This window comes from Panthera leo, chromosome B4 (genome assembly GCF_018350215.1).
Source record: "Panthera leo isolate Ple1 chromosome B4, P.leo_Ple1_pat1.1, whole genome shotgun sequence".
In the NCBI taxonomy this organism is placed as follows: Eukaryota; Metazoa; Chordata; class Mammalia; order Carnivora; family Felidae; genus Panthera; species Panthera leo.
Window position 1 is genome coordinate 76,349,868 of NC_056685.1, and position 70,618 is coordinate 76,420,485.

The 70,618-nt window shown below is 50.5% G+C and overlaps 1 protein-coding gene and 1 long non-coding RNA gene across 3 annotated transcripts; one reads left to right on the forward strand and one right to left on the reverse strand.

The window, feature by feature from the left end:
* Nucleotides 1–6,765: 6,765 nt before the first annotated feature.
* Nucleotides 6,766–37,068, reverse strand: FAIM2 (Fas apoptotic inhibitory molecule 2). 2 transcript variants are annotated; one of them, XM_042946464.1, is made up of 12 exons: nt 36,961–37,068; nt 33,193–33,388; nt 30,412–30,512; nt 29,911–29,975; nt 29,431–29,484; nt 23,623–23,673; nt 23,245–23,284; nt 22,705–22,742; nt 22,136–22,223; nt 21,763–21,858; nt 20,016–20,069; nt 6,766–7,018 (listed from the first exon to the last, which is right to left on the reverse strand). In XM_042946464.1, exons 1-12 carry the CDS (start codon nt 36,973–36,975, stop codon nt 6,869–6,871), a joined length of 948 nt encoding a protein of 315 aa, XP_042802398.1. In that variant the 5' UTR covers nt 36,976–37,068; the 3' UTR covers nt 6,766–6,868. The 2 variants fall into 2 exon arrangements, with proteins under 2 accessions (XP_042802398.1, XP_042802399.1); XM_042946465.1 differs by lacking the exons at nt 33,193–33,388; nt 36,961–37,068 and adding an exon at nt 32,191–32,294.
* LOC122224531 lies at nt 32,416–42,042 on the forward strand. The gene is made up of 4 exons (XR_006204835.1): nt 32,416–32,562; nt 35,472–35,597; nt 40,413–41,656; nt 41,954–42,042. It is a non-coding gene; the product is annotated as an uncharacterized LOC122224531 (long non-coding RNA).
* The last annotated feature ends 28,576 nt before the right edge of the window (nt 42,043–70,618 follow it).

Below are 70,618 nucleotides of genomic sequence, written 5' to 3' on the forward strand. Positions count from 1 at the left end.
TCATAAGTCTCTCTGAGACAAGGCCCCCCCTGTCTTGGGCCCCCAGTGAGGCTGCCGAGGGAGTCTCTTCAAGATCTTTAGAAGCAGAGCGGCTGTGCAACGAATGCCTTGAAGACTCTAGGAGTACTTCTGTTTGAAAGATTCCATGGAGGCACCGTTTTAGATCTTTCTGAGGGCTTTTTTAAAAAATTAACTGTATTTACTTCAAGAGAGGGAGTGTATATGTGAGCAGGGGGTGGGGGCAGAGAGATAGGGAGAGAGGATCTCAAGCAGGCTCCATGCCCAGTGCAGAGCCCAAGGCGGGGCTCGATCCCTTGGCCGTGATACGGTGACCTGAGCTGAAATCAAGACTCAAATGCTTGACCCACGGAGCCACCGAGGCGCCCCTCTGAGGGTTTAAGAGGACCTTACAATCATACTTCCGGCCTTGTCTTCTCCAGGAGACTGTGTTTTCCTGACAGTGTCCTGGGCTTGATCTTTGCCATGGGGCCCTTTATTATTTTGAGAATTCTTAGCTAGCTCGAAAGACTGTCATGGCCTTTTTATACCTCCTCCAAATTCTGCTCAAAAACAGAACAATTTCTTCTTTAGCTTTCCTCTCACTATGTGTTTCTTATGATACGAAGCCAAAATAAGACAGTTGACACTTTCAACATTCCACTTGGAAATCTTTTTAGCTAGCGACATCAGTTCGTCAGGTATTTTTCTATTTTTCAAGTTAGTGCAGCTAAAAGTCTTGCGGAAGTTTCTACCATGACACAAGGGTCTTTGTTCCTCCAGCTTCCAAGTACATTTTTCTCAACTTTCCCTTGAACTTTCACCTGCAGTCTCTTTCTCCTTGAAGCCCGTCTAGCCTTCCCTAACAGACTCATTGAGGTCTGGCCGGTGTCTCCTATTACCTGGAATGCCCAAGAAATGGCAGATGTTTTAAGTTTTCTTATGGCAGCGTCTCCCTTCCAGCAACCAAACTGTGTTGCTGCAGAGCAAACTACTTTGAACTTAGTGGCATTAACTATTATGCTCGTGGTTTATGTGGATTAGGAATTGGGATGAGGCATACAGGGGATGGTTTGTCTATGCTCTGTGATGTCTTGGGCCTCAGCTTGGAAAACTCAAATGGCTAGGGCCTGAAATAGCCAAAGTTAGGGGGTCTACTTCCAAAATGGCTTCTTCGCTCACATGGCTGCCACTTGATGGGCATGGCTGGAAGACTGGACCAGCTGGGTCTCTTGGCTAGAGCATCTAGCCTCCTTAGCATGGAGAAAAAGGAGCTAATAAAGAGGCATAGAGCTCTGGAGGGACAGGATAAGGCTCACTTCTTTTGGCAAAGTTTTCCCAGAAAAGAAACCAGAGATCTTGGAGAAGGTTTGGGGTTAGTAGGCTGGGCAGAAAGGATCTTTGTGTGTATGAGTGTCTGTGTGTAGGTGTGTGTGTGTGTGTGTGTGTGTGTGTGTGTGTATGTAATCAGCAAGAGGGCAAACATAAGTTTGCTGGGAGTAGCCAGGCTTGAGTGAGAGCAGATGACATATGTGAAGTGGACCAGGTCAGCTCAGCTCTGTCATTTCTCCAGCCTAACTTAGGAGCCTGGGAATGTGAATGAAGAGCCTTGGGGCGAGGACCATCCTCAGGGGGTGTGGGTGACGGATGTGCTTGAAGGCCACCGCTTGAGACAGTAGCTGCCAGAAGGGAGCGGATGGTATAGTGGATTGTATAGTGATATCCAAGCAGAGATGTCCAAGTTCTAACACCCTGGTACCTGGGAAAGTGACCTTTTTCGGAAATAGGGTCTTTGTAGCCGTAATTCAAGACCTTGAGAAGAGATCATCATCCTGAACGTAGGGTGGGCCCTAAATCCAGGACAGGTAGCTTTATAAGAGAAAGGAGAGGGAGATTCAAGACACAGAGACATAGGAGCAAAGGTCATGTGAAGACAAAGGTGGAGATGGGAGGGCAGCCACAAGCCAAGGAAATGATTGCTAAGAGTCGCCCGAAGCTAGAAGAGAGGCATGCAATGTGTTCTCCCCCAGGGCCTCCAAAAGGAACCAACCCTACTGATCCCTTGATTTCAGGCTTCTAGCCTCCACAACTGTGTGAGGATAACTCACTTCTGTTGTTTTCAGCGACCAGTTTGTGGTCATCTGTTACTGCAGCCCTAGGAAACGAAGGAAGAAGAATGAGTGGGCCGAAGACAGACCCAGTGGGGCTGAAGGGCTGGCTGGAAGCTGGAAGAGCTGAGGGAGCCCCGTGTTGCCGACCCCGCCTATGTAGCCGGCCCTCCCTCCCTTTCCACCAGTCTGCAAGGCTCAGCCTTTCATACACTCTAGACCCTGACTCAGAACCTCACTCCCCTCACTGTTCCACATCTCAGCACCTGCTTCCCTGCCAGGGATGCTGTAAAGAGCGTTTACTTGGGACCATCAGCTGAGTAGTCAGGAGCTGTCGTCTACGTCTTCTGTTCTGCAACACTGTTTTCTCCCTCTCCTATCTTTGTTGTCTATGGAAGTGCTTAGTACACAGCGGGTGCTTAATACGTGTTGTTCATTCTCTCTTCAGGGTCCCCTCAATGTTGCCCTGCTCATTTCCCTGCTAGAGCTGAATTTATACCAAAACCTTGTCACAGAGGAGGAGACTGTCTCCCACTGCTTCAGTGTGGTGTGTCCCCCTCCCACACGGCACCCTCGGCCCCAAGTTCCCTGAAGGAACTCGGCAATGTAATCTCCACTCCATGTGCCTTCTGGTCCCACTCGCAGTCACTAACTCGTGTATAAACTTGGACAAATCACTGCACCTTCTGCTCCTTAGTTTCCTCCTCAGTAAAACCAACGGGTTGGCGCAGATTCATTCATCCCTCCGTTCATCCAAAAGGCATTATTGAGACTATTTGCCGTAAGTCCTGTGGATTCAAGGATGAACAAGACACAGTTCATGCCTTCAAGGAGCTCAAGTGTCATAGAAGGAGATAGAAAGAGCGACTAAAATGTAACCAGGGTGGTACAGGGCAGGGGGGCTCCTAGGAGGGGTGAGTGAGGGTTCCTGGGGGAAGGAGTGAGAAAGGCTCCACAGGAGGGGTGACTCTTAAAGCTACTGCTCCTGGGGATCCTTCCAGCTACAACATAGGCCCTCCTTCTAGAGGAACAGATTTTGGGTCAAAATAAGGAAGGATCTTCTAACAGAACGATGCACAAAGGCTTCCCTGGAAGTTTCCCTATCTGGAGGCACCTCTGGTAGGGCTGTGACAGGTCCAGGGATCCCAAGAGCCTCTGCAAAGGGTATATACGGACAGGAAGATCAGTGTTTCTTTTTCCACATCAAGATAAATGTGGAGATTTAATTCACACTTAGCTATGCTGGGAGAAACAGCTCTGGTGTGAACTTTTCACATTGAATCTGAGTTAAACCTCACACACAGACTCCCCGGCCATCTGAGGCGACAAGCAAAAGGCAGGCCAAGGAAATGGTTCAGGTGTCATAATTTTATTCTTATCTCCTGTCAGTCACGGACCAGGAAGGTGAGGCCAGGGAAGGGAACAGGTGCGGACCCTGGGAAACTTGGAGGAGCTGAGGCCAAAAGGACTGTGTCTGGTGGTATGTCTGCCCTCAGTCACTTGGGAGAAAGCTCTGGCTGCCGGGTGGTGCAGGGTGGTTTCCAGCAGACAGGTGAACAGTGTCCCAGAGACGTGATGATGCTTGGACTAAAGGGATCAGTTGGAGGCCAATGAGGAGAGAGGTCTGAGAAGAGCCGAGAGTGAAAACCAAATCCTGCCTGAAACCTCAGGCCACACAGCCCTTCTGCTTCTTCCCTGCAGAACCAGACCCTGCTTTTCCTCAGGCGGCCACCGAGGGGCAGCAAAGGGCTTGTGTGAAATCCAGCCCCCCCCCCTGCGAGCTGATAGCTCCTGGACTTGTCCCTTGGAGGCTGAGGGAGCGAGAGGCAGAGCCTTTTAACATACGGGTATCTGTTGGATCTTGACTCCCCTGAGATTCCTGGGCTTCCATGGGCAACACAGGAGCCACACATGCACCTGGGAATTGGGGCAGGAGTCCGGGGAATTCCCTGTGCCTCCCAGGCGCCCAGCTACAATCCCAGGAGAGGATCTCTTGATCTGTCTTCCTCCGACCTCATCACAGATGGTCAGATTCCTGGCTGCCTCCAGCTCTGTAAAATCCAACTACCCCTTCCTGGGCCCAGCCCCACCCCTGCCAAAAATGTATGGGGCCAGCGGTCTCTCCTCTCTGCAGCTTGTGACACCTGGTCAGCTCAGGTTTCTCCTAATCCCACATTCCTGTAACACCTTCCCCCACCCCCTTCCTCCTTCCAAGGACCATCCAGGTGTTCTTGGGGCTCCTTCTGGCCTTGATGCAGCGGGGACGAGGGCACCGAGCCCTGACTCTGCTGCCAGCTCATTGTGTCCCGGATCGCTCCCAGGACCCAGAGCGGGAGACTGGACAGCACACGCTGCTTTGAGAATGCCAAGTTGCCCAGTCATGTTGTTTGTTGCTGAGGGCTTACCTCCTCCCCCAAGCTTTTGGAGCCCAGCCTTGGATAAGCTTCTCAATCCTATTTCTGCAAAAACTGTCCCAGGAAGAGGAGGACTTGGACAGGAGGATTCTGGGAAACATGACCAAGGCCCAGGCTGAGAATAGCAGCCAAGGAGTGGGGGAGTGATGCCTCTGGAGCTAGGACCAGAGCTCAGGAGAGGAAGTGAAGAAAGGTAGCAACTGCATAAGGAAGTCAGTGCAAGTAAGTGTTCTGGCACCTCTCTGGCCATGGTCTTCCATCTTGCTGATACGAAACTAATCACAGCTTAATACCATGAGCCCATCGGCAGTGAGGCCGCGAATCAGAAACCAGATTCCGGTTTCCCATCTTGTGCCCAGAAGGTGGCAACTACAAAGTACAAAATTTGGTGGTGGTAGTGGGGGGAGGGGGAGGCCAGGGGTGGCACTGAGGCCAACAAATCTCCAGAGCTGTCAGGGCCTGACTGCCCAGTCTCATTCCAGCCCCAACCTTGTCTATCAGCTGTATGACGTTGGACTCGTTACCAGTCCTCGCAATCGCCTCAGCTTTTCCCTCTGCAGTCGGTATATGCAGGCTATTCCCTTTATAGGATTGTTTTCACGGACTGACTTAGACCAGCACAGAGTAGGCATCCCAGCCATGCTCCCAGTTGCCTTTGTCTCATCCACCACCACCACCATCTGTTCTTGGTTCCCTCTGTCCTCAAATACCCAAGGTGGAACAAAATTTCAAATGCTTCTGCTGTGTGTTTTGGAAGCTGGCAACAGGAAGGGTGGAGAGGGAAGAGTCAAAACAGACAGGTAACATACCTAGTCACTCCCTCCAAGAGCAAACAGAGCCCCCAGCACAGGGGAGAGAGGCGAGCCCTGGAGGGAGAGGCCAAGGGAAGGTGCAGGTATCTGAGCCTCCCTGACTCCACCCAGTAACTTTCCACTGGCCCAGAGTCCGCTGCTGGGTGCCGGCTACACACTTCCCCCAGGTGTGGCCCCCTGGTCCCCTCCCCAGCAGGGCCTGCAGGGGGCCGGGTGGCTGACGCACACCCTGCCGGAGATCTCAGCCGCCTGGAGGCTGATAAGGAGACCCGACTTCATCACATGGGACCAGCTGGAGGGACTGGCCCTGGCTGTTAGCATCAGCTGAACAGCTTCCAGATTGGAGAGATAAGGAGATAAGGAATGGAGCGGGCTTAGGACTCCGGGCTGAATGGCCAGAGAAGCCAGGGGGAGGGACATGGGGGCACTGCCAGCTGAGGCCTCAGGAGGCCTGGCAGCAGATGGGGGAGAGTTTAGGAAATAAGAAGCGCACAAAGGCCGTGGGGCAGGGCAGGATTCCCTCCCATGGGGGCTTGTTCAGCAGCTAGAATAACCCTCCCTCTCCAGGAACATCCGATCCTCTAGGGCCCAAGCACTCCACTCAGCCTCAGGCGTGGGGTCGGGGGCAGCCCAGGGGATCAAGAGAAGAGGATGTGGGAATATGGGTCTCAGTCCTGCCAACCTCAAACACCCCCAGGGAGATGAAGGTCTGGGTGAATGGGTGCTACTACAGAGCCCACGCCTCTCGGCAGGCTGCCGACTCCCACCTCCCTTACAGCCCCAGGACAGGTAGGTCCCCACTTAGGAGCAGAGCCCCCTGTCCCCACCTCCTGCCCCAACAGTGCTCCATCATGGCCCAGGAAGCTAAACCAAGGCAAGTGCAGATGGCTCTGGTATACTGTCCCTCTCCCATTGCCCTTGGCCCCAGGGCTCAAGTGCCGAGAACAAGCTGCTAGTCCCAAAGCTCAGAGAGGACTGGCAGTCTGGGACAACCATTTGGTCCCCCCACATCCCCCCACCCTGCAGAGCAGCCTCACCTCATTGCCCAGCTGTCCTCCCACCCCCTTCCTTACAAGGGTCAGTGCCTGATCTGGAAGGAAAGAAGGGAGGAGTGGATTGGACACAGGACAGTGTGCCCCAAGGTCACACAGCTGTGGCAGTCTTAGGAGGAACTCTGGTGGGGTGCAGGCCTCAGCCAGGCTTCCTGGGGTCCCTTTCCCACATCTGGAATCCTGTCGGGCTCCTCCCACTCGTTCTGTGGGTCCTCAAACCCAGGGGAGCCTCCAGCCTTGACTGTCCACTTTGGGAGATGTAACTGGGGGGAAGGGGCAGCACAGGGGATGGTGTGACCTCAGTTCCACAGGGCCCCTGGTGGTTGGGTACAAGCTGCAGAGGGTGAGGGTGTGAGTGTCGGGCTGAGGGGAGGCCACAGGATGGGCTGGCAGCTAGTTTTATATCTGGGCTTGCAGGAGCACAGGGAAGGTCAGAGGACCAGCAAGGGGACATTCTTTGAAGGAAGGAAGGAAGGAAGGGCTCCTCATTCCCGGTTGGTGCCAAAAAGCTGCAGGAAGAAGGTGAAGATGTAGATGATGTCTAGGTAAATGTTGAGGGCTCCAAAAATATACTCCTCAGGGCTCAGTGAGTGGCGTCGGTTACCCATCAGCAACTGGGTGTCAAATGCCAGGAACTGAGGGAAGGGGGAAAAGAGAGAAGTCAGAAAGTCCATCACTCTGACACTGACCAAGGGGGCCCAGTGTCCCCACCCAGGCCCTCTCCGATTTTGTTACCATCATATACGGTTTGGCCACTCAGTGACCCTCCTGGAACAGCCCGAATCTGGAACTTTCCCAACACCTTCCATCTCTAATTAACACCTGTTTCCCAAGCACCTACTATGTGCCAAGCACGGGGAAATAGTAAAGAACAAGACAGACAAGATCCCCGACCTCATAGAGCTTAGAGTCTAGAGGGGAACTAGTTCTTAGTATGAGTGTAACCAAAGAGAAATGCGAAGTGCCACAGGGGGGTGGCCGGTAATAAGGAACCCGACCCATGTGAGTTTGACAGTGAGCTTGGGAAGGCTTCCTGGAGGAGGGGACCTTCAAGCTGAGGCCTACTCTTCTCACCATTGCTTCAGAGCCCTGCCCTTAGAAGATGAGTGAATGCTTCATGTAACAGTGAGGAGAAAACAGGTACTTCTGTGTTTTGCAGAAATTAGCCCACTTAGTCCTAATAACATTCCTCGAGTAGGGATTATTCCCAGAGGAAATCGAGGCCCAAAGATATTAAGTTCTCGCCTGAGGTTACACAGCTGGGAAGTAGCAAAGTGAGGATTTGAACCTGAGCAGGCCGGCACCAGGGCCCCCACACTTAGCCATTCTGTTCCACTGTTCATGGGCAGCACCAGGGGTTAATGTGTTTTCTGCCAGGAAACACTTTCTCCCCAGGGCACCTTCTTGGCCTCATGGACCAGGAACAGTTATTCCCTTAGAGGCAGCTCCTCTCTGCCACCCTGCTGCCCCCTTACCAGACCTTCCTACTGTCGACACTGAATCCTACTCCTCCCACTTAGCTATTCTCTGGGGTCCAAGAATAGGAAGCAGAACAGCCGCAAGAAATGGCATATGACACTTCCCAGGCATGGTGTAGTTTTCTGGGAGAATGAAGCCAAAAAGTTCCACTAGCGACCCAAAGGTTATGAGCCACTGGTCGACCCGGGATTGGGATTCTTAAAATGCATTCACATTCTTGTTAACCGGGCTGTGCCCGGCTCTTCCGTAACTTGTGTGTGGAATACCTGTGTTCCTTGGGTCCTCTGGAACGTTCATTAGGCAATAAATACGTGTAGGGCAAGAGTTGGTGCAAGCGATTTGCTGGCAGAGACACCATGTCTGCCTTCCGGGCTCACCGCTTAGGGGGGGAACACTTCCAGACGCTTGCAGCAAAACTCAGAGGCCACCTGGGGTGGCTCAGTCAGTTGAGCGTCAGACTCTTGATTTCAGCACAGGTCATAATCTCATGGCTTGTGGGATTGAGCCCTGCATCTGTCTCTGTGCTGTCAGTACAGAGATGCTCTCTCTCTCTCTGCACCCCCCCTTACTCTCTAACTAAATTCATAAACATTAAAAAAAAAAAAAAGAAACCTTGGTAAATTCCATTATTAGGGCTGCTTGAGCAGGAGGAAGGTAGCCCAGGAGAGGTGACATTTTGCCTGGGCCTCAAAGGATGAGTAGGAGTTTGCTACACAGAGAAGGCATGGGGAGGCGCGGGCCATGGTATAAAAAGTGAGGAATTCGGTGTGGCAGAAGCAGTGGGGCAAAGGGACAGAGAGAAAGGGACTAGAGCTCAAGGGCCAGAGGCTCCAATACGGAACAGCTCCAGCATGGGGGGACATCAAGGCATGACCCCCTCAAAGGTGGGAAGGGGGGGTGATTATGAGCACGGGCTTGGAAGTCTGACCAACCTGGACTGCAGCCTCAACTCTGCTCCTCACTAGCTCTGGGACCCTGGGCAAGGCAGCCTCCCTGAGCCCAGGTCTGTAAAAGGGAGATGCGTGTGCTTGCCTCCTGAGGCCGTGAGAATAAGATAATACACACCAAGCGGCTGGCACGGTGCCTGACACGTGGTACGAACTTAATGGACGTGAGCTATTAATGTGGCTTTATAGTTGTTACATGCAGAAGGAGGGGTGCCCCCTTGAGAACACGTGTATGCTGCTGCTGAGAGCCAGGTGTCTCTAACAGCTCATCCAGGAGGCGGAAATGTTACTAGGGGACGCTACGCAGCCATGACAGAAGGAACGCGGAGAGCCACAGCCAGGGCTGAGGGGGGTTGTGCCAGGCACGTCAGGCTCCCTGAGCTCAGCAGCGTTGAGGGAACGGTGCATGAGAACGCAGGACTGGAGTCGGACCGCTCGGGTTTGAGTGCCGGTTCCACCCCTCAGTAACCATCACCCACTTGACCTCAGTGTCCTCCTCTACCAAGTGGGACAGTAATAATGACCATACTATGGCATGGTTTTGAGGGTAAGTAGATGTATGCGGCCTCAACGCTTATTGTTCTTTCGTATCCTGTCACCTCGTTCTACTCGGCTCCTTCTGAATAGGATTCGGATTCTCACGTAAATTTGCCCTCTAAAGAGAGAACGCGCAAGGAGAGGGACCGACTTGAATGCTACAGGCTGCTTAGCAGTCATGCTGCCAGCATAAGTTAATAAATTGCTGATCTGGCTTATCAATCAGTGGCTTGCTTGGTTGATTTCTCAGAGCCTGGTCACCCCTGGGTGAGCTAATGAAATTGACTCTCTCAACCTAGAAGGCTCGGACCCAACCAGGTCTGGGGGTGGCTCCTCCATGGAGCACCCACCCAGGAGGCCTCCTACAGCAGCCAGCAGGCTTTGCTCTTGGAAGGAAGAGGAATGAAGTGATTTCCGCCCCTGCCCTTGGCCTATAGCCACGGATGCTTATCTACGTGGTGCTCTCTGGGATAGCCTGCCCCAGATTCCAATACCATTGCACCTGTCGCTGCAACTTCATGCCTGCGAGTCAGCTGCAGGCTTTCCCTCATTTAGTCCCACCAATATTTATTGAGGACCTACTATGTTCCAAGGAGCTTGCCTTCAGAGAATTGACAGTTTAATGAAAGCAAATTATCAGAGATTACATTATGAGCTTGCATTCATTACAGGGGCAAGTAGCCCGATAATCTTGGGTGTCGGTAAGCATCGTTAACTAACGTTTTGGTTGGGAGTGGATATCTTGGTTATAGTTAACATCTGGCAGCTAAGATCTCAGCTGGTTTGACCGCTGACATCTGAAAGGACACGGGTACTTCCTAGAGTTGGTGGCCAGCTGAACACAAGAGGAGGAGCATGTGGGAGGAGGAGCATGGGTTAGGGGCAAGAGGCAGGAGGGGGTCTAGGGGGCTATTAATTTACATCTGAGTTGCCCTTTCACACACTAATCCTTTATCTCATTTCTGTCGCCCAATATGCCCTGGGAGGTGGGAATTACTATCACTATTTTACATACAAGGAAAGGAGTCTCAGAGCCAGTGAGTGGCTTGCTGATGGTCATTTTTCTTCCGTGCCGGGGGACATCAAGCCATGACCCCCCAAAGGTGGAGAGACGGGGGTGATTATGGGCACGGGCTTGGAAGTCCGCCTGACCTGGATTGCAGCCTCAACTCCGCTCGTCACTAGCTCTGGGACGCTGGGCAAGGTAGTGACCATCTGTCTCCTATTCTGATAGAGAAGCAGCAGAGTGGGCTTGCCGGGGGAGGGGGCATGCACAGAGGGCAGAGGAGCCAAAGGCAAACTTTCCTGACTCACCCTGTTGGCTGGGCCCCCTGGCCACACACTTGGCCTGACCCTGCTGTGTCCAGGACCTGGGCTTATGTCTCTTGTCCTCCCAGAGGTGAGGCTGGGGGAGCCACGCCATGGAGAGGCCAGCTCAGAGCCAGCAACAAACAGGCACCAGATGCAAAACGCTGGCCTTACAATGTGTTGAGTCAGCATAAAAAAAATAGCTCGTGGACCATGTCCATCCTACAGAAATGCCAGCATGAGTGTGCAAAACAGCACGCCCAAGGCCATTTACAGCAGCGCCGGTTCTAACAGTGAAATACTGGAAACCCTAAACTCTCAACTAGGGAATGGTTAAATAAACTACGGGCAGCAGCACCAAGGCAGAAACATCTCTGATATACGCTATTATTAGAAAAGAACAAGCTGCACAAAAATCTGCCTCATACGATCCCCTTTCTGTAATAACAACAACCCAAAAACTCACAAAACTATATATCATACAAGCCTATATAGCAAATACCTATAAAATGCATGTAGAAAGGTCCAGAAGGAGACAACTGATCGCAGCACTTACCACTGGGCAAGGCAGCGAAGGACATGCAAATAGCATTTACTTTATCTACATACTGTAAGATTTTAAAAACTGAAATATGTGAACAAATGTCTTCATATTTTATTTAATTAAAAAGTTTTATTTTTATTTCATTTTCTATTTTTAGGGAAAGAGAAAGCATGAGCAGGGGAAGCGGGGCAGAAGGAGAGAGAGAGTTTCAAGCAGGCTCCCTGCTCAGCATGGGAGCCCGACACAGGGCTCGATCCCACAATCCTGGGATCATGACCTGAGCCGAAATCAGGAGTCGGACGCTCAAACTACTGAGCCACCCAGGCGCCCCTAATAAGAAATTTTTAAAAGAAAGATTACAGTAACATACAAAAAAGTTGCTGAACCTTCTGAGGAATCTGGGGCACAAAGAGTGTGAGGGACTTGCCCACCTCACACAGCCAAGAGGACAGCTCAGATCTTCTGACCTCAAATCCCGTTCTCCTTCCAGCATGTGACACTGCTCTGGGATCCGGTGTGTGTGTGTGTGTGTGTGTGTGTGTGTGTGTGTGTGTGTGTGTGTAGAAGGCTGGAAGAGGTGGAAAGAGAAGCACAGAACTCAAGGCTAGCTGAGGCTTCCTGGGGGGCTACAGGGAGCACTGGGCCCATCTGGCCCTGCCACCACTTTCTGGGCCAGAGGGTGAGCCTGGGCTTCAAGGATTCTGCAGGAAGAGGCTGCCAGCCTCAAGCCCTGTGCCTTTAAAGGCTGGGATGCAGGACAGGGTGAGGGCGTAGGGGAGCGGAGGAGAGGCACTGAGTGGAAACCTGGGTCCATTTGTGGCCTGGTACCAACAGAAGTTATTTCTCTTGTCTTCACTGACCTGAGTGTCAAAAGTTTAAATCTTACATCTTCGGGAGCACCTCTAGGCAGCCACTGAAGGAACAGGGTCTGGCAGGTGTGTGAGCCAGAAGGCCTACCCCAGGATAAAAGGGGAGCAGTGTATGGAAGTATGTGGAAGAGCCCATGTGTGGTCCTCTGAGGTAGGGCATGAATGTAATACGGTGCTTAAGAACATGGACTGGGGAGGGGCACCTGGGTGCCTCAGTTGGTTAAACATCCAACTTCGGCTCAGGTCATGATCTCATGGTTCGTGGGTTCGAGCCCCGCGTCGGGCTCTGTGCTGACAGCTCAGAGCCTGGAGCCTGCTTCAGATTCTGTGTCTCCCTCTCTCTCTGCCCCCCCCCCCCCCATTCTCCCTCCCTCTCTCTCTCTCTCTCTCAAAAATAAATAAACATTAAAAAAAAAAGAACATAGATTGGGGAGTCACACAGACCTGGGTTCAAATCTTGCAACTGACTATCACTAACAGGTAATATCATCGGTTACTAATGATGCACCAGTCACTTTGTTAAGTGCTTTGCATATGTTAATTCACTTTCAACAACCTACATGTTGGGTACTATCATTACCTGCATTTTAGAGATGAGGAAACGGAAGCACAGGGAGGTTATACGATTTTATCAGTTCACACAGCTAGAATACGGCAGAGCATGGATTTGAACCCAAGTACTCTGCTCCAAAATTTGGTGCTCTGAGTTACAAGGTTAACATTTACGATAAGGGTAAAAGTTACCATGGTAGTTGAGAAACTATCAAGTTCCAAGTGCCAGGCTGTTTTCTTTTTTCCTTTCATGTATTATTTAATTACGACCACGACTTTGTGGAATAGTTCATATTAGGCCCATTTTAAAGACGAAGCAGGTGAGGCACAGAGGAGTCAAGTAACCTGCCCAAGGTCACAGTGGTAAGAGGATGAGCTAGATCTTGAAAGTCATTTGGGTGGGGTGCATGTGGCCACCTGGAGGGCTCCCCTGGCCCTTCTCATAGCACCTCTTCCTGGTTCTGCTCTGCATCTGAAAGCAGTGACTCCTGCCCTCCCTGCCCCAGCATGCCAGTTAGACACTCCTCTGCCCAGCTCCTTACAGGGACTCTGAACCGCCCCTCCCTCAGTCCCCCACCCCTGGTGGTGGGGGGGTGGAGCTGGGAGGAGGACTCCTTTCACTGTCTCCAGGTTAAGGTATTGGTTTGAAGGGCTTGGTTTGGGCAGGGCATGGGTTCCTGAGGAGGACTGCCTCAGGAAGTGAAACCGAGGTAGGTCCTGGGAGGGGGACACCTAGTGCACTTTCCCCCTGAAGGAGCAATTACCCGTCAATCCACGCTCCCGGCTGCTGCCCTCAGAGGAGAGAGCTCAACTTCGGAGGGTTCAGATGAGGCCGCAGGTGAGGTGTCAGGGCTGTTTTAGTGGTGGGTAGCAGAACAGAGAAGGTTCTCACTAGATCTTTCAGGCTCACGTAAAAAACTGAGGCGAAAGAGCCTCTGAGCTCTGAATGAAATAAAGGTAAGTCTAAAATAAAATGATACCCCTGCCTTGGGTTTGGGTAGCCATTTTTGCTTTTCAAAGTGTTTCTCTAATTGTGAAGAAGGTAGGGCATATATCACAGCCCTGAGTAAAAAAGCAGGGGCGGGGGCAAACAGGAGTCTCTTTCCAGAATCCTCCAGATGCTGTGCGGCTGGCCTAGGCCAGTCAGGGGAACATCAGGGACACAGATTCTCTGCTGGGGTTGGATGGAAGCAACTGCTGAAAGCCTGATCTCAAAGGTTGAGAAAGCCTCCCTGGGTTCTTCTGCTGTGGAGGGAGTCAAGCAGCAGGAAATCTCTGGCCTCTATTTTCCCACCTGTGAAATGGGACAAGGAGATAGAGTCGAAAGAATAGCTGGACTGAGAGTCAGGAAAATGGGGCTTTCATCCAGCTTGGCAGCTAACACTGTGTGTGTGTGTGTGTGTGTGTGTGTGTGTGTGTGTGTGGTTTACGAGGGTGCGTGTGGGGTGGGGAGCATGCTGTCTCAGGGCCTCAGCACAAATAGGTCCTTGTCAGCACTAAGGACTCACCTCAACCCTCCTTTCTTGCAGGGACTGAGGACAGAGGGCTGTATGTATCTTCCCCATGGGCAGGGCCAACACCTACAAAGCATCTTCCTACCTCAGCTTCACTCATCCAAACACCATCAGGCCCTGAAGCATCCAGTACTGACCAACATACCTGTTCTTCCTGACACCCTGTCCCCAACTCTGGCACTCTGCCTGCAGTGGTCTTTTAACTGGTCTCTCAGGCTCTGGCCTACCCACACAGCTTCTGGCTAATCTTCCTTAAAACACAGAGACCGTGAGGGGCCCCTGGGTGGCTCATTCGGTTAAGCGTCTGACTTCGGCTCAGGTCATGATCTCACAGTTCGTGAGTTCGAGCCCTGCATTGGACTCTGTGCTGACAGCTCGGAGCCTGCAGCCTGCTTCAGATTCTGTGTCTCCCTCTCTCTCTGCCCCTCACCCGCTCATGCTCAGTCTCTCAAAAACAAATAAACATTAAAACACACAGACTGTGATGTTTTCTCAGGTCTCCAATCCATCCAGGCCAGGCAGGGGACAGTTCTGTTCGTATTGGGCTTGTCGCCTAATTTCCAAAGTCCCATGCTTAGTTTCTTTCCTAAGTCTCCTGGCTTGGCTTCCCGGTTTAGGTGGCTGGGAGATCCTAGCTTCCCCAAAGAAGGACTAGCTCTGAGGTAGAGCCACACAAGTACTGAGGCTCAGCCACAGCGGGAAACCTGCTGGCCAAGCCCTTGGCCCAACCCGCTCTCTCTCCCTGCCCCAACCCTCCTGCTCTGTCCCAGCGCCTCCACTTTGCCCCATCATCTCACCCAGCCAAGCCCTCATACTCCCCCGCCTGACTTTCCATGAGCCACTATAAAAAAAGCACCGAAGGAGAGGGCACTAGTGGGGTCAGGAGGATAAGCCCTGAGGTACCTGCGGGCTGACTCACCCACTTCTACTGGCATTTGGGTCTGGTGCCCAGTGAGGGGTATGAGATAGGGGTGAGGCAGAAAACCCAAAGCCTCTTGAGAATGCACCAAGGCTGGATGGGTGAGGCCTAGGAGGGGCCTCTTCCTCAAGGCTGGACCTCGGCCCTAAGAAGCCTGGGCTCCCCACCCCTGATCTCGGCCTAGTCCAGCTCAGTGGCCCTGCCCTCACAGATGGTAGAGACTGTCAGAGAGGGGCTAAGGTATCTAGGAGAGAAAAACCATTTGAATTCTAACAGCCTTTCCAAGGCCCAGGCTGGGAGCATTGGGTGGGTCCTCGCTGGAGGTCTGGGGTCTCCTCTGAGGCTTCTCCCCTTTCTCACCCACCCTCCTTGTGGCAGCTGGGCTGGGATGCTCTGAGTGCGTCGCTGGGAGGGCCCCTCGTGGTGCTGAGAATTCTCCACAGGCTAGGGTGGGAGATGCCGGGATGGGCAGATGAAGAGACTGGGCGTGCTGGGTGCTGGGGATGGGTTGGAGCTAGGGGACCTCAGCTTCCACAGGACAGAACTGATGCAGGAAGCAGGGTCAGATTGAGGTCAATGGCCTTCTGAGTTGGGGTTCATGGAAAGGCCCGGAGACTGTTCTTGTGGGGCTGGGCCTCTGATGGCCTCTGTCCACCTAAAACTCAGAGGAGGGAGGGCAGTGAATCCAGGGCCCTCCTCGGCTCTCCCCTACCCCAGGGGCCCCAGGGAACCTGTGCATGTCTTCCCTCCTTTGGCCCAGGTGAACAAGGTCAGGAGGTGGAGCTGGGGGATTCAGACCACGTGCTCCTGGCCATTGTTTACATAATCTGGAGGAGGAGCCCTAATGAGACATTAACAGCTAATTAGGCACTGTGGTTCCTCCTCCCCTGTGACTCACCGAGCAACTGAGGCTTTCTTTCCCTGCTCTGACCAGCATCTCGGCCAGTCCTGGCCCCTCGGACATGCCTCTCAGGCACCTATTCGTTCCATAAACATCAAAGGGGTGCCAGGCACTGGGGATGCAGTGAAGTAACAAGCTAGACAAAAACCCCTGCCCTCAAGGAACTTACATTCTGCTGGAGGGAGACAATCAACAAACAAATCAGAAAAAAAGGATGAACAGTGCTGTGGCGAGAAATAAAGCAGGGAGGAGTAGGCAGTGTGTGCGTGCGTGTGTGCTCAGTCACACAGGATTGTAAATCAAGCGAACACTTGAAGGAGGGGACACAGGGAGCTGTGAGTGGATCCGAGGGGACAGATGGAGGCATCTGCAGGTGGAGAGGCCCCGGGCTGGGAGTGAGCCTGCCGTGCTCAGGGGCAGCAAGGAGTTGCACATGGCTGCACCAGAGCGGGCGGTGGGGGGCATGGGAGGAGGTGAGGTCAGGGGGAACTGCAGGCCCAGGAAGTCATCCCTGGAGGCCCAGCAGAGGAACCATGTGACCTCATTCACACTTAACAGGATCAACCCGAGCTGCTGCACTGAGCACACACTGTGGGGGCCACGCCAGTGGGAGGCCACGGTGGCAATTCAAGAGGGGGACCAGGGAGTAGCCATGAAGGTGGAGACAAGTGGTCAAATTCTGCCTAGAAGGTGGGGCCGATAGAATTTGCTATAGGGCCAGAAGTGGGGTGTGAGGAGAGCGGAGGAGTGGAGGATGTCAGCAGGGCGTTTGACTTGAATGACTGGAAGGACAGAGTTGCCATTTACAGAGATGGAGAAAAGGCTGTGGGAGAAGCAGGGGTTCAGCGAGAGCAGGCGCTCAGTTTCAGACATATCAGGTTTGGGGTGCCTATTAGGTTTCCAAATGCGGATACTGAGTGGACAATAGGAAATTCGAATCTGGAATTCTGGGCTGGAGATCAACTGTAGGGCCATCAGCATAAACGATGGTATTCAAAGTCTTGAGAGGATCCTGACTTGAAAGATCCTGTAGAGAGTGAGCGTAGAAAGAGAGGAGTTGATGGCCCTATGGCCCTCGGTGTGAGCAGGGGGACAGGAGAAAGACAGGACAGCTGGTGGCCAAGATGCCCAGGGAAGAAGGTGCTTCTGGGTGGAGGAATGAGCAACTGTATCAAACAGGCTGAGGGCCTGGCAAGATGAGGGCTGAGAAATGACCACTGCTGATCCCGCTGAGAGCATTAACAGGGTTGAGAGAATTTGAGAAGGATTGGGAGGAGAGAAAGGAGGAGACAAATTGGAAATACAGGTATCCCTTGCTTTCTGAAAGTTTGAGTTACATTGTTTCATTTTTACCAAAGACCTGGTAGTACCTGATTTCGCTAGCCAAAAGAAATCCAAAGAGGATTTTCACTTTTACAAAAAAAATGGCGGGGGGGGGGGTAGCATTCAGTATTTGCTTTGCAGTTAGCTGTTATATAGAGGCGGCACACCCAATGATAGAGGCAGCATGCACCCCAGACAACAAGCGGCACCCCCGAGCTCCTTCCCTGGGAACTACACCCAGCATCTGGGCATCAAGCCGCCACAGTTTTGAGCGGTGTCTGTGAGCATCTGTGTTTTATCTCTATTTATTTTGTGCATCATGTCAGCAAGATATGTCCTAAGGTAGCAGAAAAACCTAAGACAGGCTATTTTGGAGGGGGGCTGGGATACTCAAAAATTTTTTCATAGACATTAGTTGCTTCTTCGCTTATACCATTTCAGCTTACAAAGGTTTCATAAGAAGGCATTACTTTTGGGGGAAGCTTATCATCAGTGTAGATTCCCTTATAAGGATTTTTGCTCTAAATGGGGGTGCTGCAAAGGGATGTGGGTCAAGAGTGGTGTGTGTGTGTGTGTGTGTGTGTGTGTGTGTGTTTTCAGATAGAAGAAATTATAGCCTGTTTCCATGCTAATGGGAATAGTCCAGTAGAAAGGCCAATACTGATGGGGGCGGGGCGGGGGTGGAACAGGGGGTTTGCTGGAAAGAACTTCCAGCCTCTTCCCAAATCCAAGCTAATAGGAGTTGTCTTCTTTGAGGGGGACCACAGGGGTGCTGGAAGTGGCACCAGGCTGGGCACAGGACACCTGGGTCCTATCTCACATCTGCCAACTCTTAACACCCAGGGCTTCGGATGGGGAAAGCAGGTCTTATAACATCAGTGCTGCCTCCTTCCCTGGGTTGTGGTGGAGATCCAACGAGGTAATAGGTGTGAAAGTGTTTTCTAAAATGTAAAGGGTGGAACAGATGGCTGGGATTATTTTTACTATTCTAACAACACAAGGGATTATTAAACAAATTTAAGGGATTACTATTCATCCAGCCTTCCTTGTATGTACAGCCTTCCTGCTTAGCTGACATACTGGCTGTGATCTGATCCACAGGAAGCCAAGTAAACTCCCCTACTCTCCACTGATGCTCGCCGTGCTCCCCCTCTGCCCTGCACATTGACCCCTCTTCTTCCATTTGTCCCTGGCAAACACTGTCCTCTGAAGCCTCCCGGGTTCACTTCCCCCCATGTGACCCTGCATTTCTCTTTCCTCTTGGTCTTATTCCCCACCCCTTCCTTTTCATTGAAAGAACTTTTTAATGTTTATTTATTTTGAGAGAGAGAGAGAGAGCAGGGGGAGGGGCAGAGGGAGAGAGAGAGAATACCAAGCAGACTCTGCACTGTCAGCACGGAGCCCGACGCGGGGCTCAAACCCACAAACCGCGAGATCATGGCCTAAACCAAAACCAAGAGTCCATGGTGCAACTGACTGAACCACCCAGGTGCCCCTCATTGGAACTTATTTTAAGTAGGTCCTGCCTGGAGGAAAGAGAGTATTGGTGCGGGAGCCAAGAGAAGTTAGTGCTGCATGGTGACCTTTCTGGTTTGCCCGAGATTTAGGGGTTCCCTCAAGCAGTGGGACTTTCAGTGTTCAAACTGGCAAAGTTCTGGGTAAACTGGGAGAAACTGGTCAGCCTAGCCTTGACCAAGGCCACACTTAGTTGATATGCCATCATCTTGCCAGGAAACAGGACAAACCATTTAACTTCTTTGTGGTCCAGTTTTCTCATCTACGAGAGGAAGGGCTTGGAGTTTCACTAGATCCCTTTTTAGTGCCTTCAGCACTAAAACATTCCAACGAGGGACAGGAGGGTCTGGTCACTCCTTCTGCTGGTGTTGGTGTTTACCTTGTGTGCCCCCTGAGAGGAGGTCACTGAGATGAGCTTGCCCACCTTGGCGGGTCCCGGAGCACAATCACATTCAGGTGCCCACCTGAGCAAAGGGCCTGTATTGGGCTCTTCCAGGCAGATGTCTGTCCCTGGCTACCTCCTGTCTCCTGGGCATCTCCCTGCGGCCGTCCTGAGCTCCTCCCCACGTAGCCTCATACCCAGAACGGGGCTCTGCAGCCAGACCATCCAGGTTGTGACTCTGGTCCCCTGCTTCCTAGGATGCTGTGTGAACTTGGGCAAGTCGTTTAGGCTCTGAGCTTCGGGTTCCTCATCTTAACCTGATCACAGCAGAAGCTATTTCACAGAGTCATGGTGAGGGTTAAATGCACATGGAGAGCTTGTTGGTGGGGGGAGGCGTTCAATAAATACCGTCATCATCATCACCATCAACACTCTCAGTTTGGTGACAACAACCAAGACCACTGGGGATCTCCCTTGCTCCAAGAAGCCTTCCCAGATTTTCCCTAGGAGAGCAATGACTAGCTTAGTCCCCGTGGCCAGGGCACCCTCATTCTCTCACCCCTGCAAGCAGCACTGGACCTCCCCAGGAGCTAGGGGTGCCTCTTCCCAGCTCTGTCTAAAGCTCCAATCCTGTTACCACCTTCTTCCTCCCCTGCCCAGATAAGCTGGTGTATCTCAGAAACCAGAGAGCATTCCCTGAAAGCAGCGCTGAGCCTTGACCTGCCCACAGGAGCTTTACAAGGTGTCAGGGAGGAGGTCCATGAGGAAGACGGGGATAGTGGAGGGGCTTGGGGAGGTGATCAGAGGCTGAGAAGGCGGGGCCCCCAGGGAGCCACACTCACCAACGTAAACACGCCTGCTCCCAGAGTGGCATACACAGCATGGAGCCAGGGCACCTGTGGAACAGACACAAAATGGGTATAGGGTGACAGGCGGCAAAGGAGGGCTCAGTCCAGAGACCGGGGGATGTAGCACAGACCTCCCTGGTGGGTTCCCTCTCTCACAGCAACCCCCAACCCTCCCCAGCAGTCCGGAAGACGCCCCAGGACAGAGAGGGGTCCTTGATTCTCTGTGTGCTCAGGGTGCGTCTGGGGAGTCCCAGGAGAACAGTGATCAGGGAGGGACTGGCAGGGGAGTTCCCAGCCATACACAGCCCCGGACTCAGGCTGGTTGAGGGAGACTCAACCTGTTGAACCCCTGTCGTCCTCCCTGCCTGAGTCTGGCCTCAGGCCTCTACCTCCCCCCCCCCCCCCCCCCCCCCCCCCCCCCCCCCCGCAGACACACTCATCCCTGTCCTACGTGGGGTCTGTCTGTTCCTCTGTAGGGGAATTCCCTAGCTTTGCCTGGAGGCGTAAAGGGCTCAGAGGTCTGTGTGTGTGTGGTGGGGGGATGGGGGGATCCTATGGAATCCCTGCCAGCCGTTCATGATGCGATTGCTTGCAGTGCCCCTTCCCAACCTTGGCCACCCCTAGGTCTCCGGGGCACCCAGCTGGGTGTGGAAACCCTGCAGGTTTCAGCCATGCCTCCCTCCACAGGGCCTTCCCCCAGAAGATTCTTGGAAACAAAGGCATCCCAGTAGCCTGACCTGGATCAATAAACGGTTCTTTGAAGTTTGGAAGCCACTTCCTGTAACTGCCTCTCCCCCATCCTAGATACACAGAGGGCCCCCAGACCAGCTCCGGCCCCTCCCTTCGTCAACAGGATCCTGGGAATTGCCAAGGAAATGCCAGAACCAATCCTGATGTCCTGGACTTGGAGCCAATACCCTGCGGACTGGGGCTGGGCAGGATGGGGTGGGGGGAAGGGGGAGTGGGGAATGCTGCTTCTAGCCTGGCAGAAAAGGGGCAGTGGGGGGACCATGCACCAAAGGTGGTTAAGAGGAGTCCTGGGCGGGGGTACAAGCACTGAGCCCTTAGCAGGAGTCTAATAGCTTCATCCCCTGGGTTCCCAGGATTAAACCTCAAGCCCCTCCTGTGATGCCCTCGGTCTGCCCCTTCTCCACCTGCAGCACGCTGACTGCCTCAGTCACCCCTGAGCCCTGTGCTGTCCAAGCTGCATTTCCCAGGGCAGGCTGGACAGCTGAGATTTGGCTGGCCCCATGGACACCGTAATGGGGTGGGAGTATGCTCAGACCCCCACTGCCCCACCTCCTGCCTGCCTGGCCAGCCAGATTCTGGCCCCCTGGACTTGGCAGATCCCTCACGGGCCCCAGGAGGTCCTTCTTCAGGGCCCTTCTGGGCTTGGTGGCGCCATGGAGCTCCTGTGCTCCGGTCCCGGCCCAGGGTTTAAATGTGCTGTGGCTTCTCCCTCGGCCTCACCTCCCCCTTAGAGGGGAGGATGAGAAAGGTGAAGCCGGATGTGGCTCATGGTGTGAGCAGATGCCCACGCCTGCCAAGAAAAGCCTCCTTGTTTGTTTGCTTACACTGCCAACCAGCTCAGGGCAGGTGCCAGGAGGGCTGGACAGAATGACAAGCTGTGGGCCTTTGGCTCTGGGCCTTCCCTGGAAGGTGGGGAGGAAATGGCACCCTTGGGCGAGGTGGGGCTCTCCCTCCCTCCCCAGGGGCCCCACTGGGAGACCCGGGGACTCACGTATTGGAAAGGCAGGAGGATGGCCAGGATGAGTCCACTGAAGAAAAGAGTCATGAGCAGCACGAAGATCACACCCTGGCAGGAGGTGAAGTCAAACTGCAGGGATGGGACAGGTGTGAGCCATTGGGCCGGCACAGAGTGGCTTGGCACTCCTGGGGACCCCTGCTGGGCGGTGTGCTGGCCAGAAGGCTGAGCCCTAAACAGCAGGCTGCTGTCTTATGCTCCCTACCTAGAACCTGGCGTCCCCCCTCCTCCCCTCCTTCAAGTGGCCTCCCAGACTCTACACACCCCTTTCCCCCTCCCTAGCCAGGGATCCAAGCTTGGAGCCCCCCATCCCATAGGCCTTGTCCCGCCCATAAGCCCCAGAGCTGACCTTAGTCTGGAAGCTAAAGACAGTGACTGAGAGGCAGACGAGAGCCGTGATGCCCAGACACAGCAGCACAGATGTCGTGTTGTAGTAGCTGCGGGACACAGGGCCGGGGGGCTCAGCTTCAGGCAGGGGTCCTGGTTTCCCCCGGCCCTCCTCCCAGGCCCACCGCCTTCTGTGGGGACCTGATCCCTCAACCTCTGGCCCCTAGCCTCTCTCCTGGGTTCTGCCCTCCCCAGCATGCTTAGACTCAAACTCCTCTTTGCAGAAGATGGAGAGGGGTTTGTGCTGGTGCCAGGGAGGTTTACAGGGAGTAGTGTGACCACCCAGGCTGGGGTCTCTCAAGCTGCAGTTTGAGAGAGAGGTCGTCTTGCTCTCCTCCATTCCCCACTTCCACCCCCTGACCTGGCCAGGTTCTGCCATCACTGTTCAACGGAGTGTGCGAGAAGAGGGCTCCAGGCCAGTGTTTCCTGCCTGCCTGGACCTCCACGCTCCCTGAACACTCTCTGAAGGGGTGTGTTCAGGGGCAGCTCCCCTCCGAGAGTGGCCCGTCCCCTTCCACCTGTCCCCTTTACCTGGACAGCATCCCAGTGAGGTAGGCCATGGACAGGGTCTGGAAGGAGAAGCAGGATGAGGGAATGCTCCAGAATCCAGCCTTTGGGGGCCCAGTCTGGGCCTCCACTCCTTGGGCACAACTCTGCATCGGCCTCGCCCCCACACATTCACTTCCACAACTCAGGCCTGGTGAGGAGCATCCCGACGGGCCTGCACTAGCTGTGTTCCCTTCTTCCTTTTGCAGCCCTGCTCTTCCCTCCTCTCTATGACCTACTCTTCTTTATCCATTGCTCTAGGATGCCACATTCAAACCTCTTAAAAACAACATCACAAAGAAAAGAGACAATGGCTGGAGTAAAGGGTGGGGGAGACTAAGCCTATTTGGAAAGAGAGGTGGGATGTCTTTGTGGTAGAAGGGGGGTGAAAATACCCCGGCCTCCACCGGTCACCTCCCATTGGACATCCGCAGCCCAGACTTCCTGGCCCTGGAAGCACCCCCCGCTTCCTCCTCCCACTATGTGCACTCAGCATCTGTCCCCAGCCACCCCCAGGTCACTTACGAAGATGGTCAGGAGAATCAGGTTCCAGGGGAAATGCCTCCTGTAAGGCAAACCACCGAGTTCAGAGGAGATGGGGGGTGCCGGCAGCCACGGGCTGGGTCACTGCAGCTGGGAAGGGGGGCCTCTGCCTAACCCCATCCCCACTCCTTGGAGCCTCCTCCTTCAGCCACACCCCCAGGTGCCCCCATCTGTCGGTCCACACCACCCTGTTGCCACCTGAGAGGTGCCAAGGGAAGGAGGGAGGGGCAGGCTTGATGGAGCCCAGAGGGTAGAGCCCTCTCAGAAGTTCACAGCACACTGGCAGCAGGCAGGACTGGGGCCAGAGTTTTCGAGATCCTTCTCATGTTCCCACAAGTTGTTCCTCAAGCCATCACATACCTAGGTCCAGAACAGCAGGCCAGGGTCAGATAGGTGGCGAAGAACACAGCACTGTGAGAAACAGATGGGCAGTCAGCCCGTGCCCCCTGAGGCCCCTCCACCCAGTCCCCTGCTCATTCCACTCTCTGCCCCCCCCCCCCCACCCTGCCATCCACAGGTACCAGGTAGTATGATTGGGTCGGGGGAACGGTGTTTAAGACCTTGGTCGTCCTAGAACCTGGCAACGGGCAGGATGGTGGTACAATTCCAAAAGCCAGGAATGGGAATTGGGTGAGCCTGCTCCTGGAAACATGGAGTCTTGGGTGTCATGGACAGCTGACCACCCAATCCAAAGTGGCCTTCCCAGACACTCCCAATACTTCATACAGAAAGCTCGTATACGGTGTTTTCTAGGTGCCAGGCAGAGTTCCAGGTGCTTTATGAAGACTAATATAATCCTCATACCTTCTTGCTCCAGAGTCCTAATTTATCACCACTGCCCCACGCTGCCTCCTTCAGTCCCCTCCCACCTTTCTCACTACATGTAATAATCTTGTTACTTTATTGGTGGTCTATCCTACTAGGCTGCAAGTGAATCAGGCAAAGGGCCCTCATCTGTCCTGCCAGCGCCTGGCACAGGCAGGAGGTACCTGTGGTATGAATTTCTGGATCAGATGGCCATGTCCAGTGGAAGACTGGAAGGGAACTCAGGCACAACCCCAGAGACGGAGATTGAAGATTGAGGATTTTCTAGAGAGCAGTGGAAGTGACGGCCAGTCCGGGAGGTAGAAGATGAGGGGCTGAGGACCCAAGGGGCATGCTCACGCCTACCTACATGGATGCCACCACCAATGCATGGTCTCCAGCCCCCGGTGGACCCTGAACGTGGCACCTGCCATCCTCGCCCATCTCCCTTCTCAGTTTGTCATCTATCCCCCAGAGCAGCAATTCCAACCATCCTCCCTCATTTGCAAACCTCCCGGGCTGCCTCGCTCCTGCAAGGTCTGGCCTGGTGTGTTCCAGAAAGATTTGAGATGGCGTGGAGCTCCCTTGGCCCCCTGCCTGCCACTGGCAAACGTAGTATCCCTTTCTTCTGTCCTGCCATCCCAGGCCAATCGCCCCAGCCTGGACTCTGGGCCCCACACCCTCAACGGCCCCGCCGTGTCTATCTCTATAGCATCACCTTTAGCATCTACCTGCACCTCTCCTCCTACACGAACCTCCTTAACCGCTCTCCATCTTCAACCAATGTCTTCCCCAGTTCCAGCTACTTCCACTTTATCCACCCTCACAGACAAGCTGCTTGAAAAAGTCGTCCTCACTCACTGTCTCCTTCTTCATCTCCTCATTGCTCCCCAACCCCACAAACTCAGCCCCAGCCCCACTTAATGACAGCTGGCTTTGCCACATCCCCGTGGCCTTGTTGAGTCCAGGTGATACTTGTCAGTCCCTGTCTTGCCTAACTTTTCAACATCGGATCCCTCCCATTATTCCCCCGGTTCCAAGATGACACTCTCGGGTCCCCTCCTACCTCCTTGGCCACTCCTTCCCAATCTCCTTCAGAGTATCTAAATTTGCCCAGTCCCTTTGACACAGAGTCTCATCAGGCTGTCTCCCTTCATGCTCTCGCTGGGGGCTCGCTCATCCACAGGACTCCCTCTAGCAGGTAAATGCTCATGGCTCCCACACCCTCGTTTCTGATCTACGTGTTCCTTCTCAACCCCAGACCTGAATATGCAACTGCCTACTGAGCAGACATGGCCATTCAGAAATGCTCCAAACCCAACAGGTTAGGAGTGAACTTGCCCTTCTCCCTGCCCCTGCTCCTGTGTCTCCTAGTGCAGAGGACATCATGCACGTCCAAGTCGACCAAACAGAGAGCTCAGCATCCTTGACTCTCACCCAGCCTCGCCCGATTAATCACCTGGACCTGCCAATCCTCCTACCCAGGCAGCTCTCAGATCTGTCACCTTCTCTCCATGCCCAATACCACCCTTTTAGGTGGGGCCACCTCTCTCCATCTGGTCCTGCTGCCACCCCTGCCTTCCACCCTCCAAGCTACAGGCAGATCCAACCGTGAGACTTCCTTGTTTAAAATTACCAAAGACCTGGCAAGGCCCTGCTTCATGTGCCTCCCTGAACCTACCTCCCTGGCCCACCCTTCCCTGCACTCCGCTCCTCCTCCTCTCTGCACCCTCACAATGTGCCTGCCACACTCTGCTCCTGCTGGAAAGGACTGACTGGCAGGGAAGCCTGAGGCCTGGGTTAGAGGGGCTCCCTCCACGCACCACGGACATTCCTCAACCAAGGCCTGCACCCTCACACCTTCCAGGCCTGTTCATCTGAACCCCCACCCGGATATAGCATCTGGAGCAACCTACTCATTTTGCATTCCTACCACTAAGCGGGAGCCTGGCAATGGTTAGGTGGCCGTTAAATACTTCTGGATGAAAGGCAAAAGAATAAGGGATGGAGAGGTGGAGACAAGCCTACTGGCTTTGGCAAATAGGACGCCTCCATTTTCACCTTCTCCTATTCTTCAGTGGCTCTCGAGTGATGTGGAACAGTTGTCACAGTGATTGAGGGGTTCTTAGTATCGGGGGCCAGCGAAGGACAGTGGAAACATCCTGCCCCAGTTGAGAAACACTCCAGCATCTGCTCTCTTCTGGTCTCACTTGAGTCATTGGTCAGTCACTTGGGCAATAATAATAATGATAATAGCCTTGTCTATGTGTGTCCTGGGTGTGGGTCCTGTCTCCCCGCCAGACTGGGAGCTTCCAAAGGGCAAGGGCCCTGTCTCCTTTCCTCTCTGGTCCACAGCTCCTCAACCCTCAAGACCAGACGTCACAGGAAGGGCAGAGGGACATGACCTGGGGGTTACAGGGCAGCTTTGGAGCCTGACATTCGCATTCATAGCCCAGCTCTGCACTCCTATTGTGTGAGCTTAAATAAGTTACTTAATTGCAGAGCGCCGTTTTCCCTCCTTTGTGAAACAGGAACACTGGTACCGGCTCACAGGGGCTGTAGCAGATTGACTTGAGGGCGCACAGGTCAAGCGTGGACAGGCCCTGGTACAGGGTAAGGACTTGAGAATGGGAGTTGTTAGTATAATGGGACTGGCAGCCTCCTAGAGAGGCTCCAACCCACCTCTCCCAGCTCTGGGCCTCACAATTTCCTCCTCCGCCTGCTTCCCCACCCCCGCCCCACAGCCCTGACTCCTTTCCCCCCCCCCCCCCCCCCCCCCCCCCCCCCCGCCAGGGCTCCGAGGGAGCAATCAGACAATAAGGTAAGAGCCCACCAAGGGAGATGACGGGGGCCTTGAGACAGCGGTGAGTGGAAGGCGGGGGCTGGCAGGCTGCCATCCCAGGGGGCAGAGAATGAATCACAGACGTGAAGGAGAGACTCACTTGCATGTCAGAGCCTGGGCCCCAGGCCTGGGCTGGAGCCCTGGTCTGTTTACAGAGTGTCAGAACAGGGGAGGGAGGCTCAGGTGGAAGCCGGTCTAAACCCAGTGTCCTCCCGCAACGTATCCCATTCTAGGGCCGATCCTGGACCAGCAGGGGAAGCAGCAGAACATGTAGGGGAAGTGCACAAGACTGTGCTGCTTAGCAAGTGATAACTTCTCTCTGAGCCTCATTTCCTCATCCGTAAAATGGGGATAATCATAGTGTCTGCCTGGTAGGGTTGTTTATAAGGATCAAATGACAAATACCTGTAAAGCACTCAGCACCGTGTCTCACACATAGAAAAAGAGTGGTTTCGTTCTTATTGCTGTTAAGGGCTTGGTACGTTGAAGGAGATGAGACCCACTCGGTCTCAGACCCAGAAGCAAATTCAGGGGGCAAAGTGGATAGAGTTGAGGGATGGGGAGGGGACCGGGCAGGACAGAGCCACAGGGTGGCTTTCTGTTGAAAAAAGCAGCATCTTGGTGCTGGGATTCCCAAGCACCTCTAAGGCTCTGTGATGCCCCTTAAAAGCACAGGGTCCAGGCCCACTCCTGATTTCTCTCCTCCTCCCCCACCCCCACCCCTGAGCCAGGGAGAGCATCTCTGCTTTCTGTCTGGAGATGTTGAGGAGGAGCGTTGTTAAACCTCACCATTCACGGGCCAGAGTCTCATGCCTGCCCTCAGTGGGGTGGACTCTGCCTCACTTCTGAGCCTGCTCATTCCCGGGCTGTCTCCCTGTCGCCATCTGCTCAGGACCTGGAGTCCTGCAGACCCTCCCACAGAAGTCCTGGTGAGGGGCCTGGGGACTCCATTCCAGAGTCCTCAGGGCACCTGAGTCTGCCAGGGGGTGCTGACGTACTGGGAGCCATGCCAACCTGCCATGTGTGTTGGCCGGGGTGGCCATCCCTGGGGCCTCATTAGCTTTATCATACAGTGCCTCCAGTTCCCCAAGATGCATGCCTCCTTGCCTGGTCTGCAGACGGGTCCTCTGTTCTATGCCCTAAGAAAGGCTCTAGGCGTGAATGTCTCCTCCCCTGGGACTCCCAACTTGACTGAGCCTCCCCTCCACTCCTCTGCTCCTCCGAGGAGCCACCGAGGCCAGGATGGGCCTCCTTCCTGTCAGCCTATGGTTGGCTTGTATTAATTCAAGGCCCACCCGGACTGTTCTGGGCTCGGGATGGTTCAGGAGGCTTTGGGCTGAGCCCACATCTCCACCATACCTCTACCCAGGAGCGGGCCTGGGACAGCTGGAGTGCGCAAGCTCCTTGCCAGGCATTCAGAGCTCCCACCCCAGAAGGTCCCCCTGCTCTCTGAGATGTGTCAGACTCCCTTACATGGAGCCTTCCAGCCCCCTGCCGGTCTTGTCCCGTATTTACTACATGTACCACGTGCAGCCCCACTCCCGCGCTTTTGCTTGAGCCACTTCAGTCTGCATCTGTTGAGGCGCACCCTCTCAAGTGGACGGAGGTCTTGGATGTCTCAGGCTCAGCCCTCCCGCTCCCCTCCTCTGAGTGCTGCTCTCTCCCGTGCTGCTTTGTGCCACTCACTACCTTTCCCTACAGAGGTCTCCTCCCCAGTAGCCCCAGTGCCCAGTACAGCGTTGGAGGAGAGAGCGGTTAGAGCGGTATTGCTCTGAGCCCAGGGTAGTTCTGGCCTGGAATTACCCCCAAATGACCCCTAATTGCTCGGATAAGAGGGTCAAGGATCACCTACGCCACCCAACTTCTTCTCTTAAGTTACCTGCCATGTTCTTTAAAGAATAGAGGGCAAGCAGGAGCCAAGTGCCTTGAGAAGAAGGGAGCCTGCCAAGTGGAGTGATTAAGAGCACAAGCCTCAACCTGAATCCTGGATTTGAATCCCAGCTCCGCCACAGACTAGCTGTGTGACCTTGGGCAAATTACTCAACCTCTCTGAGCCTTAGTTTTCTGAGATAATCATACCCAGTAGACTCGAGGATCGAATGCAATACTGTATATCCAGAGCACAGAACAAGGCCCAGCCCTTATTAGGCATTCTGTAAGTGGTAGTTACTATGATTAATAATTTATAGGCATTAATAACAACAATGTTAATAAGAGTAGCAACATTATCATTAGTGTGGGCCAAGGTGTTCCAGCACCCCCCCTTCCCCTCAGGGCCAAGGTCTGGGTCTCTCCAGCCAGGGCCCCAGCCCACCTCCCCTCTTTGTGCAAGCACCAGAACCTATGTCTGTCTTCTTCCCTCCCCCTCAGATCCAAAGGGCCTGTCTGGTCATGCTCTTGTGAGGACAGTCTTCCTTTGGGGTGGAGGGAGCCATGGGCTTGGATTCTGTCCGTGGAAACTTCCCACCCTGTGCCACTAAGGGTTCTCTGGGAAGGGGCCTGGAGGCCTGGGGTATACTCACTAGGATGCCCAGTACCATCCTGGGTTGGCCTGGACATAGTCCTTAACGGGGTCACTGCAGAGAAAGGAGGGGGAGAGAATCAGAATCTCCCCTATGTCTCCATTTCCATGTCTGCACCTGCCCCACCACGGTTCCCAGGACTTGCGAAGAAGAAAGGAAGAAGGGATCCTGGTGGCATAGGGAGCCCCAGCCACAGTCCCCGGCTGGGACATGGAGGTACCCGGCTGTGGGGCTGGAAGATCTGAGAGGAATGACCACTTCGCAGGCACCAGCAGGCCCAGAAGGTACCGGGTCCACCCCTGATGGATAGAGGACTCCTCCGTGGGCACTCCCTAAGATTCCTCCCCAGCGTGAGGGCCTCCACTGCCCCACACAAATCTTTTCAGGCAAACATTCCAAGAGCAGTCTGATTCAGGGACCCCCGCCCCAGGCCTTGCCATGGCTGCCCCTAGAAGGTGCTGGTTCACACAACCAACTCACCAGAAGGTAAAGAGAGCCACGACACCCAACGTCACCAGCAGCTGGATCAGTAGGATTGTATAGACCTAGGTTTGGGAGGGAGTTCCGGTCAGCTTGGGGAGCCCCCACTGGAGGCTAGGGAGGCTCAGGCCCCCAGTGAGGCTCAGCGAGTACCCCAGCTTCCCAGTGACTCTACTCTCCAGACCTACATCCTATACCCTCCCCTTTCTTTCACTAGAATGGACCCAGGACAAGGTGAAAGACAAGCAACTTTGCTCCAGAGCCCACCCCCACAGGACAAGGGGCCCCATGTATCTGGAGACAGGTTGAGACAATGAGTTTGGGTATAGCAGGGGGCAGTGGGGTGAAGCACTTCCCAGCAGGTGCTATCAGCTGGGGTCACTAGAGAAGGGGACACAGGGATGGCCTCTGTAGACAGAGGGCTGGGCCAGGGCCTTCTCAAGGGACACCCTGTCCTCCCCCCAGTCCCCCAGTCCTGGAGAGTTGGGAGGAGGTGGTTACCTTTCTGATGAAGACTCGGCGAACTTTCTGGTCATCCCAACTGAAGGTGGTGAAGAGCTCATGGTCTCCGGCGGGGAATCCGTTCTCATAGCTGGAGCTGCCTGTATGGACATGCGGAGGGCCATGAGGGCTCCCATGTATATAAATGCTGCCCCCAATGGCCACCTGTTCAGAGCTGACTTTTGTCAAACTGGCTCTCTGGACTGGGGAAGCTTTTTTCTCTAGTTCTGTTCTCAAACCTCCCACCCACCCCATCCCACCCTCAGATCTTTTTCCCCAGCTGCTTCTCCTGAGTCCTGAGAATACACTGTCATTTCCCTACCCCTTCCTTGCATGCTGACTGGGGCTCCCTGGGGGCCAATCCCTGCCATACAAATGTGACCCTTTTCTCTTGTGTCCCCCACTCTCCTCCCTAAACACGCTGGCTCCCTTTAGTGGCTAAGAATCAGAGAGAGACAGCCACTCTCCCAAGGCCACCTAGCACATCTCAGGGTCTAAGGTCCTACCCCTGCCTGCTCTGAGGCCCTTGGGGTGAGAACCAGGGACTAGTTGGATGGGAGAACCTTCTGGTGCTCCAGCTGGGAAGCAGGGCAGGGGGAAGACTGGAGGGGGAAGTAAAGCCGGGACAAGGGCAAGGAGTGGGGTATGGCTGGGGATGAAGTTTGGGGGCCTGGTCCCAGAACTGAGAAACCAGATATCAGGCCTGTGAAAGAGCATAGGATCCACAGTCAAACAGACCCACATGTGGCTCCCTCTTCTCAGACTGACTATCAGCCATCTTGGAGTGTCTTCTGTGATATGGGTCTGTGACACTCACCTCCTGGGGACAAAACTAGATGAAAGCAAAAGCCGATGGCTCTGTGCCTGGTGGGGACTATGCTGCCGTCTCCTTTGCACCCCTCATCTGGGCCATTCCTGAGGCCTCTGCTCTGTTCTCTTCCACTGTCCTTTTAATTCTTGCCATTTCTCCACGATCTTACCCTCCCTCCACAGCAAAAGCATCAGTCTTGGTCTTTCAAAGCTGACCCTGCATCAAGCTCTTTGATGGCTCCCCACTGCCTTTTACTCAAGTTCAAGTTCTTTAACAAAGCTTCCACAGCCTCCCCCGAGCTCTCAGCCCCAATGCACACTGTTCCCTCCTACTTTTCTCCAGCCTGACTATATTTTTTCGGCCACGTGCTTTCTTGCCTCTGCACATTGTATTCTTTCAGCCTGAACACTCATTTCCCCGCCTCTTCACCAGGCTAACTCATTGAGTCTTCAGGACTCAATGTGGATACCCCTTTGTCCAGGAAGTCTTCCCTGACTGCCACACGGATTAGGTAAGCTGCCTAGGCCTCTATCACTGCATCTCTTTCATTGTGTGGTAGTGTCTGTTTACTTGTCTATATAGTCAGGCCCGTGGGGGCAACAAGTCTTGCAAATCCATGCATCGCTAGAAATTTAGCATCACTGGTCACAGTGCTTGACACACACTTAGAAATGTTTGTCGCATGTTGACTAAAATGAGCTTCCTTCCTGCCCTGACAGTTCCCTGGAAAACACTATTTAAGGCAGCTAGCCCTGGCAACCTGGATATGGAAAATGAAGAAGGGGGAGAGAGGGGAACCCACTGCAAACCTGAGGCCTGGAGGCCCTCACCCTTTTGTCTTCCACTTTCATGTGCGGTCTACATCTCCTGCCAAAACCCAAATGGCCAGACCACTGAGCAGGCGATGAGGACAGAGAAAGTCCTGTGGGTGTCTGGGGCAGTGAGAAGGGCTCACACAAACACCAGACCTTCATTGGCTCTCCAGTAGCTCATGGTGTGGTAGGTCTGCTTGGCTCTGGGCCGAGAGGGTTTGTGATAAGGGGTGTGGACCATGGTGGCCACTCCCAGTGAGTAGAAGCTCTGTCTGAGGCATTGTTCCTGGGATTCCTTCTAGAATTCTGCTGGGGAGGGTGAGAGTATATAAGATGGGGGGGGGGGGTTGAGGGGCTGCTTAGGGAGGCTGCCGGGGCTGAGGAAGATTTGAGAAGGGGCCCTTCCTTAGCACGTGGGGAGCTGTATGTTCCCAGCCCCAAGGCAAAGCTCCCACAAGCTGCTCAATCTAACAGAGGGGCTCCCACGGGCTGTGATTTTTGGTCTACAGGGAGCTGGCATTCGCCTGGGTAAGTGTGCCTATGAATTATGCCTGGCCATGAGGGGCACTAAGGCTGGCATCCATATACCTTCCCCATGTCATGTCCTCCTGTCCCCAACAAAGGCCTGGAGAAGGGAAGAGAGGTAAGGAAAGTGAGGGTGAAGTGATCCTCAGACCCCTGGCCCCCAACATCCCTGGGGCCTTCAGGGGGAAGTTTTGAATCAGCCCATATGTAAACACGACACCTCCACTCACAGGGAGCCAGCCACAGCTTAATGCTGCCCTTTCCTGCGTCTACTCTGACCTCTCTCCACCCTTTTAATGTACCCCTTTGAGGAAAGCCTTTCTAGAATAGCCCCTGATCCACCCCCTCCCCCTATTTACTCTCTGTATTTGCCCTAGCTTGGTGACTTGGAAAGAATCCCCTCTTCCCCATCCAAGAGTACTATGACAGAAAATATCGTGTCTCTCCCTTTTCATGGAGTCCTCCTTGACCTACCCTTGGAATAGCCCTCCAAATCCCAAGCCTTTGACAACAGAGCCTCATATAACAACCATACAATGCATCTATTTATGGGCAACTTCCTCCTACCCAAGTTTTTCCTCTGGGCCTACCACTCCCCATGATGTTCCAGCCTCCAGGAGCTGAGAGACTTACTAGGATCCACATAGGCCCAGCTGGGATGGAGAGGCACAGCCGACGGGGCTGGGGGGAAGGCCCCTGCCTTCAACCCCTCTCCAGAGGTGGCCTCCTCATAGGAGGGCGGGGCCGAGGGCACTGCTGGAGTCTCCTTCTTCTCACCATTGGCCTGCTGCTGCCCCTCTGTCCCGGGGGCCTTGTTAGCCACGGAGATCTGTGGAATAGAGGCGAAGAGAGACAGTCACCAGAGAAAGGGTGCCTTCCAAGTCCTCCCCACCAGCCCCCAATATCTGGAACTTCCATGGGTACTTTCTCACCTGCACTAGGAAGGGTGGGGGTGCAGACAATAATTTCCCTATTTGACACGGGATATGGAATATTATTCAGCCTTAAGAAAGAAGGAGATCCTTCCATTTGCAACAAGGCTCAGGGAAATAAGCCAGACACAGAAAGACAAAAACTGCGTGATACCAGTTATATTGGGAATCGAAAATAGCCAAACTCATAGAAGCACAGAGTAGAATGGTGGTTGCCAGGGGTTGGGGGGTGGGGGAAATGGGAAGGTGTTGGTCAAAGGGCACAAAGTTTCCATTGTGCTAGATGAATAAGTTCTGGAGATCTAATGTACAGCATGGTGATTATAGTTAACAATACTGTATTGTATACTCGAAATCTGCTGAGAGGGTGGATCTTAAGTGTTCTCATCACACACAAAGAAAGGTAACTATGTGAAGTGATGTTAACTGACTTGATTGTGATCATTTCACAATATACATGTATATCAAAACATTCAGGTCCGTGTACCTTAAATATATACAATTACCATTTGTCAATTATACCCCAATAAAGATGGTGGCGGAGGAAGACTCTCCCCCCTCCCCTCCTTTTTTTTTTATAGATGGGAGAACTGAGCTCCAGGAGGGTCAGGGCTGGCCAGAGGCACACACTGAAGCTGGAATAAAAACTGAGGAAGGAGAGGGGAAAAAAACTGAGTGACTCGGTCGGTTAAGCGTCCGGCTCGTGATTTTGGCTCACGTCATGATCTCACAAATCGTGATATCAAGCTCTGTGTTGGGCTCAGGTGCCAAGCCTGCTTGGGATTCTCCCTCTCCCTCTTTCTCTTTCTCTCTCTCTGCCTTCCTGCATGCACATGCATGCCCTCTCTCTCTCTCAAAATAAATAAACTTTAAAAAAAAGTTTAAAAAATAACTGAGGAAGGAGAAATTCTTAGGAGGGGCCACCATGGGGCTGTCCCTGGGGCAGAGAAGGGGTGTGTATAGTTCCACTGTCTCCCCGGGGTTCAGGGAAAGGCCTGGCACAGAGTAGGCCCTCAAGAATATTATTGAATGAAAGATTCTTTCATTTAATCTCCCTGCTACCTTGGTGGTTATATTTTGACCCCTGTTTTTTTTTTTTTAATGTTTATTTATTTTTGAAAGAGAGAGAGAGAGCAGGGGTGGAGCAGAGAGAGAGGGGGGAGGAGAGAGGATCTGAAGTGGGCTCTGTGCTGACAGCAGAGAACCCAATGAGGGACTTGAACTCACAAACCATGAAATCATGACCTAAGTTGAAGTTGGATGCCCAACCGACTGAGCCACCCAGGCACCCCTGATCCCTCTTTTAAAATGAGGGAACTGAGGCTCAGAGAGGAAGGATGACTTGTCCAAGGTCACAGAGCCACACATAACCCATTGGACTGAAGAGCCCAGGCCCCATCCACTGGGACTGGCCTCCTTCTGTTGGGCTGGAGATGACACTAGGAAGGTGGGGATGGGCGAGCAGGGAAATAGAGAGGGGTGAGGGGAGATATGAGGAAGAAAGGGGACCATAGAGTGGGGAAAGGGCAAGAGGTCCCTGGTGAAGGGTCCTGTTTTGGCCTCATCCTGTTGTGAACCTCAGCCTCTCTCCCAAACCAGAACAGAATCGCAGACCTTCACTGTTGGAAGGGATCTCAGAAGGTATCTAGCTCAGCCCTTTCCTTCATTTGACAGATGAGGAAACTGAGGCCCAGAGGGAATTGTGCCATGGCAGGTTGAAAACTCAAGCCCATTTACACTCAGCTCTGCCCCAGGCCCCAGAGGGTCCACTTAAGCTTTAGGGGAGAGGATGTGAGCTGGAAGGGCCTGAGTGCTGCCACCAGGGAAGGGAAGACTGTGGGGGAGGGGGTGTATGAAAACTGACCCGGCAACAAAAAGACTAAGCCTCAGAAAATGAATGGGATTTAGTTCTGGCTTCAGAAAGAATGTGTTAAACCCGAAGGGCCCGCAGAGGAAGGCCGCTGAGTTCATTCTTTGCAGGTTGCGTCCAGCTGAGGCAGCCCAGAGGGAAGCGAGCACCAGAACATCTCTGTCTCCACTCAGCCCTAAGGACCGGTGAACTGGAAAGTTCTTTTCCATCCTCAGAAAGCCTGTGAGCCAGCTGGGGTGAGAGGCAGAGGAGGCAGGGGCAATGTGCTACATTCATTGAGGACAGGAGGCGATGTCAGCAAAGTGACTGGGGTGGGGGTGGGGGGGTGGAATCAGCAGTAGGTGTGGGGAGGGGGCTTTTCATTTTCACCACAGTGAACACCCCCCAGGCCTCCTTAGGGAAGGGCCTTGAGGAGCCTAGGCCTGTGAGAATGGGGCCCTGGTTCACCTGCTGCCCTCCCACTCCCCAACCTCCTTCCTCATCCAGACCAGAAGGCTCACATCCAGGAAAACCCATTTCAGCCCACCAGAACCAAGGTCCTTTGAAACCAGACCCAGGAAAAGAATTATCACCTCTGACTTCAGCCCTGTCACGAATGGGCCCTCCTCCCAACCCCCACCCTGCCGATCAGCCCCAGAGGCTCCTGGGCCCCGCCCCCCATACACACACACACACACACACACACACACACACACACCCTCCTTCCCAAGTGAGGTCTGCCCAATGGCAGGAGGTGGTATCACCAGTGACATCATTTTGAGGTCTCAGGAGCTTAAAAACAGAGAGGAGGGTCTGAGAGCCCAGGGAAGGATGCCATTGGCTCTGAGGCTCATCTTGGAGAAAGGAAGGGGGAATGTAGGGGAGGCTCCTCTTCTGTTTTCTCTGCCCAATCCTTGGCACCCCCAAAACAGAGGGCCAGAGGACCCTCCCCCTTTGCCCCAGGCCCTGATTGTTGTATAATTCCACAGGCTGTTGATGTTATGTAACCACATTAGGCCAGCCAAGTCTCTGTCCCAGCCCTTCCCCTCCATTTCAGGCCTAAAACTAGAAAAAAAGAGACGACGTTTTATCTGGTTCCATCTAGTCCCATGTCGAGCCAAAACAAAAACAAAAATTAAAGCATCCTGATGCAGGGTTGCCATAGTAATCCCCTCCCCCACAAAAGCATGTGTCCAGATGTGGAATGAGTTGGCTGGGGGGGTGGGGGGTGGGGGTTTCTGTGGAGGTGGGAAAGATGAGCATAATGTGGTTGGGGCAGGATAGGCACCACTCCTTGGGGCTCACCCACGTGCCCCCCTCTAGTCCCCCCACCACACCCTGGACACCCAGGTTGATTCCTTAAGGGAAACTGGGTACCTGTGAAGGGTCCTGAGATGCCAAAGCCCCTGGGGTGAGAGGGCCTGTTGGGCAGGAAGAGGCCCTGACCTATCACTTGAAATGCGCCTTTTGGTCCTCTGACTGCAACAAGGACCACAGAGGACCTTCGCACAAGCGCCGGGGAAGGATGCTTATAGTGGTCCAGAGAGTTTGCTCGGGATGACGGGGAGCGGGGAGCTGAAGGATGAAGGATGATGGTGCAGGTGGGGGAGATGCCGGTACCTTTCCTTGTGTCATGGTGCCGTCTCTCCGGGAAGGGGTCCCTGAGGCAGGGGCGGCCGCTTGGGTCACCGCAGCCTGCCTGCGTCTCTTCCTTCCTCCGCGTGGGTTCTAGCAACATCCACTGCAGCCGGGCCAGGCGGACCGGAATGTACCATTCAGGCGCAGGAGGAGGAGGGGGCCCGGGGGCGGGCCGGGAGGCTGCTGCGGAGGCCGCTGCGGATTTACAAGCCCGTGGGGAGGAGGAGGCGCGCCGCCCCCTCCCCCGTCCCCTCCACCCTGAACCCTCATCCCGGGACTAGGGAGCGCGTGCTGCAGAGCCACCCAAGTGGATGGGTCCGCAGGGCGGGAGGAGGCGCGGGGACTCCGTGACACCCGACCAGCTGATGCTGCCTGCCTGTAACTGGAGCTGGGTGTCAGGGCCCTATCTCTCCACCATCTCTGCCGCTGACAGGTTCTGTTCAAGCCTCAGCCTCCCCCTTCCCTGCCTCTGGATGCGTCCCAGATTTGTCTCCATTTCCACCTCCCCTCTCATCTGTTTCATCATCCACGGCAGAGTGGGGAAAGTCTCCCACGGCTGGCTCATCTACCCTCCCTGGCTTCTAATAGGGCCCCTGGGCCCTCAGTTCCTATGGGCCTTTGGCAAGCCATATAGGCACCTCTCCTTTGCCTCCATTTTCCCACCTGTGAAATGGGAGCAATGGGCCCCTCCCTACCTTGTCGCAGAGGCCTGGTGTGGGAGGATGCAGGTGCTGGTGTTTTTGTTTTTGTTTTTGTTTTTGTTTTTTAGCCCTGCTGGACCATCTAACCAGGCCTTTCTGGAGAGGCTTCTAGCTCTGTCTCAAAGCGTCTCCAACTCCCATCCCCATTCCCAAGCTGCTGCTTCCTTTCTGCCTCCACTCCTGCCTCCATCACCCCTGCCCCCTTCCAGAGCCTGTTCCCTCCCCTCTCCCAGACTTGTCCTTGGGAATTGGCCATCGCCAGGCCCAGTTTTCCAAAGCTGCTGCAGTGTTGCTATGGAGTTTGCAATCTCACGAGCTGGGCTGGATTCCCAACTTGATCACCCTCTGGCCTTGTGACTTTGGCAAGGCCTTGATCTCTGTGAGCTGCAGCATCTCCTATGGAAAGAAAGAGCTCTGTCCATCCTAGACTGACTGTGAGGCACACAGGTTATGGCGGTGGAAGCGCACTGAAGACCACAAAGTGCAGCCAGCATGTGAGTCATTATTAGCTGAGGAATTAGTGTCTTGGGCCGCTCCAGGGTGAGGACTCTGAGATCTGCCTAAAAGGATCTGAACTTCGTAGGATAAGATGAGAAACCAAGTCCCAATGCAGGGATGGCCCCTTACCATCTGCTTCTCTGTCATCTCTCAGCTAGACCCACCTAATGACGGTGAGAGAGCAGGGCGCTTGGTGTGCAGCTAGATTATTGAGTTGTGACTCCAACTCTGTTCGCCCTTTGTATCCCGCCCCCTAGCTACCAACTGCCTACATGCTTGCTTAAGCCGGGGTGTCCCTGTCTAGAGGCTCTCTCAGCCCTCCCTGTCCTTCCCAGCCCTTCTCCTGACCCCTTCCTCCTGCAAACTGTTGGCATAGTTCCCCCCACCCCCACTGCTGCCCAAGGTCTGCCTGGCCTGCACGCCACCACCGTTCCCTCCCCACCCCCCCCCCCCCCACCCCCCAATCTGTGTTCTGGAGCAGTTTTCTCCTCCTGCGTGACATCTCTAGTGGCCACCTCCTCCAGGAAGCCTCCCTGGCCCCTGGTCTGGGATTGATGCTTTTTTCTGTAGTTTCCTAGCACCCGTCACATGACACTGTGGAGTTTCTTTGTCTCCCTGGTAGATTCTAAGAGAACCTGTCTAGCAGTTTCCACGTTGGCAGGGCTGAGAACTGTGGCAGGCATGTGGAATGTACTCGATAAATCCTAGCTGTGACTATTACCCAGACATATGGTGTTACACAGAGCCTGAATTTATGTAGGCCTCAGCATTTTCATGTATTTGCGAATCTCAGTTGCTCCTTCTCTCCCTGTTTACTCCACTCCTGCCACACAGGCCTCTTGGCTGTTCCTTGACAGGCTAAGTATACTGTTAGCTCAGGGCCCTTGCACTTGCTACATCCTCTGCCTGGAATGTCTACAGATTGCTGTATGGGTCACTCCCTCACTCATTTCATGGCTCTGCTCACACATCACCTTCTTGGGAAGGTCTTCCTGATCCTATATAAGTAGGAATGCCACCAATGTACCACCACCCAGTTCATCGGGCAGTCTCTTTCCTGCCCCAGCTTTATTTTATTTCCTTGGCAATTGTGACCTCTGACACATATCTTGTGTTTAGACTTTTGGTCCCTCTTTCTCTTCTAAGCTCTCAGCGTCAGCTGTTAGTATTAGCCTCAAGGATTCCATAAATGTTGTTTAATGAAATAATTTCCACCCTCACAAGGCAGCTCAGTTCCACTGTTATTCCTTCATCACGTGTGTCGTGCCTAGCTCTATGTGACACACTGTGGTAGAAGCTTTGGTGGTTCAAAGGGGACTCAGACATGCAGCCTTTCTTCGACGGGAAAAGGTCCATTCAGAGCTCACCCCTGCGCACTGCCAGGGCGGGAAGCAGGCTTGGGCAGGATCGCTAGAGAAAGGGGTGCCTGAGGGGAGCCAGGCACAGTGAGAGGTTCCCCAGGGAGCCGGGAGCTTGTTGGGGTCACATCTCTGACTCTCTAGCCCAGAGAATGGACTTTATTCTGTTAGCATCAGAAGTGGGGGCGGGGGGAAGTTCCAAGGGTTTTCAAGCAGGGGAATAGGTTCGAAATCATGCTTCAGAAAGACCAAACTGCTGTAGTGATATTTGTCGTTAAAGCATCTCTTGAACGAGAGGGGAAGAAGGGTCAGCCTGTGAGGAACGGTGGGGAGGGCCTGAAGGAGGGCAACGCTGATAAGAATGCAGACTCTGAGTTCTTGTGGCGGCCTGGAGTCCAGACTGCAGAGCGGTCTGCCTGGGCTCAAATCCCGGCACTGGGCAAGATGCTTTGCTTCTCTGTGCCTCTGTTTCCTCACTGAGTATTAGTAAAGCACTCAGAGCAGAGCCAGGCATATAGCAAGTGCCCCATGCATGTTTGCTAATTTAAAAATAAGACAAATGATCCAGGGGCAGAAAAGATGGAGAGAGGCAGACAGCTTGGGGCAGGATTGACAGGACTTGGGAAGAGGCTGAAGACAGAAGGATTTGCAGGCTGAGACCCTGGGAGAATGGTGCCATTAGTAAGAGGGAGGAAGGGGCTGATGTGTTTGGTGGTGGTGGTGGGGGGGGGGGGTCAGGTTGAGTTTGTGGTGCTCCTGGAATATCTAGGTAGAGATGTCTCCTAGGCAGTTAGCTAGAGGCTCCTGGTGCCCAGAAGAGATGTCTAGGCAGTGCCTTCCTTACATAGCTCAGGGGGCACCTTGCATTGTATTTTAGGCGAATGTCATGCCCTTTCCCACCCTGGAGCCCAGCTCTGGGGCCTCATCAAGTCGAGCAGTGCGGCAGCTGGGACTGGGCTGGATTCGGAGGTTTGGGGCTCCTTGGTCGTTAGCACGTGGACAGTGGCTGAATCATGGAATACATGACGACATCCTGCAGAGTGAGGCCCAGGAGGGAAGAGGGGGGAGAAGAGGCCCAGAACAGCACCTGGAGGGGGGTGGAGAGTCAGAAGAAAGTTCTTCCCTCTCTCCCAGAACCCCCTCACTGTCTTCAATGACCAGGCCGAGGTAAGAGGGACAGACTGAGAGACCACCAGTCCATGTGGCCGGGGCCGCTCTTCAGAGCAGGGGACGGTGTGGGCCCCCACGTTTCCTTTCCCCTCCTTTCAGGCCAACGCAAACGAGGCAGCCCATCCCCATCCTTGTTCTGCTCCGCTTCTCAGCCAGCTCTCTTTGCAGCAAGCGCCTGGGAGGTGGGACTGGGGCGGGGGGCGGAGGTGTGGACAGAAGCGAGGTTTCTCTTTCTACAGCCATAGAAGCAAGAGGCCAAAGAGGGTGAGTGACAAACCCAAAGTTACATGACATGTTGGGGGTCAAGCTGAGATGAGAAGAGTGGATGTGACCCCATCTCCAGGACCATCAGGCCAAGAGTGTTTCAGTGACAGCACTTGGTCGGGGTGTGGTGGGGGGAGCTGGGGGTTCTCCGGCTCCCTAGATGGGCAAAAGCAGAGCTTTCCGGGTACCTCTTCCCAGATCCTTACCCATAACTGCCCCCCCCCAACCTGCAACAGCCCCTGTCCCCCAAGGATGAAGAGAGAACCTGCACATTTGAAGTCAGTAAGAGGGAAGGGCCGAGGCAGTGGCTAGAGCTCCGGTCCTCACAGCAAGCAGGTTTCTCAGGGTGGGCTATGAGATGTGGAGGTCCAGGTGAGCTCAGGCATACCAATGTGCCCTCCTGGCTTTACCTGGGCTTCAGCAGTGGCTGCCTTCCTACAAATTGTCCTCCTGGTCCCTGGCCCCCTGCCCCTCTCACTGCTGTCCTTACAGTCCCCTCCAGCAGCCCTGCCACAAAGAACCTGACCTCCCGGACTGGCCAGCCACAGCCTGGTGACACAACTTCTCTATGCTAGGGTTTCCATTCCTACCTCCTCACCCCCTCCCCTGTGACAAGAGGCCTCCCCAGATGTGTCTCCACAGCACAGGGACATGAAGCCTCTTCCCAGCTGCAGGGACTGCTTACAGGTGTGAAACCACATTCCAGTCCCCCTCTCTCCTCCCCACCCCCCAACTTCTGGGCGTTTGCTGGGAGCTGGGGCAGGGGGAGCCAAGTGCAGGAGCTGCGGTTTCCAGGCTCTTCACACCCAGCCCCATCTGCTCTGTTGCTCTTAGCAATGTCCAGACCCTTGATAAGTCATTTCTGTCCCCTGGGTCTTACTGTTGGGGCTGGCCCTCCCTGATTCCTAGCATGGCCACGGGTTCTGTTGAGACCACACATTGTGCTATGGGATTTTTATATGTGCACGTCTGCTTCTCTACCAGATGGGAAGATCCTTAAAGGTTGGACTCGATCGGGACGCCTGGGTGGCTCAGTCGGTTAAGCATCCAACTTCAGCTCAGGTCACAATCTCATGGTCTGTGAGTTTGAGCCCCGCATCGGGCTCTATGCTGACAGCTCAGAGCCTAGAGCCTGCTTCAGATTCTGTCTCCCTCTCTCTCCTCCCTCCCTTGTTCATGCTCCATCTCCCTCTCTCTCTCAAAAAATAAATAAACATTAAAAAAAAAAAAAAAAGTAAGACTATCCTTCCAGCCCCCACTCCTCTTCCACTGGGTAGAGCTCACTGATAAAGAATACAGGTAGGTTTTGGATTAGGTCTATCTGGGTGCAAATTTTGATCTTACCACTTAGGCAAGTCATTAAACCTCTCCAAGCTTAGTTTTTTCATCTGTAAAATGGATATTCATTCATTAATTCACTCATTCAACCAATATTCACCGAGGGCCTGCTACATCTCAGGCAATCACGCAGATACAGCATCTAACACAAAAGACACAAATCCCTGCCCTGTGGGCCTTGCTTTTTAGTGGGGAACCTTAGTGCCTGTCTCAAAGAGTGATTGGGAGGACTCGATGAGCTAATTAGGATCAAGCTTCGCACAGGGCCTGATGTGATAGGCCTGACAGGTTAGAGCTGTTGTGAACATCCATTCAGGGCCACTTATCAAGAGCTTACTGTGTGCCAGCTCCATGCTAGGTGCTGAGGAGACAAAGATGTGGAACAGCCATCCACACCCTCGGGGAACTCAGTTTAATGCCCCTAATGTGTGTTGAATGGGCACTACCCTCGTCATTGTTCAGAAGCTTATAACAAGCACCAGTCTGTAGTGCGTGCTACCAAGAGCCATAAAATTCTAGTCAGGTGTGACACGACAGGTGTTTATCCCCTGGTACCCTACGGACTAAGTCACACATGATTGATGTGCTTTCAGGAGGTTCAGAAAAAGGAGCGGTTATATTTGGTTGGGGGACAGAAAAGATCTGGAGGAGGTGGCTTTTGAACAGCATCTGAAAGAAAAGAGTAGGATTCCACAGACAGAGAGTGGTGGCAGAGATAGGAAGGGAGGCCCCTCAAGGGACGAGAAGGGCACAAAAATAAGTGCTTGGAGGAAGGAAAACAGGAGGCGCCAATTGTGTGCCTAATCCCAAGATGACCTAGCCCAGGGTGAGGGTGGAGATTGGTCTAGGGAAGGCAGCTGAATTCACAAGCACAGGAGACAACTCTCCAAGAGGTGGGTTGGAGAGACCCCTTTCCTAGCCCTCTACCCTCGAGCAAGACTACACCAGGCTCAGAATGCCACCATTAGAAGTTCATTTCCTTGAGCAAGCGTCAGCTTCCAGGAGGTCCCTCACAGAAACAAACCACGAAAGTGAAACTCCCTGAGTGGTGCGACACGTTGTAGATACTTCGCACGCACCACGTCCCTTCCCTTTCTCCTAAGCGGAAAGCTCCGTTTCATGAGCCAGGAACCTTGTAAATATTTCAGTGGCGTCTGTGTGGTTGAGGCTGTGAAGGCTGTTCTCTGCAGCACTCGTGACAGTGAGGTCTGGGAGATGTCTCAGGCCCGTTACAAGTGTTTGATCAGCCTCATGTTAAAAAAAAAAAAAAAAAAAAAATTTTCCCGGAACTGTTGACAGTCACTGGCGTGAGACAGATTTGCACTTTTTCTGGAAAGAGGCCAGAACATGAACCAGCAGAGTGTTGCATCTCACAAAAGAGACCATGGCCAAGGCCTGACAACCAGGCATGAGCTCCTCCACCCCCAACACAGCCCCAAGCCATCAACTGGGCCGGGCAAGGGCTCTGTCACACTAGGGGTCCAGGAAGGAAGCCCAGGAAAGAAAACAAGAGAAAGTGGCTGTGCCTCTACCGCCAGGACTGGAGCTAGAATTGAGGACAAGTTGACCGGGCCTGTTGCCTTTGAATTCTTCTTCTTCTTCTTCCTTTTTTTTTTTTTTTTAAAGAAATATTTTGTTGTGATAAGAACATTTACCATGAGATATACCCTTTTATATTTTTAAGTGTGCAATCCAATATTGTTAACTACAAGCACGATGCTGTACAGCAGATCTCTAGGACTTATTCATCCTGCATAGCTGAAACTTTATACTAATTAAACAAAAACTCTCCATTTCCTCCTCCTCCCCCCGCCCCTGGAAACCACCATTCAACTCTCTGCTTCTATGAGTTTGTCTCCTTGAGATACCTCAGGAAAGTGGAATCATACAGCGTTTCTCTCCTTTCGTGACTGGCTTATTTTACTTATAATGTCCTCAAGTTTCATCCATGTTATCCCAAAGGCAGGGTTTCCCTCTTTTTTAAGGTTGAATAATATTCCATTGTGTGTACACTATACTTCTTTATCCATCCCTCCAACTGGTTTGTATGTTGATTTTGTATCCCATAACTTTACTGAATTCATTTATTCTGATGGGGTTTTCTGGAATCTTTGGGGGGTTTTCTACCTATGAAGTCATATCATCTGCAAGCTGATATTTTTACTTCTTCCTTTCCAATGTGGATGCCTTTTATTCTTTTTTCTTGCTAATTGTTCTGGCTGGAACTTCCAGTACCGTGTTGAATAGAAGTGGCGAGAGAGAAAGTAGCTTTAGAGGAAAAGCTCTCGGTTTTTCAACATTCAGTATGCTATTAGTGACAAAATTTTCACATATTGCCTTTATTATGTTGAGGTAATTTCCTTCTATCCCTGGTTCGTTGAGTTTTATCATGAAAAGATGCTGAATTTTGTCAAATGCATCTACTGAGATGCTAATGTGATTTTTAAAAAATCTTTCATTCTGTTCGTGGATGTATCTCATTAATTGATTTCTGTTTGTTGAACCATCTTTGCATCCAGGGATAAATCCTCCTTGGACATGGTGTGTGATCCTTTACATGTGTTGAATTCGGTTTGCTAGTATTTTGTTAAGGACTTTGGCATCTATGTTCATCAGGATATAAACACCTAGTAGTTTTCTTTTCTTGTGATAGCATCGTCTGGCTTTGATATCAGAATACTGCGGGTGTGATAAAATGAATTTGGAAGTGTTCCCTTCTTTCAATTTTTGGGAAGATTTTGACAAGGATTGGAGTGAATTCTTGAAAAGCTTGGTAGAATTCACCACTGAAGCCATATAGTCCTGGGCTTTTCTTCGATGGGTGGTTTTTGATTACTGATTCATTCTCCTTACTAGTTACAGTCTCTTCAGATTTTCTATTTCTTCATGATTCAGTCTTGGAAAGTTGTGCGTTTCTAGGAATTTATCCATTCCTTCTAAGCCATCCAATTTTTTTTGGCACTAGGGGACTTTAAATTCTGACGTGTTCACAACCAGGTTGGGCTCAAGTGGATAAAGCACATAACCTATCAAGAAACAGGGAGAGGAGAGGAAGGAAGAGTATGACCCGGACTGGACAGTGTGAACTCTCAAGGTGTGTCCCCTGCCACCTGTGGACTTTGTGATTTTATACATTGGGAAATGGAAGTCAGGGAGCAGAGTAGCTTGGCTGGAAGAAGAAGGAATAGCAGGACTCTGTTGAACCCTAAGGCATCCAGCCCAGTTGGAGCCTTGCAGGCTCCAGCTTGCCTCAGTCATCCATTCCACAACATGTAGAGAGCCCCTACTGGCTAGAAGACACTGAGGCAGGCCTTATGGTGATAGCAAGATGCAGAAGCCACCCTCAAGATGCTGGAGAGGAGAGAAAACAAGCCCGTGGTTAAACTCAGGACCCTCAGGGCTGTATAGTAAGAACCATAACAGAGGACAGTGACACAGAGGGAGGCCTGGGAATCCTTCAAGGGAGTTGGCATTTAAACCGGTCTTTGAACACCAAGCACGATTTTCAAAATCTATACAGATTTCCTTTTCCGGTTACATAATTAAAGTGTGTTCATAGTTTAAAAAATTTTAAGCAAATGTGGTAAAATGGGAAGAAAAAAATAGTTATCTACTTCCATAACCTGGAGAAAAATCATGGCTAAAATATTGGTGTGTTTTCTTCTGGCCTGCCTTCTTTTTTCCCTTGATTTTGTCCCTACATCTTGAAGGTAGCATTTTGGCAGACGCAGCTGGAGGAAGGAATGGAAAGGCATGTGACAAGGAGGAGACCACAGAATAAGGGCACGGTGTCTCTGAGCTCTCTCTGTGCCCACATTGGGGTTGTCAGAGCCCCGACCAAGGGGGCTCCCTTCCCCCCCACCCCTTAGCCCTTAGCTCTCTGATTGGTTAATGGGCCACACCCAAGGCGCAGCCTCAGCCCATTTTCCTGCCTGGCCCCCCATGGGGGCTGTGTTCTGGGCAGGAACATGAGGCTGCGGTTACCCTTCTTCCTGGCACAGTAGACACAGCCTGTTTCTTGGGTGATGGAGTTGAGTTTCCAGCTCCAAAATTGGCCAGGGCCGACCAAATCCCAAACTGATCATCTGGATGTGTGCTGTCCAATGGAGTAGCCACTAGCCGTGGGTAGCTGCCAAGCACTTAATATGTGAAGAGTCAAAACTGAGATATACTGTAAGTGTAAAACACACACTGCCTTTCCAAGCGTGAAAATCTAATGTAATATATCTTATTCACATTTTTTATATTGACTCCAGGTTGAAGTGATAATATTTGGGGTATGTTGGGTTACATAAGATATATTATTAAAATTGGTTCTCCTTGTGGGGCGCCTGGGTGGCTCAGTCTGTTGAGCATCCGACGTTGCCTCAGGTCACGATGACTTTGCCTCAGGTCATGATCTCACGGCTTGCGGGTTCGAGCCCCGTGTCGGGATCTGTGCTGACCGCTTGCTCAGAGCCAGGAGCCTGCTTCAGATTCTATGTCTCCTCTCTTTGCCCCTCCCCCATTCACACTCTGTCTCACTCTGTCTCTCAAAAAGAAATAAATGCAAACAATTTTTTTTAATTAGTTCTACTTGTTCTTTTCGCTTTTTTTCATGTGGATATGAAAACAAGTTAAATTACTTAGATGACACACACGTGTCTCACAGATTTCTTTCTTTTTTTTTTAATTTTTTTTTTAACATTTATTTATTTTTGGGACAGAGAGAGACAGAGCATGAACGGGGGAGGGGCAGAGAGAGAGGGAGACACAGAACCGGAAGCAGGCTCCAGGCTCCGAGTCATCAGCCCAGAGCCCGACATGGGGCTTGAACTCACGGACTCACAGACCGTGAGATCGTGACCTGAGCTGAAGTCGGACGCTTAACCGACTGAGCCACCCAGGCGCCCCTCACAGATTTCTTTCTGTTCAACTATGCTGGTCTAGACTGAACCGTTCTATCTTCCCCACTCTTTTAAAGGAAAGCCCACAAGAAGGTATAGGGAAGGGAGACTCACAGAGGGATTGTGACCCACCCAGACTAGGCCAGAGATGGGGAGCTAAGCCCCACAGGCCTCCCCTGGGGAGAGGGAGTGAGGAGCAGGTATTTTCTCTTTCACCCTCGAATTTCTCTGTTCCTGTGTCTGCCTCCCTAGCATACTGTGAGCTTCCTGAGATAAATAAAACCTTGTTTTATCCACCCTTATATCCTCAGTGCCAGGCACAGTGCCTGCCGTGGAGTAAGTGCCGAATCAATGAATGAGGTGAGGGAGGGGTGTCTCAGTGGGTTGAGCATCCGGCTCAGGTCATGATCTCACACTTCACGAGTTCGAGCCCTGCCATAGGGCCCTGCTGACAGCTCAGAGCCTGGAGCCTGCTTCGAATTCTGTGTCTCCCTCTCTCTCTGCCCCTCCCCGACTCACACACTGTCTCTCTGTCTCTTTCTCTCAAAAATAAACATTAACAATTTTTTAAAAAATGAATGAGGTGAGGGAGAGGATGGGGAGAAGATTCAAATAGCAGAAAACTATGCCGACAGGGTGCCGGCCTGCCGGGGTGGCTACAAGCACTCAGAATATTTGGAGATTTTAATCCTCAAATCCTTTAGATTGTAATCTCCAGAGAGCCAGGAGGCCAAACTCTTATCGCTTCTCGGTAGCTCGAAGACAATTGGGAACAGGCCATGAGGACACCTCGATGTCATTGTGTGCGGCCTCCTGCCTCTTTCCCCCTCTCTGAGAAGATTCTTCCCATTCCTGCAGTCAGCCTGCTGGCTCGGCCGGTCCTCCCCCTGGGCACACACACCTGGGTGAGGGCCCATCAGGCCTTGCCACACTCAGTGCAAGACAGGAAGGGCTGCGAGTACAAGGAGGAAATGTTCAGCTGCTCCTGCCTGGCACACCTCTGCCCCCACCTCAAGCCAGGGCTCCGCCCTTGCCCAAAATTCATGGGTCAGAGACTCTCAGGAGTGCTCTTCTCACGCACCTCAACTCTTGAGGTGGGGTACCCCTGGCAGGTTCCCACAGCCCCCGCCCTCTTCTGCCTGGCAGCGGGCGAGGTAGGGATGCAGGAGGGTCGGGGAACGCCTGTGAATGCAGAAAGGACCCCAGAGGGGCTCAGGTGGATGGATGATTAGCACTGCATGTTGGGCCTATAGTAGAACTTAATTAAGCACCAGGGCTCTGGAGCTGGAATGTCTGAGCTCAGACCTCAGATTCTCCACTTGCTGTTTGTGACCTGGAACAAGTTAACTAACCTCTTCAGACCTTCGCATCCTTACCTCTAAAATGGGCACAATGCAGGTTCCCTGCCCTATGGTGGCTCAGAGGTTCAATGACTGAGAACAAATCAAGGACCTAAAACTGTGCCTGGCACATGGCAGACATTCAGCGTTAGAAATAGTCTAGGGGCGCCTGGGTGCCTCAGTTAAGTGTCCGACTCTTGGTTTCTGCTCGGGTCAGGTTTCACGGTTCGTGAGATGGAACCCCACATCGGGCTCTAAGCTGACAGTGCGAAGCCTGCTTGGGATTTTCTCTTTCTCCTTCTTTCTCTGGTCCTCCCCTCATTTGTTTTTTCCTTGTAGTTTTTATTATGGAAGATTTCAAACATACAAAAGTGGAAAGAATAATATAGCAAACTCCTATGTACTCATTACCCCACTTCAATGATTATCAACTCATGGCCCACTGAGTTTCATCTGCAGGCCTACCCTACCCCGGGGTTCTTTTGAAGCAAATCTCAGATATTACATCATTTCATCTGTAAATATTTCAGTACACATCTCTAAGAGATAAGGACTTAAAAAATAGTCCTATAGAATTAACAGCAATGTGTTAATATCAAATATCTGTTCGAATTCTCCAATGGTCTCATTTCTAAAGTAATTTGTTTAAATTGGGATCCAGATACAGTCTCTATAATGCACATGATTGGTGTTGCTTAAGCGTTTTTTAAACTACCATTACCTCCTTTTCTCTTTCCCCCCACCTAGCAATTTATTTGTTGAAGAAACAAGGTCATTTGTCTTGTAGAGTTTCCCACAGCCTGGAGTTTGGTTGCATCTCTCTCTATATGTAGAAGCTTGATGTGATTCAGGTTCAACATCTGGGAAGATTACTCCCTGGGTGTGTTCTTCTATCAAGAGAGATACATCGTAAGTAGCTGTTGATAATCAATGCTTGGATCCATTATTTCATTAGGGGTTGCAAAATGGTGATATTCTGTCATTCTTCCTGCATCTGACAGCTGAAACACCTTTACTAACAGAAACCTCCCTCTCTTCACTACATGGTTAACCTGGGTGAACTTTTACGAGCCACACAGGAAAAACATATCAGTGCTTGATTCCTTTCCTTTTATTTACAGTTTTCACAATAAGGAGTTACTTTCTTAGCATCTCCAAAGGTGATTAATTTTTTTTAATCATAAACTCATGGATTTAAGTATATTTGGAGGGTTTCAACCCATTGTCATTATAGCTAGTATATATTTTTAAATTGTTTTCTGGCTTAAGTGTATTTAATGAGGGTAATAAAAATATGGGACAACACAGAAGAGCCAAGGGAACTCTGACTTTGGAGTCAAACAGCTCAGGGTGGAATCTTGGCTTCACCGTTGACAATCTTGGTGACCTCAGTCAAGTTACTTTATTTCTCTCTCCTTCTGTTTCGTCATGCCCCAAATTGAGAAGTGGTTCACAGTAACTAACATTTATGAAGTGCTTCCCATCTTGCAAGCATTGTGCTAAGTGCTTCAAAGACACGATGCCATTTCATCTGCAAATGAGCTCCGTGAGGTAGGAGCTATTTTTGTCATCCCCATTTCAGAGATGTGGAAGAAACTGAAGCAGAGTGGTTGAGCAGTTTATCAGGCTTTACACACCTAGAAAGTGGTGGAGCAGGGACTGAACCCCCGGGGCAGTCTGGCTCCAAAGCTCACTGTCATCTAGTGGTTATTGTGAAGATGTGAGATGATGATGGTGATCATTCATTATATGCCAGATACTTGGCCTGCCTCCAAAGCCCACGCTCTTAGTTGGTACCCTATTTTCACAGTGCTGGCCTGTATTTGCATAATTAGCGAGAATTATCGGTGGTTGTGGAAGTAGCCACCATTAGAATGAGGGATGGGGCGAGGAGCTGACCAGAAAAAAAGGCAGGCCCTGGCAAGTGGAAGAGCCTGGGCAGGGCTCAGAGTTCAAGCAGAGCTGTCTGGCCCTTGGCCCTTCCCCTCCAAAATGGAGGATGGTCACATGGCTAATCTCCTATTGCAGCTGTGGTCTCTCCCTCCCTGGGCTCCCCTCCCCCGCTGAGATGCAGCTCTCTTCTCTAAGAACGCAGCTCTTCTTGGCGAGTTCTATTTCTACTGTCATTTGGCTCTCATCCTAATTGCCTTGTTAATCAGTAAGGGCAGGAAAGTTCCCTCACTTTCCCAAAGACTTCCCTTGGGTATTCTTTGAGGACAGGCCGGGACCTCCCAGGGTGGTGGGGAGTGCAGAGATCCTGGGTCAGCTGGGACAGGGGAGCTATTGATAATCACACTAAGAGTAGTGATGTTAGCTATCCTTTCCTGAGCACCTGGCGTGTGCCAGGCCGGGGTCAGGCTCTGTGTTATCTCTGTGCATCCTCACAGTGCCCCAAAGAGGTGGGTCTTGTTATTGTCTCTATTTTGCAGATGAGCAAACCGACGCGGGAGAGGTTAAGGAACTTTGCCCGAGGTCACTCAGCCGGTAGGTGGCAGAGCCAACAATCTAACCCAGACTGCCTGACTCCACATCAGGCATAGGGAGACAGGGAAGCAGGTGAGGCTGGAATTCTCCCAGTAGCAAAGGAGGGGGGCATTCCCGGCAGGAAGAACGGTTTGTGCAAAGGTGTGTAGGCGTGGAAGGGTGGTGACTAACTCTGGCCAGGGTGAAGGGTGTGTAAGGAGGAGTGGCAACACGCGGAGCTGGGGTTTGGGGGGTGCTGGGTAGAAGAACCTCAGCTTTCTGGACAAGGCCCCGGAACTTTGCTCTCGAAAGGTTGGGGGGCCAGGGGAGGCATGGAGCAAGAGGGCTGATGCCTAATAATTTGGGTTCATGTGATGATCTGTGGTTTACAAGGAGCTTCCAGAGGTACATTATCAGATGGAAGCTTCATGTCAATCCTGGAAGTTAGCCCATTTTACAGATTAACAAACAGACTCAGAATGGTTATGATATGTGCTCAGGCCACAAGGCAATTAGCAGCTGACCCCAAGCCCAGTGCTCTAGCCACCATAAGACATTGCTCCTAAACTCAGTACATAATGAAAGAAAGAGGCAGAGGCATCCTTCAGCTCCTGAGTCCTCCAGCCCTGCTCCTGCTCAGCCTCGTTGGGGAGTGTAAAATGAAGATCGACTGGGTTGATGCCTAGGTCCCAGGCATTGCTGTTTACTAAGACTACAGCAGTAAGTAATAAGAACCAATTCACTGAGTTCCAACTATGTGCTAGGTTAGCTAGGTTAGGAGAAATCTAGACAGAGATCAATACCCCCCAGGGACTCTGATAACTAATATTCTGACCTGAGGGTCCCCACAAAGGAGTAGGAGGTGCCCCAGATCTGCCTGAAGAGTTAGAAAGGGCCTCAGTGGGAGAGAATTACTGGATTGCTGGCTGAGGCCCCAACTATGCTTTGACCTTGACCGAGGCAGGCCCTGCTGGGATCCTGCTTTGCTGAGTGAGGGGACTGCACCAGAGAAGGAGCTTTTACATCAGAAGTCTTGGGGAACATCTCAAGCTGACTCAGAAGGTACAGGGAAGGGACTCTGGTTGGGGTATTTTAATGAGCTCCATGAGACACTCTGAAATAGAAATAACTAGATTATCAAGGTCCCTTCCAAATCCAGTTCAGCAAGTTCAGTACCCCACACGTTTATTGAGCACCCATGATGCCAGGCGATATTCCGCAGGTTTGGGGTACATTAGCGAACAAAACCGGGTAAGGGTGATGAGGGGTGCCAGTCTGAGGAGAAGTTACAGCATTTGGAAGCACGAGCAAGGGCCAGCGGCACTGAGAAGGTGGCTTGAAGGAGGCAAGGTGTAGCTGGGTGGACATCTGGGGGAAGGGCATTCTGAAGACTCAACAGCTAGAGCAAAGGCCTTGCCACGGAAGCATGCACGAACGGTAGCCAGTATGTCTGGCCCAGGGGGTGGGGGCAAGAGTTGGGGCTGCGTCGGGGAAGAGGGCAGCCATGGTTTGCTGCTCCGACATGCTAAAACACATTCAGCACTGCCTGAGTATATTAATCCTGATCTTGACCCTGAACCTATCCCTGCCCTGACCTCTCCCCCACTGAACTTTAATTTAAGGGACCTACCCATCCCATAAATGCCACAACTGCTAAATCAGAAACAATGTCATGTACCTAGGTATGCGTTTGGTATTTTACCTCCTCAGAACCCTGAGTGTCTTCAACCTCGCCTAGTCTTCTGTCCCACCCGGGTACCTGCCCTTCCTTTCCTGACTCCTTCAAGGGGCCCCAGGTCTTTGTGGCCTGGAGGTAGGGGAGCAGAGTAGCTGGAGAGTTGTGGCCAGTGTCATCCTCATTGTCCCAAGGAAGCAGTGGCTTAAGAGATAGCATCCAGGACAGAAAGGACCCCTGTGAGTAACCTTTCCTGGGAATACACATTTACTGAGCACCAGCTCCTAGCTCCAGACTGAGAATCTCCAGGTGAATAAGACTGTCCGAGCCCTCTGGGGGCCCAGCCTGGGGTGGGTGGGAGGGGTGACGCTGGGTAGGGGAGACAAACACACAGAAAACCCCAATTCACGTACAGCGGAATCCAGTGGCTGGCATTGTGAGAGGGAGGAAAGATGGGCGACCCCCAAGGTTGCAGAGTTCAGTTAGCCGTTATCTACCAACTGGGGGACACTGTGCAAATCTGTTAACTTCTCCTCCCAGGGCTTGGAAAGCACGGAGCTCTATCCAAATTTTTATATCATTTATTTAGTTTTTAAATACTTACTCATTTTTGAGAGAGAGAGAGAGCGTGAGCAGGGGTGGGGAAGAGAGAGAGGGAGACGGAGGATCCAAAGTGGACTCTGCGCTGACTGGCGGTCAGCGCAGAGTCCGCCGCGGGGCTCGAACTCACAGACCATGAGATCATGACACGAGCCGAAGTCAGACACTTAACTGACTGAGCCACCCAAGCACCCTGAGCTCTATCCATATCCATATTTTTAAATGCATGCACTTCAGTTTCCTTGCATGTAAATGGAAGTTATAATAATATTGTTGAATGAGGGCACCCAGAGCCAGCCTCCGCCCACTTCCAAGTTCACTCTCCTGTCCTTAGCCTCTGGCCCTCCCCTCAGCAGCACCTGCACGTCCCCCTACTGTGGTGTCCAGTGCACCACCAGGTGATATCTGATGAAAGGAAGATCATACCAGCTATTGGATATGACTTTGACTGCAAAGGGCAGCACACAGCTGATGCAATGGTCACTAAAATGTTCTACAAATATTAAGTTGTAATGGCCACAATGGACATCATTGCAGTGGCCGATCAATGGCTAGGGCAGCCAACTTTAGCAAATAAAAATCCAGGTCACCCAGTTAAATTTGAATATCAGATGAACAACTTTTTTTCTTTAGTCTACGCATGTCCCACACAATATTTGGGACTGCAGGGGAGGCAGAATTTTACCTCTTGCCTCGTAGGATTGTTTGGCTGGGCCTGAGAATGAAACTGACATAAGACAGATGAGCGGGAGAAAAGCACACACATTTGTGTTAAGTTTTACAAGACACAGGAACCCTCATAAGGGAATGAAGACCTGAAGAAATGGTGAAACCACATGCTCTCGTACTGGGTTGAACAAAGAGAAGCAAATGTGGAAAAGTGACCAAACCAAAATATCGGAAGCTAAGGACTAAGTAAGCTAAGTTAACTAACTTATTTTAGCGAGGTCTGTTTGCACAGAAGTCTCTTGGCTTTGGCTCACGTTTAGAGAATGTTTCTTTTTTTCCCTGGTACAGGGAGGGCATCTGTCACACAGGAGTTATTGCCTCCTGTTTCCAGGAAGAAAAGGCAGATGAGGCTGCTCTTCTTACATCTGCTGTTTTTCAAGTGCCTTTAGCTCAAAATAATCTTCATGTCAAAGTGGCATCTTTTGGAGTGGCATATTCTGCCATGCTTCAGGACGTATTTATACAAAAATATTATTTGTAGGGGTGCCTGGGTGGCTCAGTCGGTTGAGCAACTAACTTCAGCTCAGGTCATGATCTCACAGTCCATGAGTTCGAGCCCCGCGTCGGGCTCTGTGCTGACAGCTCAGAGCCTGGAGCCTGCTTCAGATTCTGTGTCTCCCTCTCTCTCTGCCCCTCCCCTGCTCATGCTCTGTCTCTCTCTGTCTCAAAAATAAATAAAAATATTTAAAAAAAATTTTTAAATATATTTAAAAAATATTACTTGTTTATCTGAAATTCGAGTGTAACCGTGCATCCTGGTTTTTATCTGGAAACCTTATTGATGACAGTTTATTGGCTGGCGGGGGATGACCAGGATGTGGGGCTAGGAATCAGCTCTGCAGAGGCTGTCTAGAACTGAATCAAATGTGAGGATGTGTGTCAAGACTCCCACTGGGGATGGTTGCTGCATGATGGCCTTATGCCATTATCTGTCAGTGAATCCCTCAGACTCAGGCCTGCTTGGGGTTCCCAGGCAGTCTCTCTTCCCCCCAGGTCTGGGTGTCCCGTCCTTCTGTCGCCTACCTGGATGCTGCCCTGGGTGAGCTCCCTGGCTCACCGAGGATGTAATGAATGGTAACATTAATACACTTATTGTGTGCTCACTGAGGGCCAGGCGCCATGCTGGTGCTCTAGGGATGTGAGCTCACAAAGCCCAGCTCTCTCTTCATTGCACCATGCTATGGCCTGTTCAAAAGACTTGAGCGTCCAGGATGGTGAGGGAAGGAGCAGGAGTAGGCATGGAGTATCCCAAAGTGGCCTCCCACTGTGTCCCAGGCACTGTGTTAGAATTCATTGAGTTGTCACAAAAATCTTGTGAAATTCTGTGGCTCAATCCACAGAAGTGTCCCACTTCTGCTCAGATCATGATCTCACAGTTTGTGAGTTCAAGCCCCGCATCAGGCTGTCTGCTGTCAGCACAGAGCCCACTTCAGATCCTCTGTCTCTTTCTCTCTCTGCCCTTCCCCAGCTTGCGCTCTGTCTCTCAAAAATAAATAAACACTGAAAAATAAATCTTGTGAAGTTCATACTCTAGGACACCCTAAAAGCTAAGTACCTTGCCCAAGTTCACAGAGTTTAAGTAGTGGAGCAGGGATTTGAACCCAGGTCTGCCTCACCTCAAAGGCTAAATAATTTTGCCCTCCTTTGTGCGTGTGCATTGTGGAATGACGTGTGTGCATGCTCGTGCATGGTCACTTCTAACCTTCAGAGGAGGGTTTTCCAGTTCTCTACAGGCCTTCCTCTCTTGGGATGGATTCAGGGCCTTAGAGATGGGCACACTCCAGTGGTGCTCACCCACGGCTGGCCTTCTCGGGGGCTGGTGCCATCTGCCCACTGACCCCCGATCGGCAGCTTCTCTTGGGCCTTGCCTTCCATGCTAGTATCTCTAGCAATGGCAAACAGTTGGTTCCCAGGCTTTTGGGCCTTGGGCAGAGGAGATGGGGGCATGGATGGTGAGAGGGGGCAGGGTTGGCACTGAAGAGGCTGACTCACACCACGGATACCTCCATCTCCAGCTCTCACTCACTCTCTCATGCACGCACTTTCTCTGTAATCCCTGGAACCAAACAGTATTGTAGCTGGGAGACTTTAGGAACCATCTAGTCTTACCTCCTCATTCTATAGTGAGAGGAACGGAAGCCCAGAAGGCAGAAATGAATTGTTAGGATTCCTCATCAAGCTAACGGTACGGAGACTGAGAACCCAAGCTGTCTACCTCCTGGTCCAGTGCTCTCCGCTGCTCGTATCCATGCCTGTCTCTTCCAGTGGCATCCATCCTGCCATATTAGCACCAAAAGGAACTTTAGGTTAGGGAAAGGGCTGGGAATGCTACTGAAAGGTGTAAGCCTTTCCACTGAAATCAGTGGGGAAAAGAGAATGTTCAAGAAACGGTGTTGGGATACCTGGATTATTGTTGGGGGTGGGGGCTGGATAATAAAGATGGAGCCCACACAAGTTCTACTTGGATCAAAGATTTAAGTGCAATAAATAAAACCATAGATGTTCCACAAGAAAGTGTGGGTGGATCGATTTATAATTTGGGAGTGGGAAGGCTTTTCTAATCAAGATGGAATACCCAGGAGTGACAAAGGAAAATTTGATATATTTGACCACATAATAATTAAAAAAAAAAAAAAACTTCTATATTAGAGGGGCACCTGGGTGGCTCAGTTAGTTGAGTGTCCAACTCTTGATTTCAGCTCAGGTCATGATCCCAGGGTCGTGGGATTGGGCTCCATGTCAGTCTCTGCACTGAGCATAGAGCCTGCTTAAGATTCTCTCTCTCTCTCTCTCTCTCTCTGCCCCTCCCCTACTTATGAGCGCTCTCTCTCATAAATAAATAAATACATAAATAAACCTTCTAGGGGTGCCTGGGTGGCTCAGTCGGTTAAGCGTCCGATTCTTGGTTTCAGCTCAGGTCATGATCTCAAAGTTCGTGGGTTCTAGCCCCACATCAGGCTCTCCACTGACAGAGTGGAGCCTGCTTGGGATTCTCTCTCTACCTCTCTCTCTGCCCCTCCCCTGCTCATGCTGTTTCTGTCTCAAAATAAATAAATACGCTTAAAAATATATAAATAAATAAATAAATAAATAAATAAATAAATAAATAAATCTTTTATTTGGAAATCCACCATAAAAAAATACTTTTCCAATAACCGAGAAAACATATAACAAAGGGATATTTCCTTCATTTACAAGGAAACTCTGATGAATGAACAAATCATCATTTGTTCTAATCATCATCATAGCTAATACCCGATCATTTACTATCATTTAAGTACATAGATTATTTCATTTAAATCTCTCAAAGGGAGTAACTCTATGAGATAGGTGCTATTATTATCTCCACTTTATAGATGAGATCCCGAAAGCAGTTTAAAAAGATAGTCAAACATCTCCAAGGGCAAAGGAATTAAAAGCAAAAATAACTATTAGGACCTCATCAAGATAAAAAACTTCTGCCCTGCAAAGGAAACAATCAACAAAACTAAAAGGCAGCCGACGGAATGGGAAAAGATATTTGCAAGTGACATATCAGATAGAGGGTTAGTATCCAAAATCTATAAAGAACTTACCAAACTCAACACCCAAAAAACAAAATAATTCAGTGAAGAAATGGGCAGACGACTTTGGAAAAGTGAATAGACACTTTTCTAAAGAAGACATCCAGATGGCCAACAGACGCATGAAAAGATGCTCAACATCACTCATCATCATTAGGGAAGTACAAATCAAAGCCACACTGAGATACCACATCAAACCCATCAGAGTGGCTGAAATGAACAAATCAGGAGACTGTAGACGCTGGCGAGGATGTGGAGAAACGGGAATCCTCTTGCACTGTTGGTGGAAATGCAAACTGGTGCAGCTCCTCTGGAAAACAGTGTGGAGGTTCCTCAAAAAATTAAAAATAGATCTACCCTATGACCCAGCAATAGCACCGCTAGGAATTTACCCAAGGGATACAGGAGTGCTGATGCATAGGGGCACTTGTACCCCAATGTTTATAGCAGCGCTTTTAACAATAGCCAAATTACTGGGCGTTGTATGGAAACCAATTTGACAATAAATTATATTTAAAATAAATAAATTAATTAATAAATTCATTAATTAAAATGATAGCCAAATTATGGAAAAATCCTAAATGTCCATCAATTGATGAGTGGACAAAGAAGATGTGGTTTGTATATACCATGGAGTACTGCTTGGCAAGGAGAAAGAATGAAATCATGCCATTTGCAGCAACGTGGATGGAACTAGAAGGTATTATGCTGAGTGAAATAAGTCAGTCAGAGAAGGACAGATATCATATGTTTTCACTCATATGTGGATCTTGAGAAACTTAACAGAAGACCATGGAGGAAGGGAAGGGCGAAAAATAGTTACAAACAGAGAGGAAGGGAGGCAAACCACAAGAGACTCTTTATACAGAGAACACACTGAGGGTGGATGGGGGGGGGGGCGGTGGAGGAGAGGGAAAATGGGTGATGAGCATTGAGGAGGACACTTGTTGAGATGAGCATTGGGTGTTGTTTCTAAGCCAATGTGACAGTAAATTATATTAAAATAAATAAAAAGATGATAGATAGATAGTCAAAGCAAATTTCCCTACTACAGGTTCCTAGAAGCCAGTAAAAAATAAACACAGCCATTGCATAATGCACAACATCCATAATATTTTCTCAAATTACATAGAGAGAAAGATGAGCCTGAGTATTTTCTTCTATGTGGGGCTTGGGAAGTGATCTTTTATTTGCCTTGAGTTTACCCATCATGTGAGCAATGGTTTGGAAGAAGATTATACATGATCAGATATGTTTGTTGAATGAATTCACAAGTATACATACTCACATTAAGTTTTATGTTTTTACTAATTCTTTTGTTGCTCTTTTTTTAAGTGGGCCTAACCAGTTCAACTTTCCTAAAAGTATAAAGAATATGGACTCTATATTTGGTTCATCATTAAATGCTTTCTTCAGGAAAAAACAAAAAGAGAGTCAAACAATATAGACAAGCAGTTTACAGAAAAAGGTGTATCAAAATCAGTAAGAATATAGGTATACTTACTTAATATAAATAAAGCCAATAAACATTTTGAAGGATGCTTGGTATCACTCATAAGTGAAGAAATACAAAGTCAAGAGAGAATTTAGATGCCACTTTTGCTCTGCTTGGCAACATTTGTCAGTACTCAAGCTCTGATGGGGTGGGGAAGGGTCCTAGTCCGTAACCGTTCCTCTACATAGTCTGAGCTCTATCTTTGTATCAGTTCATGGCAGCAGAAAGCTGTACAATTGAACCATGTTAGCATAGCTGACCATATGCAAAAATGCCTTCGGCCCAGTTCCAGTTTAATGTTACACTCTTGACATCGTTGATGTTTGGCAGAAGAAAGGACCATATAAAAATCACTACATTGTTTTGTCCTGGAAAAACTACCCCTGAAGGCATTATCTACTTTGGTAATCTATACTACTGATGGAAGGAAGGACCCACACAGCAAATTATGTTTCTTATTTACTACCAGGAAAAAAATGATCTCTCCTGGAAACCTGATATGTTTTATTTTACGAGATAATGGTAAATTTATGAGCCTTTCTGTTTCCCTTTGCCTTGGCTACTGGGTAGCTCAGCGCCATATTTTATGGCCCATTACAGCAACAACATAACTAGGGTGGTTGACATCTGACTTCTTAACCCCAGCAGGCTCCAGCCTCTGAGCGGTCAGCACAGAGCCAGATGCAGGGCTCGAACTCACAAACTTCGAGATCATGACCCGAGCCGAAGTCAGACGCTTAACCAACTGAGCCATCCAGGCACCCCTGTGCCCAGGTGATTCTGACACTCTATTGTAAGCTCTTTAGAACTGTATTTATCTTTGAGACCCTGATGGCCCACTCTGAGCCAGGTATATGGTAGGTGCTCGATAAATGTATTTCTTAATTGAAAGGAACATGAGGGCTGTGAGGAAAGAGACCACTTTTGCACGGAACAAAGTCTGGCAGGTAGCAGATGCCCACGAGGACTGAATTAGCAATGGGCATGGCCTCAGCCTCTGACCTCTCCCTGCCACACCCTAGGGCCTCCATCACTCAGGCCTCTCCAGGCTGGGACCCAGAACAGTCAGTCTGCCTCACAACCCAACTCTGCCTTTATCTCCACCCTTCTGCCTCAGCCCTTCTGCTTGGGCCAATCAGCTTCCAAATCTTTTCGAGTTTCACCCTGGGTGGAGGCTGGCATGTCTGACCTCCTAGTCTCCTGGCTCTGAGATGCCTCAGGGGTAGGAAATGGCATCACCTTTTGAACCTTGTGTAGCACCCAGTAGTGGTAACTGGTGATGAGGAGGAGGAGGTGGAGGAAGAGGAGGACCAAGGTCATGGCTTTCTCTGTCCTTGTGACACTCAACTGATATGTTGAGCAGAGGGGACAGCAGAGGTTGACAGAGTCGCTTTTCTGCCACTTCCTACCCTTCCTTCTGGGCTGGGAGGCAAAAATGTGAGACATCGCAAGGAGGTCAAGCTGGACCATGCAGATGAGGTTAAGGGGACAGGACTTCCTCTGTCATGCCATTTCTTACAATGCCAGACACTGAGCTGGTTTCCCATTGGGTGCCCCGCCCCCTTAACCAACACCCTGTCCCCCTGGCTCCCCACCTGACTCTTTCCCTGAGCAACCTCTGTGGAGATGTGTAAAAAGACAGCTAGGGCCTGGGCAAGGCCTTCTGACCCAGATTTCCTGGACTGACGGGCAACCCATGTTGAGAAACCGCGTCCGGGCAGGCTTGGGTAGCCACACCTGGCAAGCCACAGGGAACCTCGGGCCTGGAGCTCCCCTAGGCAGTCACAGCCTGAGACCTAGCCCCACGTAAGGATGATCCTGCTCAAGCGAGATGTTTACCCTTCATCCTCACTCTGGACTTCATCCTCACAGCCCATGTGAGAGTGCTGGGGGACAGGAGGAGGGTCCCGGGTGCTCTCCCTGTCCTGGTTTTTGCATATATGAAGCATTTGCCTTATACCGCACGCTCCAAGAGGCTCCCTGCCTATGGATGGTGACTTGTCACATTGCTCCGGCAATTCCGGGGCCATGGAAAACGTAGTGAGCACCATGAAGCAAGACGAGGTGTGGATTCCACACCTTCTTCTCTTCTTTGTTACCAGAACTACCAGCTTTAGTGAAAAGTGGCCGATGTGGGGGATCTGAACATTCTGGAAACTCTTGCCAACTTCTATGAGAAATGATGACCCAGTGTGTAGTACGAGGCTCGCTCCTAACTTTTGCAGAACCCAGGCCAGGTCTCCGGCCATGTGTCTGAATATTGAAAAGTTAACCAATCAAGCGTTAAAGTGTTAAATAAAACATGTTCTATCAGCCTACCTTGATGCTATACTTTCATGACGACACAATTTTTAAATGTATAAAGCTATGGTTATTATGCAGCTGAAAATTGACAAAACATTGAAAAACTAAATTTAGTTATTATTGTGCTCATCTGGGAGTGCCGTTGGTGGACTGGCAGTGTTTGGGGGAGTAATAAATTGCATACATAATTATTCAGAATTCATAAGTAATGACATGTTTGTTCAATAAAATTTATTTTTCTTGCCTTTGTCATAGGAAAATCACCAATTATATGGTTATACTCAAGATTTTCACAGAATTTGTGTTCTACTGGCAGTCAGGCCAAATTAGACAGCCTTCACCGAGTCATTATAGCTCTTAGTTTTTTATTGAGTTCGATTTGGAGACACTTCACTCTGCTGAGGCTGGAAATGACCAGTATAATTGTCAAAGCAATACCTGGATTCAGAACTAAACCACAGATTAGATGTATCATGTACAAACAAAAGAATGGGATGTCGTATGCCACGTTATCACTGTCATAAAAAATTACAAAATGTTTTTATTTCATTACATTCACTGCTATGTCTTCTATGGTAAATATTTCCAAAAGTAATATCTGGATCTATAGGATAGCAGTTCGTAAGCATTTTCTTTTTCTTTTTTTTTTTTTTTTAACGTTTATTTATTTTTGAGACAGAGACAGAGCATGAACAGGGGAGGGGCAGAGAGAGAGGGAGGCACAGAATCGGAAGCAGGCTCCAGGCTCTGAGCCATCAGCCCAGAGCCCGATGCGGGGCTCGAACTCGCGACCGCGAGATCCTGACCTGAGCTGAAGTCGGACGCTCAACCGACTGAGCCACCCAGGCGCCCCTCATAAGCATTTTCATGTCAGAACTTTTTTAGACTCTTAAAGAATTATTGAGGACTCCAAAAACTTTTGTTTGTGTAAATTATAACTATCAGTATTTATCATTATACACTAAAACTGGTAACTTAAACAAATTTTGTTTTTCACTTTTGTTTAGTTTTGAGAGAGGGAGACAGAGAGTATGAGTGGGGGAGGGGCAGAGAGAGAGGGAGACACAGAATCCGAGCCTGACACGGGGCTCAAACTCATGAGCCGTGAGATCATGACCTGAGCCAAAGTTCGGACGCTCAACCGACGGAGTCACCCAGGTGCCCCTTAAAACTGATAACTTTTAAAACACAACACACAAACGCACATTCCATCAGCCATCAGAGCAGGATGACATATCATACCAAGCAGCCTCTGGGAAACACTGTACACATGAGAGAATTCACAAAAAAGGGCAAATAATATTTTAGTATTATTGGGAAAATGGTTTTGATTTCACAGACCGTCTGGAAGGGCTCAGGAATCCCTAGAAATCCTTGGACCACACTCTGAACAACGTAAAGAATTGGTATCATGCTCCCCCATGTGCTATGCCTAGACCTGTAAATATACAAATGTAAGAGTTTTAAGAATTAGTCTTACAGGGGGCGCCTGGGTGGCTCAGTCGGTTAAGCGGCTGACTTCGGCTCAGGTTACGATCTCGCGGTCCGTGAGTTCGAGCCCCGCGTCGGGCTCTGTGCTGACAGCTCAGAGCCTGGAGCCTGTTTCGGATTCTGTGTTTCCCTCTCTCTCTGACCCTCCCCCATTCATGCTCTGTCTCTCTCTGTCTCAAAAATAAATAAACGTTAAAAAAAAAAAAAAAAAAGAATTAGTCTAACAGGGGCACCTGGGTGGCTCAGTCAGTTGAGCGTCTGACTCTTGGTTTGGGCTGGGGTCATGATTTTATGGTTCATGAGTTCAAGCCCTGCATTGGGACTCTCTCTCCTCCCCTCTCTCTGTCTACCCCTCCCCCATTTGCTCTCTCTCTCTCCCTCTCTCAAAATAAATAAATAAAATAAACTTAAAAAAAAAAAAGAATTAGTCTTACTAAACATTCCCCAACTGCTACAGGCAAGTTTCGTGGATATTGCACTGATTCATGAATATACACAAAGCCAGAAACAGGAACCTGAGGAGAAGCAAGAAAATGGATGTGTTTTTATGTGCTTTGCCTTGTGTAAAATTCAGAAATGCCTCTCAACCTCTCAGAGTTTCTGTTTTCTACTTTTGCAGAAGGAGGATAATACCCATCCGTGCTTCCCACCTAGTTCTGTGCATTGCTTGAGGGCAGGTCATGCCTTAGTCCCTACTGTGTCCCCAGGACCCAGGCAGTGCCTGGCCCAGAGCGGGAACTCAGGAAACATTGTCAAAGTGGGCACATGTCTTGTGGCTGGTGACAAAGGCTACCTTGACGTGTATTTTGGAGTGAGGCAGGTTAGTAGGTGGAAGGCCCACCGTCTCCAAACCTAGAAACCTGGGTAAGCTGCTAACTTCTCAAGACCTCCATTTTGTCGTCTATAAAAGGGAGTAATAATACTAGCAATTACCTTGTATGGTTGTGGAGAGGGGCAGATGGGTTCACTACATAGAGCACTTGGCACATGACACATAGAAATCGCTCTATCTACTCTACTAGGTAGGCAATTTCAATATGGGGCAGACAGATTTATTATAAATCAATTCCTAGCTTGGCAAAGGCAGGCACAGTTTCTCAAGTACAAAAGCGAACTCTAGAACTGAGCTCCGTGCCTGACACATAGCAGGTGCTCACCAAACAGGTGAATGAATGAATGAATGAATGAATAAAGGAATAGATGAATGTTCTTTCTTTTTAAAGAAACAAATTAAGTTTATTTATTTATTTTGAGAGAGAGAGAGAGGCAGAGAGAAAGGGAGAGAGAGAATCCCAAGCAGGCCCCAGGCCCCACCCTGTCAGGGTGGAGCTTGATGTGGGGCACGAACTCATGAACTGTGAGATCATGACCTGAGCCAAAATCAAGAGTTGGAGGCTTAACCGACTGAGCCACCCAGATGCCCCATTTTCTTTCTTAGCTAAAAGTGTTATATCTTTTGCCCACTGGCAGTATGGACCTGCCTAGTTTCTTTGGCTCCCAAATACTGAGAATCACGTTCTTGGCCTTGGTCCTTTGAACCCCTGGCTCTGCCCTGTGGCAGAAAGTAAAAAGCAAATTGCTTTCAAATTGTTAGCTGACCTGTGATATCTGGTTTCACTGGATTCTCCCATGAATAACCAGAAAATTGGCAAAATAGGATTTTTTCTCTACTATTAAATCCAAATTAATGTTTATCTTTATTATTTTAATTAATACACGTTCATCACAGAAAAACATTTTTTAACACAAAACACAAGACAAAGAAAGTCAAACTAACTCCACAGAGCGGAAAACTATCAGTTACATTTTAGCCTGTCTCCACTCACATACAAAGATGGGGGTTATAAATCACCTTTTTTTTTTTTTTTTCAAAATCAGGTCCTTATTGTGACTACTTTTTTCACTTTGTGTATCTTGAATATCTTTCCATGTGACATTCTCTCCTACAACTGCAGAGGTCCTATTGTTGGACACTGGCGTGGTTTCCGTTTTCTCTCTATTGTAAATAATGCTGCCATCTCCATTCATTGTTTACTGTGCATACACATTGTGAACATTTGCTGACTTATGGTAAGAACATGTTTTCAGTATTCAATGAGATGCTGACCATTATTAGAGCCTACTTCTTGCCCAGATTCTTGCATGACCTCCTAGCCAGGGCCAGCCTATATGGTAATTCTATAGTCTGGAGAGAACTCTTCCTGGCTCCTCCTTGTCCTGCATGTGGCCTAAGCTGGCATTCAAGCCCTCCAAAGGTCTGTGCCAACCGCTCCTGACCCTGGCTGCGCTCACCCCATCCTTTCCCGATTTCTTTGCTGGTATGGTCCTCCGGCCCGTGACATCCTCCAGGTGAGAATGTGGGAAGGGCTTTTTCTTCTTTTGAAAAATATTGGTTTCCAAATTTGCTATGATAAGCATGTTGGGAAAGGTCATCAAAAAGATGTGACCACCGACTGACCCATGAACTGGACCCAGGCAATCAGAGGCTCCTTACCCCTTCCCCTGTGCTGGGAATGTGGGTTGTACTTGCCTTTCCCACTCCCAGCGGCCACTCCAAGGACATAGCCTTGAGATGGTGATGTGGTATTGAAAACACCTGCATGGTACACGTGAATGAACCCAGTTAGGGCCTCTTTATAAACTTTTAAGGTTTGGTGGACCGTGCGAGGATCCATTTCTCTTGCTGCCACCCAAGACAAGCCTTTTATGTAAGCTCCCTTTACGTATCAAAACCACCACCTCCTGAGCACCTGGTGGCTCAGTCATTAAACATCTGACTTCAGCTCAGGTCGTGATCTCATGGTTTGTAAGTTCGAGTCCCACATCTGGTGAGCTCCAGCCCTGCTTTGGGTGAACACTTGCCCCCTTTGGATAAAACATGAGCCCCACTTCTAGTGAGCCCTGCTTCTCTCTCTCTCCCCCTCTATCCCTCTGCCCCTCTTGGGATTCTCTCTCTCTCTCTGCCCCTCACTTGCGCTCTCTCTCTCTCAAAAAAATAAGAAAAAAAAAAAATAAAGCTGCCACCTCCTGGGGCACCTGGGTGGCTCAGTCCATTAAGTGTCCCACTCTGAATTTCTGTTTGGGTCATGATCTCGCAGTTGAGCCCCACGTTGGGGTCTGAGCTGACAGCATGGAGATTCAATCTCCCTCTCTGTCTGCCCCTCCCCTGCTGTCTCTCTCTCTCAAAACAAATAAATGAACATTAAAAAAAAAAAAAAAATCCTGCCACCTCCCAGCCTGGAGTGGCCTGCTTCCAGGTATGGGGGCCAATTTCAGGTTTCACCCGGGAAGCTGCAGGAGGGTTGTGAACTGCCACTGCCTTTTTCTATTGACGTACAATTCACATAACATAAAATTCGCCCTTTTAAAGTATACAGTTGGGGCACCTGGGTCGCTCAATCAGTTAAGCGTCCGACTTCAGCTCAGGTCATGATCTCGCGGTTTGTGATTTCGAGCCCCGTGTCGGGCTCTGTGCTGAACAGCTCGGAGGCTGGAGCCTGCTTCGGATTCTGTGTCTCCCTCTCTCTGCCCCTCCCCTGCTCATGCTCTATCTCCCTCTGTCTCTCAATAATAAATAAAAGTTAAAAAATTAAACTGTACCGTTGAGTGGTTTTTAGTATACTCACAAGATTGTACCACCATCACCACCATCTAATTCCAGAACACTTTCATCACCGCAGAAAGAATCCCTGTACCCTTTAGCAGTCCCCCCTCTTCTCCCTCTCCCTGGTCCCCGCCGACCACTAACCTACTTACTACCTCTGTGGATTTGCCTCCTCGGGATGTTTCATATAAATGGAATCATGACATAGGTGGCCTTTCGTGGCTGGCTTATTTCACTTCGCATAATAGCGCGAAGGTTCATCCATGCGGGTTGCATGTGTCAGAATTTCCTTCCTTTTTAAGGCTGACTAATATTTCATTGTATGGGTATATGACTGTGTTTATTCATGCAGCTGTTGATGGACATTGGATTGTTTCCACCTTGGCTATTGTGTATCATGCTGCTGTGAATGCTGGCATACAATGATCTGTTCAAGTCCCCGTGTTCCATTCTTTGGGGTACACAGTGGAATAGCAGTGGAATTGCTGGACCATATGGTAATTCTATATTTCACTTTTTGAGGAACCACCACGCTGTCTTCTATAGTGGCTGCACCATTTTAAATTTCCACAAGCAATTTATGGAGGTTCTAATTTCTTCACGCATTGCTAACACTTGTCTGTTTTTATTACTATTATTATTATTATTATAGCCATCCTAGTGGGTGCGAAGTGGTATCCCATTGTAGTTTCTATTGGCATTTTCCTAATGACTGATGTTGAGCATCTTTTCAAGTGCTTACCAGCCCTTTTCTATGTATTTGTAGAGAAATACCTATTTTTCTTCCCTGTCTATATAGACATTTTTAGAGAAATATTTATTCAAATCCTTTGCTCATTTTTTCCTTTTGTAAATTTAAATTTTAGTTGTAACATACAGCGCAATACTGGTTTCGGGAGTAGAATTCAGTGATTCATCACATACGTACAACACCCAGTGCTCATCACAGCAAGTGCCCTCCTTAGTGCCCATCCCCCATCTAGCCCATCCCCCACCCACTCCCCTCCATCAACCCATAGTTTGTTCTCTATCATTAAGAGTCTCTTGTGGTTTGCTTCCCTCTCTTCTCTCCCCGCTTCCTATATGTTCACCTGTTTTGTTTCTTAAATTCCACATACAGTGGAATCATATGGTATTTGTCTTGCTCTGACTGACTTATTTCACTGAGCATAATACACTCTAGCTCCATCCGTGTCATTGCAAATGGCTGCTCATTTTTAAATTGGGTTATTTGTCTTTTCATTTTTGAGTGGTAAATGTCCTTTACATATTTTGAATCCTGGATTCCTAATCAGGTATGATTTCAAATGCCATCTTCCATTCCATCAGTTATTTTTTTCATTTTCTTGATGGTATTCTTTGAAGTACAAAAGTTTAAAATTTTGATGACACCCAATTTTTTTTTTAATTTATTGCTTGTGCTTTAGGCGTCGTATCTAAGAAACTACCCACTCCAAGTTCAAAGAGGTTAACTCATATGTTTTCTTCTGACACTTTTATAGTCTTTTACATTAGGTTTTTGATCATTTTGATTTAATTTTAGTCCAGGGGTCCAAATTCGTTCTTTTGTGTGTTAGATAACCAGTTGTCCTGACGTCATTTGTTGAAAAGATTATGATTTCCTCACTGAATTGTCCTCACATCTTTGCTGAAAATCACTTACCCGCAAGTAAATGGGTTTATTTCTGGACTATCAAGTCTATTCTGTTGATCTGTTGCATCTATCTACACACTCTTGATACTTGATATGGAGTACTGCAGCTTTGTAGTAAGTTTAAGTCAGGAAGTGTGACTCCTCCCACTTTGTTCTTCTTTTTCAGGATTGTTTTGGCCATTGTGAAGCATGAATTACTTCTATAGAAAGAAAAAAAAAATTACTATTAAAAAAATCCTTAAAACATATTTAAGTCGTTCCAACCCAAAAACTTTTCCCAGACTCTCCTTTCAGGATCTGCCTTCTTCTGGACATTTCGTTAGTAGAGCGCTTCTCTTATAGCATCTTGTGCTCTCGGGAGCTTGTTGGGATCACCAATCTCACTGAAAGACAAGCTCATTGAGGGTAAGGATGGTGTCTTATTTACTTGAGAATATGTCCCATGGCCCCTGGCTTGGAGCCTAGGACTATGGTGGGGTTGAGTATATGCTGTGTGCATAAATGAATGAGTGAATAAATAAATGAATGCTGTTGAGTCATATATATAGTTCATACTCTGATCAGAACCTGGGCAAACATCCTTTACGAAGAAGGACTTAGGAAATGTATTCATTAAATTCACGGTTACACCTCTATTGACGAGTGTAGTCATGTCACATGAGGTTTCCATAGTTTATTACAGTCATTATAATGCTTGTCAATAAGAGAAAAATGTGCCCAAATTACCCGAGGAATTATGTGCAAATTGCATACTCAGGCATTCCACAGACAGGGCCTGGCTTCAATCAATACTGTAACAATGACAGGTCTTATCAAAGCATCAGAACTTGCTTAAACTAAAAGATTATTAGCTTTTGTATTAGCCCTCCAAACAGGGCTCTTAATTAATCCGCTAATGATTTTCTTTGTTTAGAGGGATTAGCCCGGATCAATCCTAATATGTGCTCCCAGAGCTATATGCATATGCTTGTCCCTCAAATGGTTCTTTGGAGAGCTGAGGTTTGAGTCCCTGCCCTTGGGGAGCACACAGTTCAGGAGTGGAGGAGGCACACACACTACTCATCTGAGTCAGGGGCCTGAGTGCTGGCTCACGAGTGGGCCCAGAGCAGGAGGGCAGGAGTAATTCTGGCTGGGAGGCAGGGAGGTGTCAGACCACATCAGACCTTTGAACTGAGCCTGGAAGCCTGCCTAGGATGTTGTCAGGTAGAGACAAGGACTGGAGGGTTTCGGGCAGAGTAGGCAAGGTGTTCCAGGCAGATTGAACAGCTAGAGAGCAAAGGCATGTTGGCAGGCACACACAGGCGCCCATACACACTCTTGCGCTCAAATGCATCCTTCTCCCAAGAACTGGGCAAGTCAGAAATTGTCTGAAAGATGTTATTATGTCCACCTGAGTCAGCACACAGCTCAAATTCCTACCAGGCTCTGGATTCCAGCTGTCCTTTCCTCAAGAGGGCTTTCAATGTCTGCCATCCCCTGCCTTCCTTCCCATCAAGGCAGGCGCTCTCTCTGTCACCAGTTGGACATTCTCCTTAGGGTCCTTACTCACTGCAGATTTTGGCACTAATCCCAGGAGGCCTGGCATGAACTGGGCCAGAGGAAACCGGTCCTGATGAAGCTTGGGTGTTGCAAGATGCGGACTTTTCCATCTGCCCCTGCTGGGGCCATTGGCTGACTGGCCAAGCTGTGGGGGCAGGGAGAGCCTCCATAGCACCGTGGACAGCTGATGGGGGTGGGGGTGGGTGGCTTTGTCTAATTTTTCAAGCTTTGGTTAGAAACAGTCCCAATGTGCTTTCTTCCATCCAATCAATGACAGGTATTTATTGATCACACTCCTTTTAAAGTTTTTAATTGGCATATTACAAACATATATTAAGACGCACAGGTCATTAGTATACGGCCTGATGCATTTTCACCAACTGAACACACCTGTGTAACCGGAACCAGGATCAAGACGCTGAACGTGACCAGCACCACAGAACTCCTCTTATTCCCTCCTTGGCACCGCCTACCCCAAGGATAACCACTGTCCTGGCTTATAACAGCCTAGATCAATTTTGTCTGATTTTGTACTTTATATAGATGGAGTCATATAGTATAAACTCTCTTGGCACTTACTCTTTTTTTTAATTGAGATAATTGACATATAACATTATATTAGTCCCAGGTGTACAACATAATGACTTGAGATATATAGATATATAGATATACATATACGTACATATATATATATATACTGAAATGATCACCAATCTAGTTACCATCTATCACCATACCAACTGACAGGTGTTTTTGTCTCGTAATGAGAACTTTTAAGATTCACTCTCTTAGCAACTTTCAAGTACATAATACAATAGTATTGACTGTAGTCACCATGCTGTACATGATGCCCCATGACTTATCTATTTTATAACTGGAAGTTGGTACCTCTTGACCCCCTTTAACCACTTCACCCAACCCCCAACCCCCTCCCCACAGCAGCCAATCTATTTCCTGCATCTATGAAT

What these genes read in the sequence shown, in the direction of transcription:
- FAIM2 (XM_042946464.1), bottom strand. An exon ending in GCCGAGTCTTCATCAGAAAG is followed by an intron (nt 29,976 to 30,411) that starts GTAACCACCTCC and finishes TCCCAAACCTAG; the next exon opens with GTCTATACAATCCTACTGAT. An exon ending in GTGGCTCTCTTTACCTTCTG is followed by an intron (nt 29,485 to 29,910) that starts GTGAGTTGGTTG and finishes CTTTCTCTGCAG; the next exon opens with TGACCCCGTTAAGGACTATG.